Genomic DNA, 72,089 nt, shown 5'->3' with positions numbered 1-72,089 from the left:
GGTCCAATCTAGCCACCTTTCGGGGTCAATTGGCTTCTGCTAACATAGCATGTATGCTTCCACATTAGAATTATTTATTTAGAGGTAAAATCAAGTAACAATCGATACAAATGAACTTAGCTAAATCAACTTCTGTCTCATGTAGCAAAGAATTACCTTCAATCAACTAACAATGTGCACTTTGCAAGCAGATAAAAGAACAATCAAGCATATAAAGACTTTAATCACATATATATCAATTCCAAACCCTAGAACATGCTCAAGGTCCAGCTACCCAACAACCATCCCCTTAATGAAGAAATTACTCATTAATTATGATTACAACAAGACTAATTAACAAATAACCAAGAATCAACATGATTAACAAGCAATGCTAACAACTAAAACAATAATCCAAAGGAAGCAAATAAAATAGAGGAGAGAGAGTTAGAGATTCTCATTGATTGAAGATGAAAGTCTACAAACAAGATAATCAATCTTCTTCTACAAAATCCAAGCCCAGTAATGATGAAACCCTCAATTTTTCTCTCTAAACTAATCAAATCCTAAGCTAAACCTAGAAAGAGAAGCTCTCCTAAAACTAGAGAAAAAGATATAATAATATGATGAAGTCTTGTACAAAAACAGGCCTCGAATATAAATAGAATCACACAAAAACGTTGAATTGGGCTCGTTGTGCGCCCTCGCACAAAACTGTTCGCCCGCGCATGGTGTTTGCGCGGCCGCGCCTTCGTGGGTTGGGGTTTGATGGCTGCGTTGTTCGCCCGCGCACCTTGGGTGTGCGCCCGTGCAAGGGAGTGTGCGACCGCACACAACCCGCGCAAAGCTCTCTTCCTCGATTTTGAAATTTACATCCTTCCGCGCGGGTTCTGACAGGGCTGCGCTCTCGCCCACATTTTGTGCTCCCTCGCACCTTGCTTCTTCGATTGTACTCTTGTGCTTACTTGTCTTCTTCTTTGCAATCCAAGACTTCAAATACCTAAGCACAAGCATCAAGGGAAGCAATAAGGTATAGGCAACGGTGAATACACGCAATAAAGGGAAGCATTTAAGCATGTACGCGATTTCATCCAAAACACATCGAAACATGTATGAACGCAATATTTGAACAAAACAACTACAAAACACCTTAAGACAAGCTAAAACAATGCATAAACACTACCCTAAGAGTGACATAAATGTCACTCATCAAATTCCCCCAAGCTAAACCTTAACTCTTCCTCGAGAAAAGCTAGAGCAAAAGAGAATAAGATGAAATTATTGAAAGCAAAAGAGACAAAATAGAAAGAATGGGAAATAATTTAATTTGCACTAACTCACAACCGTTGGAATCACGGATGCATTTAGCGTATGCATCAAACCCTTTAAACCCCCATGTCTCTAAAGAGGACGAGTAAGCTCTCGTAAGGGTTTCCTAAGGGGTTTGTCAGGAGGTGCAGCAAAACTAACTGATATGGATGACAATGAATTCTCAAACATGACCAATCTTGACCAACTTAAGAAATATTACCCATAATTACTTGAGTAGGATACTCAAGAGAGCTACGTTCGGCCTGATTCCTTAGGAAAGGATACGTAGGCAACCCTTTACGGGTGCGACCACTTTATTTTTCGACATCTCCGCGTTCCAGAATCAATTAAAAAGTCAACAGAAAATCGGCAAATTATTGGCGTCGCAGAACAGAGCCTGGCGCCAACCAGAAGTCATCAGCGCCAGCCGTTGGAATTGGCGCCTGGCGCCAGACCTCAATAGCTGGCGCCAAACACCAATTACTGGCGCCAATTTGGGAATAAAATCTGGGCAAATTTCGGTGTTTTTCGGAAAATTTTCGACTTCCGTACTCGAAGAATTTCTGGAAAATTAATTTTTTTCGATTTTCATTGCTTTAATAAAATAAATTTAAAGTAAACAATTTAATTGAAAGCTGAAATTTCATTAATAAAATAAAATTACATTATTGATGGAATTTAAATAAGGCTGAAATAAATTAACTCTAAATAAAAATAACAATCTAAGTCTAATAAATCTAAAGCTAAGCAATGCTTTTAATCTTTCTTTTCCTTTTTAGCTCTTTTCCAATTCTTTTCTACTTCCTCCTCCTCATCCATTACTTTAGCTAGTAGGCATCCTTTAAAGGACCTACATTCAATTTTGGAATAGATTGTCTCCCCTTCAGCTAGCACTCCATGCTTCTTTTCCACCCCAAGCTTTTTTGTCTGTGGTGTTAGCTTTCCTTTTTCCTTTGTCTTTGGTAGTATTTTTCTTCCTAGGCATTGTAGGTGTTTTAAATTCAATTCTTGCGCCTAAGCGTTCTTTGGCAGGAGTCACCCTGTCACCTAGACGATTCTTCACATCGGTTCTACCCTGATCAATTGAAGATTTCTTCAGCAACCACTTCTTTACATCATTGGGCAAAGAAGGGGGAACCTTTTGGGTAATCACTTCCCATAAAGGTCTAGCGCTCCAATAAGCATCGAATCTATCTACTTCTTGAGATACAGGGTACTCATAGGGAGGACGAAGATCCCCGGAAGGAATATTCTAAAGCAAGCCGTATTGTCTTTTTACCCTGCAGGGATAATAATAGGTTACACGAGACAAGCTTGGAAGACGGCAGAAAGGTTGCTTGTTAACACCAACCATCCTTTCTATTTTCCACCATGGGATGACCCACTTGATAGAAAAATCACGTGATTCGAATACTTTTCTCCACCCATGGCGCCCAATTTTAGGGATGCGCTTCTTCCTTCTGACGAAGCAATTGGGAGTATATTTTTCAATGTCATCCGGAGGGCTAATTAATCCTAGCCTCTCCATTAGCCACATCTGTAAAAAATTGCAATACAAATAAATTATTATTACAATACAAAAATATATTTTTTGATTTCTGTAATTAAAAATATTATTTTTCTACCTGTAATAAAATTGAAGAACCGCGAAAAGGCGCTTCTGGGTCCCTTTTCAATTCATCGAGACTAATCATGGTCTCTCCAACTATTAATGGCATTGGATTCCTCCCTGATTCAATTTGTTCTAGTATAGTGGTGATAATTGATTGACCCTCATTATTTTTACCACTACTAAGAAAAAATTGATTGAGCATGCAAAATAAAAACGCCCTTCTTCTATATATATGAAAGGATTCAGAAAGAGGTTTATCAAAATAATAGCGTGCGAATTCTTTCAAATTAACTATATTGCCATCTACTATTTTTGATAAATCCCTTTCCTTTAAATTAAAGAAGCGCTCAAAATCCTTATAGTAGTATGCATCTACTCTAGGGATTACTACCAGGTCTATTGCACGGAAGCCTAAGATAGCACCAAATTCCTCTGGCAAAGGGCTAATCTCATCATACCCTATTCTGAAACAATGCGTATCAACATTCCAAAATTCTAAAGCGGTATGTATGAAGTCTAGGTCTAGATCTACCCCTTTGATGCCATAAATTCCCCCCAAGTGAAATAAATCTAATTCTTTTCTGTCTCTAGCATTAAGAGATCGACACCATTCATGAGTATATTGGGTGAAGGTTTTAGTGGCTAAAGACATGATTATTATTTTTTCTAAAGAAGAGAATAATTTTATTCGCTGGAATTATGAGAAGAATCGGCTGGGCAGGGGGCTATTTATACAGAAATTGCGAAGAGTTTTAATCAGAATGAAACACGGAGTCAGCGTCAATTGGCGTCAAAACCCCGAGATTGGCGCCAACCGCCAGAGCTTGGCGCCACACGCTAAGTGTAGCGCCTGGCGCCACACGCTAAGTGTAGCGCCTGGCGCCACGCGCCATAGTGTGGCGCCAGCTGGCGCCAAGTCACCAAGACAGCCACGCGTGCTCAGTTTGCGTTTTTGATATTAAACTCGACTCGGTTAATGACTTTATGGCTCCGTTTAATATTCCTAAACATCTTTTATATCTTTTTTTCTTAATTAACTAAATATAGCTATTATTTTTAATTTATATTATTCTTTTTTTGGACTTTATTTTAAATTCCAATACCCGACATTTTTATTCGTTTCTTTTCCTTTTTTATTTTTTCTTTTTGGGGGAGAGAGTCGGATAATATTCTCCATCAATAGTAAAAATGACGGAATTTTTGCGCAAAATTATTGTCACACTTCTTTTGCCCACACTAACATACACAACAAATAAACTCATAATAAATTCATAATAACATAAAAATACAAAATGTGTCCCTAAATGATGAGTCAAAGGAAAAGTTCTATAAAAAAAGTCAAAATAAAATATACACAGGAACAAACTACGGCGCCAGAGGACGTAGGCCCATCATGCTATAAAACTGCGCCGTACGAGGAGTCACCTCTCCACTAGCTCCAGCTCCAGCTTCAGCACCAGCTCCACTCTCCGTGGGAGGAGGAAGACTCAAGATAGGACCACTCCAGCCAAGATCAACCTGAGGCTGAGGCCGCGGAGGCTGCTGCGATGACGAGCCGACCTCGTACATCCCACCACCTCTGAAAGCCGAGGTAGCCTCTCCTACCGGTGCAGCAGGAGCACCCTCAGAAGAAGATCCTGAGCCCTCAGCAACATCGGCTCGAGCAGCCTCAGAACGACCGCCTCTACCCCCTGACGAAGTGCGACGACGTCTCGAGCTAGACCTATCGCCGGATCTCTCCGCCCCTCAGGTCTCGTACGGGTGTGAGAAGCGATAGGCTGGCCCTGCAAAAAGAATTAAATTAGAAACAAGGTAAAACTGAGGCAGTAATGCAAAAATAATGAGTAAAGAAAGGTTACCTCTCGGACAACGTCATCCCGACGACAGGTGGCCGCGTTCCTCATCCGGACGAGCTGGCTCCGGAAGGCATCTATGCATCGTGCCACAGCCGAAACCACCTCGCGTGAAAACTGTCAGAAAAAATAAGTCAGTAAAAATGCATGATAAATGAACACAAAATTCTGAATTAAAACTAGGCTTACACTAGTCTGGTGGCGAGGAATCGACCGCTCTACGAAGCGCTCGCCCTTGGGAGCCGGAGAAATCATCTTCTCGATCGGCCCGTATATCCCCTGGTAGTGAATGGACATACGGGGCGGCACGAACTCGGCAGGACCGTCATGATAAAACAGAAAAAATCAGTAAAGTATTACTTGGGGGCTACTTAGCGAAAAATAAAAAGCTAAGAATCTTACCCTCACATCCTCAGCAGGTACATGGGCTGGAGCTAACAAAGGTAGTAGCTCCTCAGCATAACACCGCCCGAGGATCGCATGGGACCGCCAAGGGGTACCAGCTCCCTCAGACATGCTCAACAACCTCGCCTCGTCGAACATATGACGTGGTGGAGCGGCAGGAACGACGAGGACATCAGAAGAGTGCTGTCTAGCGACCCTCTCTCCTAAGTACGCGACCGCTCCATAGGTCCCCAGAAAATAGCGACGCTCAGCAGAGTACTGTGCGGCTAATCCAGGGACTGTTCAATCGCCCCACGGTCGGTATACCACCTATAAAAAGCATCAATCAGGCAAGAATATATCTAAAGCATCGCGGAAAATCAAGATAAACACTAAAAGTCGTACCGAGATGATCCAGCTCCGGACACGTGCAGTAGACATGTCCACATGGTGGCCGCCCCAAGAGGCGCTCACCGGAAATCCCCTCGGCGATGGTCTCGCCGGTGCAACGGAAGGAAAGTACTCGTAGAACCAGATCTACAAGGAGTTAAAAGTGTGAATAAATGCTAACTAATATGTAGGGCTAAACTTTATAAGGAATGATGTTTACCTCTACGACCTTCCAAAAAGAAGACAAAGCGACGTTCGTCCTAAAGGACCGGTGACGACACGAGTCCCTCAGCGCACGAACGAAGTCAGCATAGGCCAAGCTGGCCCAATCATAAGTCCCGATCCGCTGGAGATCACGGACAGCAGGAAGGTAGTAAAGCAATGCCCGACTACCCTTGTCAGGGGAGAATGTCCCTGACAACAACATCATCACAAAGATGTGCACCCGCTGCTCTCGGGTGGTCGCATCATCATCAAGAGCCGCTGCCAGCGTCGAGCGGTGAATCCCTCTAGCACTGAACTGAGTCGTCTCGACCTCAGCTCGGGCCCAAATAGCAATCGGCCCCAACAACTCCTCGACCTCTGAAGAAAAGACGTCGATCCCACCGTCGAACGGCAGTGGCACAGAAGTGAACTCCAGTCCTGTGATGAGACTGAAGTCCGTAGGGGTGACCATCATCTCGCCCCAAGGGAAATTGAAGGTGTTGGTGGTGTCCCAGAAGAACTCCACCAAAGCTCGCACTACGTGATGACCCCCGCTGGAGGCGACCATAACCTCGGAGGTCTCAAACAGAGTAGCTAGTCCGCAAGACTCCCATAGGAGCCTCGTCTCAAGATCTCTGGCGATGTGCATCCTGTACAAATCGCCTAGACCGTCACAGCCAGAGCCGTGATGTCGTGTCCTCCCGGGCTCGGTACCCCGTCTCACCCTCTCAGAAATGTGGTGGACAGGGGCAAAGAACAGAGTCCGCTCATCCCACTCCGGAAGCCGACCAAGCGAAGTGGACGGCGTGGCGTCGTCCTCCACGGGCTCATGCTCCCGTCTAGTGTTTCGGGACCGTGAACCCGAGCCTCGTTGTCTAGCCATACTACATTGTGTAGAATTATCATAAATTAAGGTTCTATAGTATCTAAGGTTCGCCTAGCCGCATGATACTATGTTCGCAAAAAAACAGAGTACGTAGTACTAAAACAGAGCACAAATTCAAAGTGAGCATGACAGCATTTTTCAAGCAATCAAACAATTTCTTGCAACACTATAGTGATTATTGTGACAAATTGAACAAGAATTGCTAGCAAAATGTCAAGAACGAGTCACATTGTTCTTCACGACCTTAAGAGGTCCAACAATGGCAAATTGCTCATTTCTTCACCAAATTGAGTCAAACAAGTCTCAAATTACTCCCAAGGCAATTTACAAACATAATCAAGCAATTTCATGGCATAAAACTTGACAAACAAAGCAAATTGAGCATCATAAAATTCGAATTTTCATGAAATTCGTGAATATTCATGCAAAGAATTCATAAAAACTGATGTGAGTTTAAGGAAAACTTACATAGATCGGGAAAATAGATGAGAAGAGCTTTGATTTGCAACAAATTTGAGCGAATTCGGTTGAAAAACGAGCAAGCAATGAGCAATTGAAGCTTTCGGTTTCCTCGAGCTGTTTCGCGACGAACAGAGCAACGAAATGAAGAGAAAACGGGTATTTAAAGAAATTCCCGTGCTGGCGCCAGTCCCTGTACATTGGCGTCACAAGTTGGGCTTGGCGCCTGGCGCCAACATCAGCGCCTGACGCTAACACCAAATAGCTGGCGCTGATGGTTTTTCAGCGATGCCAAAGCATCCAGCCACCTGTTGAGGTTGTACTAGCCTTCTGCAACATATTTTAGGTTCCTTGGTACGCCAGTTAGCCCCTCTAAGCAATTTGACATGATTTAGTAATCGGCTTGATTACATAAAGTGATCGACCTGATAAGAGATCGTCTCACTTAGCTTAAAGCGCCTAAGCATTGGCTCATTAGCAAAAGGCACCGACATATAGGTTCAAGATCAAAGAGCACCAACATACAGGTTCAAAGCAACAAGAGCGCCGACGTACATGCATAGCGGAAGCAAAGTTCAGGCGAACTTTTAAAGATCGACAGGCGTGGATCTTCGGTAATTTCCTTTGGAAAATTATCGCATCAAATGAGGATGACTTCAAGAGAAGATATCTTCGACAACGTTCCCTAGCTTGTGGAGAGTTGTCACGAGCAACTGAGGATTATTTCAAGCGAAATAATCTTCGATAGTATTCCCTAGGATGTGGAATATTGTCAATGCGGCTGAGGATTATTTCAAGCGAAATAATCTTCGATGATATTCCCTAGGATGTGGAATATTGTCAATGCGGATGAGGATTGTTTCAAAAGAAATAATCTTCGATAATGTTCCCTAGGATGTGGAATATTATCAAAGCGGATGAGGATAGTTTCAGGCGAAGCAATCTTCTAATTTGGAAGCAGTTACAGGCGTAGCGGTTTTCAAGCGGGATGGCATTCTCTAGATTGTAGAAGGTCATCAAAGCAAGGATACAAGGTTATAGCAACAATCGGTTACTTTCAGAGACGTGTGCTCGACGGTGCAAGATACGCGTTTCTTAACTCTTTTATCTGTTTAACTAACGTTAGTTTGCAGGTATCGGCGTTACAAGAGTGATTCTGGATCGCAGAACGTTCTGAATCATTCTCCGTCCCTATCGTTACTTTGACTTTTGTTTTCGAAACTCGCGTTTCTCCAAACTCAGTCAAAGTGGGGGCTTGTGTAGACACCCATTTGTGTCTCCCCAAAACCAAACCCGGTGATGAGTACCTTTCACGTCGAATCATAATCGAATGAAGCGAAAGTGTGGAAAGGTCTAGTGTTGCGGAAAGTTTTTAATTCTTTTCTCTACTTTCTGTTTTTGAAAACTTTATTTTAAGAAAACAGCCAATCCAGTTTGGTTGGTCCATGATATGGGTCCAATAGTAGTGTAGTTGGATGGGGCTTTCAAAGACCTTTCCAATGATATATTATAAGCCCAATTCCGATGAATATTGAGGAAATTATGGCCAATTTACTAAACTGGGCCCGGTTTGAGCTTTATATGCGGCCCAATGATCTAGGGGAGGGCCTAATATGATTTATCATTCCTAATGCAATTAGGAATGGTTTTAGTCTTCTAGATTCTTCTAGAAGGTTCTTTTCATTCCTAATTCAATTAGCATTGATAAGTTGACTTTGTTGACTTTTCAGAGTTTTAATCAAAATCAAATAGCATTTTCGAAGAAATTATATTATTTTATCCTCCAGTACGGTAAATTTATCGGATTTTCGAAAACGTGTTAAAATCAAGCTTGGCGTCCAACCCCAGGCCTTGGCGCTAGTGCTGGTACCTGGCGCTAGTGCTGGTGCCTGGCGCCAGCTAGCCAGGGTTGGCGCCAGCTCTGTTTCCTGAGCGTCAGACTCTGTTTTGTTAATTTATCTTTTTTGGCTGATTTTCTCTATAAATATCGTATTAAAAACTCCGTTTTCATTCATCATCTACATCCATTCATTCACCAATTCTCCTTATTCACAAGTTTTCATTCATTCATTAGCATTCTTTAATTCTCTCTTTCATTCACCTCTTTTCCTAAACTTTGTTTTCTCATATAAAATTCCGCATTCGCAAGATCTAGGTACACCTAGCCATATTCGAAGTTGCCTTCGCCCTAGACGTGAAAGGTTTAATTTCTGAGGGTTTGGTCCCAAATCTCTCTTTCAATTATTTAATTTAACTGTTTGATTTATTATTTTCCTTGAAGTTACTAACGTGTGTATTTTGTTATTAGAAACAGGTACGAGGCATCAAAGTAAGTACTTTAATTGGTTTATTGATATTATGATGTAGATATCATGTTTAGATTGTTATTATGATATTCCTAGTATCATGTCTAGGTTATATTTAATATTAAATATGATTGCTATGATGCCTTTTATTCTCTTCCTAATATTTATTCATGTTAGTATCATGTTAGGTTTAAAGGTTTGATTTTTATTGCTTAGTGACATGCTAGGGTTTGTTATTAATCTTGTTAGTATCATGCCTAGGATCTTGCTATGTTCATTGTGCTTTAATATTAATATGAGCATGATTTTGATTATGATTATGATTTATGATGATGATTATTATTATTATAATTATTATAATTCATGTTTATTCTAATGATTGATTATTTATTATTATGTTGCCTGATGCTATTTATTATTTATTGCTTGATCACCTTTTATGCATGTTAAAGGGAATTTGTACTTGTAATCACGCTTAATAAGTTAATTAATAATCTTGTTTAGGGTTAATTGTGATTATAATTCAAGTGATCGCCAATAATAGATTAATCTGTGCATTAATGTTCAACCAACATAGATTAAATAGGTTTAGGGTTAATCCTATTGATTACATGTTAGTCAGAAAGCGCACATGAGTACGAGCAGAATAAAGTAGAGGCCTATTATTAGGGCAGGTTCAATCTCTTTTAGGTTGGATTTGTACCTTCATCCCCGAACCCTTATTTGGTTCATGACCTTATGGAGTTGACGATCTCTTGGATCTTTAAGGGGTGTAACCTTCATCCTATGAACGGTTTACAAGTTCCTTAAAAACTTGTTGGCGACTCTTTTGCTCTATCTTCTTCCCTTTTGGACGCCACCGTACTTTAGTGTATGATCACAGTGGGGTTCAAGCTAGTGGTATTTTAAAGGCTTGAAATTATTCCCTACAATAGGTAATAAAGCTATAAGCTTGGAGCAATTATTCAGGTTCAAATTTCACTTATGCCTTTGATATCTGGGTTAAGTAGTAACCCCTGCCAGCTCCAAACTCAACAACAGCAAAGAGATCAAATTCAAAGTGTTGCCCAAAATCCTCTTAATTGCCAAGTATCGACAGCTATTGGTGGACATGCTTCTCTTGGTATGGCAATTTACTTAAAGCACAAACAAATAAAGTGTACCAATCAAATTTATCACCATTTATCTATGCATACAAAAAAAATATGCAATTTGATTAAAACCAAAATAAACCCAAACTATATGGCAACTCTGCTAAAAGCTCAAAATACTTACAATTCACATCAAACATAAAAGTTACTTTTTCTACTAGTACAATGTAGATTCAAACTATAGACTAACTATACTATCAAGTATGAAATTTTACAATAGCTAATAAATAATCATAATATTTTTTTTGACATAAATAATCATAATAGAAACCTCTAGCCAATGATCAATTACATTTCATACACTTGACAAGTGTAAAACACACAAGATGACCAAAACAATGGCACCACGCACACCAAGCAACACAATAATTAGGGTCGTCTTAAACAATTTAGGGACCCTGTGCTAGTAATAATTATAGGCCCTCGAAGCTTAAAAGCTACACAAATTCTTCGTTTGAAACTATGCTACTTGATCTTTTTAACATGCTAAAATATAGAAATTCATACTTGTATTATTCATTTTTTTTTTTTTTTTTTTGAAGAAGAAGAAGAAGAATGAAAAATGTAGTATTATTTAGTTTACGATGTTGATAGCATATCAATTTTTTCAAAGTTAACTAAATTATTAACATGTATTTTGTAATACTTACACTCTTATTATTCCGTATTTACAGAATTTAGTTTATGAATGATTAATAGAATATAGCTTTTTTGAACATTAAAAATAAAAATAAAAATAAAAATTACAGCTACAAATGCTTGATCCATAACCTCAATACCCCCATAAGATGTCTAAACTAATGTTACCGCTACAACCAATTTGACATATTATATTTTGATTATATAGACTAACCCCCAAATCCCAAATCATTATATAACAACCAACAAAGAACGATCACAAAGAGCAATATCAAGTATATATGATCCTGATTCCACCTCATCAACCTGTAACTTCACACACATAATCTTTAGATTTTCAGTAATGCAAAAGTCACTCAACCTAGATTTTTTTTTATTTATAGAAAATTCTTGAGCTTATATTTACTAGTTAGCCCTGAATTGGTCCTTTTCGGAACAAACTTGTCTAATAATTAACTTGTCTACTCGTATATGTCCTCAATTGAACTTATTCTTATCCAAACTTATAGGCCTCGAAATGAATTTAGTCCACTTACAATGTGAATAGAATATGGCCTTTTCTTCCAACAAGCACCAACACCACCTTAATCGAAAAAAACCAGCCAATTTGAAACTCCACAACAACTAAAATCCTCAATATCATATTTGCAAAAAACATAGTCAAGCCAATTTCAGCAATTTCACCAACAATCCAAATTCTAACTAATAGTACACATCTATATTATAGAAATGTACATAAATTTCAAACATGCCAACGAATTATACACATAATTAACATACCACTTCAAGCTAAAATCACTAAAACTTCATATTTCAGCAAATCACTAGCAACCGAAAGATAACCTAATTTATGAAAATTGAGGATGAATTATACACACTCATACACAAATTAAAGATAAAATTACTAAAACAAGCATCATGAAAACCCTAAATTAGAGAAGAAAAAAAAAAGAGGGGGAAGTGAAAACTTACTAGTGGAAACGATTTTGCATTGAGAAGGTACAAAAATAGGAGGAGGAATTGAGATATTGGAGAAGAGTAAAGCGAAGAAGTTGAAAGTATAGGAGGGAGAAATTATGAAGATGTACATAAACCCTAAGGCTAATGAAGTAATGAACACCGTAGTAGTTCCATATGGTCGATTCCTTCACTCTCGATTCATTTGATGTTGTTGATTGTGATTCAGATGATGGTATTGATGATGATAACTCAGAGGATGATGATGATGGTGACTCCATTAATTGTAGAATCTAAACTCATTCAGAGAGAGAACAGATATTTGAGTGAAAATGAGAGGAGGAGATAGATTAGAATGAAAACAAAAAATAAAGGGTACCGATAAGTTTTTTCTACAATGAGATTAAAAGAAAAAATATTTAATAAGAAAAAGAGGATTAAACATATCAAATTAAGTGTTACAAGACTTACAACAAAGTGATCCTAATATCAAAGTGTTACCATAAAGTGTTACATAATATTAGGGTACTTCAAAAAATGTTACTTAATACGACAATGTTACATAAGTGTTACGTAAAAATCAAACAGTCCTAAAATTTTTAAAGTGTTACTTGTAGGTGTTACTTAAGCTCAATTTTGTACTAGTGACTATTGGTAGTGGTAAAGAATTCATAGTTACTAGGAATGATATATGTGACGTGTTTTGTTCGCCTATGAGTGATATTCCTGTTCCTAAATGACAGGCTCAAGTCGTATTCACCTAATCAAAAATAAAACCTAAATCCACTAACTATGTAGATTAGGGATGTACACAGTTTGGTCTGGACCGTAACCAAACCAGACCAAACCGTATTTTGGCGGTTTGGTTTGGTTTACGGTTTATAAAATTACGGTTTGGTCTCGATTTTTTTGTAAATATGGTTTACGGTTTGGTTTGGTTTTACAATAATTATAAACCAAACCAAACCGTAAACCAATAAATCGTATTTTAATATTTATATAATTTTTCAATAATTTGTTTTATATTATATAAAAAAAATTAAAGAATAAATAAAAAAACCATGAAAAATAGATAAAAAAAACTATACCGTCAATCCTCTATAATTAATGACTATAATGTAGTACTCATATGAATATCTTTTATTGTTATGTATTATTTTTATTATGTATTAGCACTTGATATTTTTATTTTAACTTTGTAGTACAATTTAATCCGTTTGGGCTACTTATTTAAACATTATTATAAATTAGTGAAGTATTATTTGACAATTTTTGGAAAAAAAAATATTATCTCATCATAAACCGCAAACCAAACCGCACCAAACCGTATTATTACGGTTTGGTTTGGTTTGGTTTCAATACTAATATGGTTTGGTTTGGTTTGAAAAATTTACCAAACAAAACCATGTTCACCCCTAATGTAGATAGGGAAGAAGGGTCGATCCACAGGGAAACAAGTCAATTTATTCCTAATTAATTAGAAGCAATCTAAATTATCAAGTAACCAAATTATTGTAAAAAGGTAATTAAACTACTAAAGGTAAGAGTAGGAAGGGAGTAAAATAAGAGGTAAATCAATGAAGGAAAAACCTAGGGCATAGGTTCACCAATAAACAATATTCCAGGGTAAATCATAATAAGCAATAATCAATGCATCAATAAGACAGATTATAAAGGGCTTTCGCTACGTATTACAATCACAGGGTTAATTTACCGGTATTAAATCTCATCTCTCGAATCTCGACTTAACCATTTATAAATTAGTCCGCCTATTGAAACTAAGCCTAAACATCAATTCTCATCTCTTGAATCTCGAATCAATATTGCTAAACTCATACAATTAAATCTGGCCAAACCTAATTCAATAGCATTAAATCAATCAATAGGAAAATAATCAAGCATTGATAATCAACAATCATAAATAACCCTTCATATTATTTATTAGATCCCCATAAACCCTAGAAATAAAACTACTCACGCATAATTAAATCTAAACTAATCAAAACAATAAAATAAGACATGATGAAAGAATTAAAGAAAATAACTGAAATTAAAAGAGAAGAAATTGTTACCAAAAGTAATCTTGATTAAGGAATGGAATTAAGAACAAAGTTGAGAGAAAATATTCTAAGTAGAGAGAGAAAGTCTAAAAGAGAAGGTAAATCAAAATTACGTACAAAAATCGTACTTAAACATCCCTAAAACAAATACTAATTGAAAACTAAAATCTCGGCAATTAGGTGCCTCCAAAAACACGCGTCCGATCGGGCGAAGGGCCCCCCGATCAGGCTCGCCTTTTTCTTCAAGGTCTTCCTGGGCAGCTGCGCCCGATCGAGCTAATGCTCACCCGATCGGGCGCGCCTTTTGCTGGTGCCCTCTTCTGTGCGCCCGCCCGATCGGGCGCAAGCTTGCCTGATCGGGTGTAGTCTTCTCCTCGAGGCTTGGACTTCGATTGGGCTTGATTCTTCAGCCTAATCCGGATTTCCTTTTCGGGTCTTGAATACTCGGTCCAAATGCCCCGGTATCACACACCGAGCCCTTAATCACCGGCTCTAACTGGTCTTGGGCTTCAAAGATGGTCGTGTCCTCCCAATGCTCGTAGTTGCTCCATGAAAAAACCCGGAAAACGCTCCAAATGTGCAATTTCCTACAAAACTCAAGCAAAAATACAAAAACACTAGAAAACACCAATTAGTAATAAAAGTGGCTCTAAAGAGCCAAAAACACTACTAATTATGACCAAGGGACGGGGGTAAAACACTATATAAATTGGACACATCAAACTCCCCCAAGCCAAACCTTTGCTTGTCCCTAAGCAAAGAGCTCATCAATGAACATATAAAACACGCTTCATCCTAAGTAAATAAAATCAAGCACAAACGATTCAAGGAAAATCTAATGAACATGCTTCAATGTCAATCAATCTCATTCATCTAATCATTCTTCCTCCCTAACAATTGTCAAGTAGAGCAAACCACATGAGCATATAGAATTCAAGACTAGTGCTCACATACTCAACTCTCATTTATTTGGCGAGTAAAAGATGTACTCGATCGCTCTCCAACCAACCCTTTTATATGTGAACAATGCCCTCCCAACTCACACTCTCGTGTGTTTAAAAATATATACATTCAACCTACTAGTCGACTCAAAATATGTCAAATCATAACTTGCATTGATAAACAACACTTTCACATTCATACAACTCTTATGCACAAAGGTCGGAAGGTCTTTAAAGCTTGTGATGTAAGGCTATGGTAAAGGGTAGGATAAATTTAGGACAATGTGAGAGAAAAGCCATGCTTAAGGGAGCCATATCCTAACAAAACCCAAGGTCAAAAACAAGTAATGACCAAAACATCTCCAATCACAACTTAACTCCACAAAAATTCACCAAGCAATCCCATACATAACAACAATCCCAACACATACATACTCACTCACAAAGTATGATAATAAGAAATAGAGTTAATTAAAACAAACTTTGAACTACTTATTCTTTTTCTTTTCTTTCTTTTTTCAAACTTGAACTTTTTTCTTTTTTTCCGAATTTTTTTCTTTTTTTTTCTTGAGCAACCTTCACATAGAACATTTGAACATTTGAAAAAAAAAATTCTTTGCTCTTTTTTTTTCTTTTTATCTCACGTTGGAAAATTTCAACTTTGAAACACAAACCATCAATATTTTTCCAATCATAATATCAAAAGAACAATCACTCTATTTTTATTCACACATTGTGCAAATAGAGTGCACACCACAACTCCCTCACCTCACCAACTAATAGCTCCCCCAAGCCAAGCTTGGGACTAGTAACCAATGGGGCTCATATAGGCTTGTAATGCTGTTTAATAATCAATAAAAAGGGTACAAGCAACAACATGGGTAGCAATAAGGGAACAAATGTATCTAATATCGTCTGAAGGCTACCTAAGAGAACAAATGCCTTCGTCCTCCTCAATGTGCATAATATTGAGCCATACAAACATTACTAATAGTTGCAAACCAATACTCAAATTCCTTGACATACCAGGAACTATCACATAATTCCTAACCAAATCAACTAGTCAAGCACTATATTCACAAATAGTTGGCAAAATTGATGCATGTTTAGGCATCCAAACAATTAAACTTCAAATCATGATCAACAAATTCACAAAGCTCATTATCATATACCAAGAATCAAAACAATATTTTCAAGTATGGGACATAGGGAAGCATGATCTACAATTCATTGGAACGTATTTTTGAATTTTTTTGTATTTTTTTTATAGGAAAGAAATAAAAACTACACTAGAAAGCGATGAATAGAGAAAAGAGAGAAAGAGTTATCATATGTACAAGATATCTCCCCTCAAGCCAAATCAAGAAATGCCCTCATTGACTTAGGGGTGTAGCTAGGAGAAGCTACTCCTCATCATCATCCTCATCCATCCTCTGGTAGCCTCCTCCAAAGCTTGAGCCGGCACCACCATAGCCCGAACCACCTGCAAAGTAGTTAGGGTCTACATTTCCTCCATCCCCCCAAAAGGAGCATCGGCCCTATAACCATGGACTGAAGAGTAGTCCACATAAGTACCATAGGCTCCGGGGGTTGAATACCCTCCTTGGGGGTATTGGAACCAATCAGGAACTAATGCCTCAGGGGGAATAGCCCCTCGGCGTGCATAATCGAATTACATGGGGTATAAACCCCTCCCGAGGTTCCTCTCAACATGGCCAACCCTCCTATCTAGGGTGCCTAAACTAGAGTATAGGTTTTGCACAATGCTCTCCACTCTCCCTTGCTCTCTCTCAATACGGTCTAGTTGGCTCCTAAAAGCCGAAAAGTCATAAGGGGCATGGGGGTCGATGTTATAATCGACGGAGGAGGTGGGTATGCCATATGAGTAGGGTTGGGGTGGTGGTTGGTATTGGGGTGGTGGTTGGTATTGGGGTGAATGGTGGGGTTGTGGTGAATGGTGAGTCTCTTGAACCTCGCCTTGACCATCTAACCCAAAAGTGTAGGAAGGCTTCCCGTTCTCAAATTTGGTCAAGGTGGGGTTGGGTAGTTTGAAAGCTTGGTCTCTCCTACCCGATTCTCGGTGGACTATCCACCATGTCTCACCTCCCATAGGTTGCACCCAGTTAAGGCCCCCTAAGTATGCTAGGTCCATGAGGGTAGAACCCTCCACTTCCCTATGCCCGGTCGGGTTCCATCCTAGGTGTTTCACTACTATATGGGTAACCAACCCCCCAAAATAGATAGGCGCCCTAGACCTACCCCCCTCGGCCGCATTGGCCGCCCTTTGAAAATGTTGGGCTATCCTATGTGGTATGTTCAGTTTTTCAGCATTAGGGATCATATAGGAAGCCAGCAATTCAACTTCATCCCTCCTAACGTTTGCCAGTTCATGCCTCCTAAAGATTGTGAGGCCGGAAAACCTTTGCCAAAACTTTGGGACGGGATGTTGAATCCACGTTCCTTTGGCATGTTGGAGGTTAAATAAACCCTCCCCTGTAAGTCTTTTATAGACCACGGCAATGTGGTCTTGGGAGGGTTCAATAGGTTTATCCGATTTAAGCTCAAACAATTTACCAAATTCTTTTAAAGTTAAACGCACATCATTGTTTAGCAATCGGAATTGGACATGAGTGATCAAAGCATTAGTTTTAATAACATTGAAACTAGAAAGAAATTCTAAAATCAAAATAGTTATAGGTGTCATAATGAATTTGAAAGAATCCACTCATTCCTATACCTTTGAACAATTTCTCTACCGGTTTATCAATTCCTAGCCTAGACAAAGTAGGATGATGTACAAATAGAGTAGAAATTACCTGCCTCTGGATGAGGTTAAGCATCCTAGCTCGTTGTTCGGTTGAGGTTATGACAACTTCCTCCCATCCCGGAATTTGAAGCTCCGAGTCGACCATAGGTTGTTGTTGTTGCCTCAAACCTTCACCTCTTTGTTGTCTTGATCTCTTTGAAGCCATTTTATGTGTAAAAGGTAGGATTTGAAGCTTTCTCTCTCTAAGGGTTTTGAGAAATCTTGAGAGAAAGTGGTAGAAATTTAGTGGAGAATGTAGAGGAAGGTGTAAGGATGAAGAATATGTGAAAATTTTATAATTTTGATGGATGAATTTGAGGAGATCTTGAAAGGAAAGTGAGTTTGAAGGTTTGAAAATGGAGGTTTTAGAGAGAGAAAGTGTGAATGAAGAAGAAGAAGTAAGAAGGAAAAAGAAAAGAAAGGGGGAGAAAAGAATTTAAGCCCGGCCTAAGAAATAGGCACGCCCGATCGGGCGCAAACTCGAACAAAATTTTTGACATTTTGCTCGACCGATCGGGCGAGCTTCGCCCGACATTTCTTTTTATTTCACTCGATTTCTCCAAAAATCCGCCCGATCGGGCGAATTTCTCTTCATTTTTCTTCCTTCCTTGCGCGCCCAATCGGCGGGAGCCTCGCCCGATCAGGCAAATTAAAGCTCCAATAAAACTCAAATTGCGCGCCCGATCGGGACTCCTTGCCCGATCGGGCACATTTTCGCTCGATATTGACCCTTAGGTGCGCGCCCGATCGGGCCCTTACCCAAATCGGATGGTTCTTTTCTTCGAACTTTTTCTCTTTAAAACTCCTTACTTTATGATCTAATACCTGTACAAAAACACTTATGAAAGGTAAAATTGCACTCTCCTCACCTCTCTAAAAAAATAAAATAAAGAAAAAACTAGTCTAGAAAGCAAGAAATACGGGTTACCTCACGCAAAGCGCTGGTTTATCTAGATCCCGCACGACCCTCTTACCACATTGAAGCTCAAAATGAACCGGAACCGCTTAGGTGAAGTAGTTCAACTGCACCAATCGTAGCCCCCTCGTGATATAGCTTGAGTCTCTGGCCATTAACCTTGAACTCGTTATCATGTTCATCGAATACCTCCACAGAACCAAATATGTTAGCCCTTTTGACAGTAAAAGGACCCGACCACCTTGACTTCAACTTTCCTGGGAAAAGCTTAAGTCTAGAGTTGAACAACAACACTTTATCACCTTCTTTGAATTCTCTCGGAAAGATCATCTTGTCGTACCATCTCTTTGTCTTCTCCTTGTAGACACGAGCACTATCATAGGCCGTCAACCTAAACTCATCGAGTTGGTTAAGTTGAAGTAACCTCTTTTCTCCCACTAATTTGGCATCCAAATTGAGCTCCTTAATAGCCCAATATGCCTTGTATTCTAATTCCACCAGAAGATGACATGCTTTACCGTACACGAGTATATATGGAGTACTACCTATTGGGGTCTTAAACGCAGTTCTGTATGCCCAAAGGGTGTCATCCAACTTATCGCTCCAATCTTTCCTTGATTTTGCCACCACCTTCTCTAGAATGGCCTTGATCTCACGATTAGAAAATTCAACTTGGCCACTAGTTTGGGGATGGTAGGCTAAACCTGTCCTATGGTAGACACTATACTTTTTGAGGAGGGTGTCTAACTTCCGCTCATGAAAGTAAGATCCTCCATCACTGATTATAGCTCTAGGCACTCCAAATCTTGGAAAGATAGTCTTCTTGAAAAGTATGTGGACAACCTTGGCATCATTAGTAGGAGTAGCAATGGCCTCAACCCACTTGGATACTTAATCAATGGCGACAAGTATATAGTGGTTCCCGTTTGAAGAAGGGAACGGTCCCATGTAATCAACACCCTAAACATCAAAAATTTCAACTTCCAAGATTCCAGTTTGAGGCATCTCATGCCGCCGCGAGATGTTGTCAGTCCTCTGGCGAGAGTCACAAGCCTGCACAAAAATGTTAGCATCCTTAAACAGTAGGCCAATAGAAACCTGACTCATTAATCTTGGCCACTGTTTAAGTGGGGACATGATGTCCTCCATATGGTGAGGTGTGGTAACTAGTAAGCACACCGTGAACTTCCCATTCGGGAGCACACCTGCGAAATAATCCATCTGCACACTCACGAAACAAAAAAGGATCATCCCAAAAATAATGTTTAACATCAGAAAGGAATTTCTTTTTCTGTTGGTAGGATAAGTCAGGAGGTAGAGTACCACCCACTAAATAATTAGCAAAGTCAACATACCAAGGGTGTTGCTCTACAACTGCATATAGGTTGTCATCGGGGGAAAGAATCATCTATAGGAAGAGAATCCTTACCCTCATCATACTTGATACGTGACAAGTGGTCTGCCACTACGTTCTCTGCTCCCTTTTTATCTTTTATCTCAATATTTAAATCTTGGAGCAAAAGAACCCAACGGGGTAGCCTAGGCTTTGATTCCGCCTTAGCTATCAAGTACTTCAAAGCTGCATGGTCAGTAAAAACAATGACTTTATAACCAACAAGATATGATTTAAATTTTTCTAAAGCATATATGACAGCAAGAAACTCCTTCTCCGTAGTGGCATAATTAACTTGGGCTTCATCCAAAGTTTTGCTTGCATAATAAATAGCATGCAAAACTTTGTTCTTTCTTTGTCCGAGCACGGCTCCTAGTGCAAAGTCACTTGCATCACACATAATCTCGAAAGGTAGATTCCAATCGGGAGCACATATGATGGGTGCCGATATCAAAGCCTGCTTAGTCCTGGTAAAAGCCTCAAGACACTCGTCAGTAAAAATAAAAGGGGCATCCTTGAGTAAAAGTTGAGTCAGTGGTTTAGCAATTTTAGAAAAGTCTTTGATAAAGCGACGATAAAACCCCGCATGACCTAAGAAACTTCTAACTCCCTTAACATTAACTGGGGGAGGTAATTGCTCAATCACTGAAATCTTAGCTTTATCTACTTGTATGCCCTTATCAGATACAATGTGACCTAGAACTACTCCCTCTGTCACCATAAAGTGACATTTCTCCCAGTTTAGCACCAAATTGCATTCTTCACATCGTTTCAAAATTTTAGCGAGATTTATTAAACATGAATCAAATGAAGAACCATACACGCTAAAATCATCCCTAAAGACTTCCATAATAGACTCTATGAAATCAGAAAAAATGCTCATCATGGAACGTTGAAAGGTAGCGGGGGAATTACATAAACCAAAGGGCATCCTACGATATGCAAAAGTACCATAAGGGCATGTAAAGGTAGTCTTTTCCTGATCTTCAGGGTGAATTGCAATTTAGAAAAATCCCAAATACCCATCCAAATAGCAAAAGAACTTATGATTAGCTAACCTCTCAAGCATTTGATCTATAAAGGGGAGGGGGAAGTGGTCCTTTTTAGTGGCGGTATTTAATCTACGATAATCAATGCACATACGCCACCCTGTTACAGTTCTAGTGGGGATTAATTCATTTTTCTCATTTGTAATCACAGTCATCCCACCTTTTTTTAGGCATTACCTGCACAGAAATAGGATAGATAATACATGCATCGAGTAATTTCATAACCTCTTTCTTGACTACTTCCTGCATAAGGATTCAATCTTCTCTGGGGTTGAATGCAGGACTTATAGTTATCCTCTAAATGTATCATGTGAATACAAAAGTTAGGGCTAATACCCTTGAGATCATCAATACTGTACCCAATTGCTTTCTTATGGGTTTGAAGAACCCCTAGAAGTTGGGAAGTTTGTAGTTCATCAAGTGCAGTACTGATGATCACGGGGTATAGTTCCTGCTCATCTAGAAAAATATATTTTAAGTGAGAAGGGAGAGGTTTTAGTTCAGGTTTCTTGACCTCTGCAGGTTTCGATTCCTGAACTAAATTTACTACCTTCATTGTCTCTTTGGGGTCTAACTTTTTTAGGGAAAGAGCTCTTTCAATATCATGTACTTCATTACCCCAAACGCTTGCATTATCTGCAGATAAATTCCCACAAAGAATTTCCTCTAGGGGATCCCTTGCAAGAACCTGTGGCAAGTTATCTTCACAAATATCATCCATTATATCAATTACATCAATAAGACAATAATTTTCCTATAGCATAGGTCCTTTCAAAACTTTCTCTAAATTAAAAGTAACATTATCATCACCAACAGAAAGGGTTAGTTTACCATTTTTTACATCAATAATGGCTCCTGCAGTATTGAGGAAAGGCCTACCTAATATAATGGGAATTTGTGTATCCTCAGCCATATTTAAAACAATAAAATAAACAGGGATAAAAAATTTACCAACTCTGACAGGGACATCCTCTAAAATATCTAGAGGGTATTTTACAGAACGATCTGCCATTTGCAAAGTTATATTAGTAACTTTTAAATCACCCATATTAAGTTTAGCACAAACAGACGATGGCATCACACTGACACTGGCACCCAAATCACACAAAGCTTTATCAATAAAAACATTCCCTATATGACAAGGGATAGAAAAACTACCTAGATCCTTTAATTTAGGAGGGGATTTATTTTGCAATAAGGCACTACATTCCTCTGTAAAAGCTACAATTTCTACCTCATTAAAGGCCCTTTTCCTAGTCAGAATGTCTTTCATAAATTTAGCATATGCAGGAATCTGAGTGATTAAATCAGTGAAAGGAACTGTTACCTGCAAGTTTTTCACAACCTCCAAGAGCTTACCGAATTGTTTATCAAACTTACTCTTCAATTGTCTATTAGGGAACGGTAGTTTGATAACTGGGCTCTGCACATCTCCTCCTTTATTCGGAGATTTACCCTGCAAAGAAACATTAGAAGGGTTAGTATCTGTTTGTAGCCCTGCAGGGTTAGCAGGATGAGCGTTTGGTATAGAGGAATCTGGATCAGGAACTGGTCCATGTTCCTTTGGCATAGGAGGTCCATCATAATGTGAACCACTCCTTAGAGTGATTGCATTGGCATGATCTGTGGGATGGATTGGTTGTGATGGTAGAGCTCCCTGCTGATGGGTTTGTAGGGTAGATGAAAGTTGTGCAATTTGATTATCCATGATTTTATTATGAGCTAAAATTGAATCAATTTGCGTATCCCTAATCTCCATATGATTTTTCATGTTGGTAAGCATTGCTTTAATTTCTATCATAGCAGGGTCAGAAGATGATGAGGGTTGTGCTTGGTTTTTTTGGCCAAAATTAGGATGGTAATATTTCTGCTGTGGTGGAGGTTGTTGTTGTGGTTGTTGTGAAGGTGGAGGGTTTTGTACATTGGTACTCCGTTAATAAAGATATGGATGATTCCGGAAACCAGGATTATAAGAGTTGAAATATGGGTTATTTTTCCTATAGGTTTGGAAGGCATTAACTTGTTCCATGGAACTCCTACAATCTTGCTCCCAATGCCCTACAATTCAACAATTTTCATAAAAAGCTTCATTGTTAGCAACAGCAGAAACATTAGTTACAGAGTTAGGAGTACCAGTAAGATTATCTAGTTTCTGACAAATAGATGTTAATTGAGCTTGCAAAAAGGATACGGAATCAACATTGTGTTTTCCTTTATTTGCAAACCCTCTCGGATTCCCGTATTGGGAATTGTGTACTGTCATATCTTCGATAACCTGTCCGGCATCGTCCACATTTAAATTCATGAATCTCCCACTAGCTGCAGAATCTAGAACTGATCTAGATGAATTTCTAAGTCCATTATAGAAAGCTTGTATCAGTTGCCATTGTGCCAGATTGTGGTGGGGGAATTCTTTCTGTAGATCCTTGAACCTCTCCCAAGCCTCATATAAAATTTCATCGGCCTCTTGAGCGAATTTCTGAATAGCACTCCTTAGTACAACTGTTCTCTCTGCAGGGTAATATTTATTATAAAAATTCAAGGCAAGAGTTTCCCAGTCAGTAATACCAAGTGCAGTTCTATTCAAACCATTAAACCATAATTTAGCTTTTCCACATAATGAAAAGGGAAAAAGAATCTCCCTGATTTGGTCCTGCGTGACCCCGGCTTGTCTAATGGTGTTGCAATATTGGCAGAAATCTGCAATGTGAAGATTAGGATCTTCACCCTTAGCTCCACTAAATTGCTTCCTCTCTATCATTGTGATAAATTGGGGCTTGATTTCAAATTGTACTCCATCTAGGGCCGGAGTGGGAGTAAGGTGTGGAAAATCTGTGAGCTTTGGCTGCGAGTAGTCACTGAGCTTCTTTTGAGCCGTCATCTCTGATTCTGTACTTGAAGGAATTTCTGAGTCACTAGAATCAGTTGGAGGGTCTCTTTGATTATTGTTTTCCTCAGAACCCGCCAGGATTTGTCTATAAAGATTCCTTTGCCTATGAAACGAGCGCTCGATCTCTGGATCGAATGGGATGTAACCTGATCTGGAACACCTGGGCATAAACAAGGAACTAAAAGACAAATATGAGAATTTCCTCAAAGAACTAACGTTCTCTGAGACAAGAGGGGATAAACAAAAAATAATCAGAAAATAAATATAAAACCGTTTCCCCGGCATTGGCGCCAAATTTTGACAGGCTCAAGTCGTATTCAGCTAAGCAAAAATAAAACCTAAATCCACTAACTATGTAGATAGGGAAGAAGGTTCAAACCACAGGGAAACAAGTCAATTTATTCCTAATTAATTAGAAGCAATCTAAATTATCGAGTAACCAAATTATTATAAAAAGGTAATTAAACTACTAAAGGTAAGAGTATGAAGGGAGTAAAATAAGAGGTAAATCAATGAAGGAAAAACCTAGGGCATAGGTTCACCAATAAACAATATTCCAGGGTAAATCATAATAAGCAATCATCAATGCATCAATTAGACAGATTATAAATGGCTTTCGCTACGTATTACAATCACAGGGTTAGTTTACCGATATTAAATCTCATCTCTCGAATCTCGACTTAACCATTTATAAATTAGCCCGCCTATTGAAACTAAGCCTAAACATCAATTATCATCTCTCGAATATCGAATCAATATTGCTAAACTCATACAATTAAATCTGGCCAAACCTAATTGCATAGCATTAAATCAATCAATAGGAAAATAATCAAGCATTGATAATCAACAATCACAAATTACCCCTTCATATTATTTGTTAGATCCCCATAAACCCTAGAAATAAAACTACTCACGCATAATTAAATCTAAACTAATTAAAACAATAAAATAAGACATGATGAAAGAATTAAAGAAAATAACTGAAATTAAAGAGAAGAAATTGTTACCAAAAGTAATCTGGATTAAGGAATGGAATTAAGAACAAAGTTGAGAGAATTTTAGAGAGACAAAATATTCTAAGTAGAGAGAGAAAGTCTAAAAGAGAAGGTAAATCAAAATTACGTACAAAAATCGTACTTAAACATCCCTAAAACAAATCCTAATTGAAAACTAAAATCTCGGCAATCAGATGCCTCCAAAAACACGCGCCCGATCGGGCGAAGGGCCACCCGATCGGGCCCGCCTTTTTCTTCAAGGTCTTCCTGGGCAGCCGCGCCCGATCGAGCTAATGCTCACCCGATCGGGCGCGCCTTTTGCTGGTGCCCTCTTCTGCGCGCCAACCCAATCGGGCGCAAGCTTGTCGGATCGGGCACGGTCTTCTCCTCGAGGCTTGGACTTCGATTGGGCTTGATTCTTCGGCTCAATCCAAATTTCCTATTCGGGTCTTGAATACTCGGTCCAAATGCCCCGGTATCATACACCGTGCCCTTAATCACCGGCTCTAACCGGTCCTGGGCTTCAAAGATGGTCGTGTCCTCCCAATGCTCGTAGTTGCTCCATGAAAAACCCGTAAAACGCTCCAAATGTGAAATTTCCTACAAAACTCAAGCAAAACTACAAAAACACTAGAAAACACCAATTAGTAATAAAAGTGGCTCTAAAGAGCCAAAAACACTACTAATTATGACCAAGGGACGGGGGTAAAACACTATATAAATTGGACACATCACTAAACTGAAAAAAAAATGCTGAAGATGCAAGTGTAGACTACTGTATTATTCAGGCATGGAGATCTGATTTTGATAATTCTGATAAGCAACCTATTCCTTTGCCAAAATTAGAGGTTTGGTTGGTGGAGGGGAGGAATTTAAAAGGTATTTTGTCATTCATGTTATGTCTAGCGTTTTAGCTCCTAATACTAATAGGATTGCTTCGTTGAAGTTGCTAAAGGATGTTGAAGAAGTTGATGAAATCAAAACTTTTGCTTGGTGTTCTTATGTTTTGAAGAAGTTAAAGAAATTTGTTTATAACTATAACAATGATCCAGCTGCTCAAAATGTTAGTGGATGTTTGGTGCTTTTGCAAATTCTGTACTTTCATCGATTAAATTTTCAAGGAGTAAAGGAGAGTAGTAGCATTCCTTTGATTCAGCATTGGACAGATGCTAAGATTAAAATTTGGATTAATTTGGAGATTAAAGCTGGTGGTTTTGGACAGGGACCATTGGATACTACTACGTATCCTGTGTCACATGCTCCTGTTAGTCAATCTGCTGCTGTTAAGCGACCTATTACTTTGGGATTGCTCAGGGTGGTGTAAGAATTGGTGGACGTTCTTCAAGTGGTACAATTGGCCGCTTTGTTCAATTTGAGCTTCCAAAAGGTGTGATGACTGATGAAAAAATAAAAGAAATTTCAACTGATGTAAGTGTGTTTTTTTATGTGTAAAAGTTACCGTTTATGTGCATAAAAGTTTCGTTCTATGTTTACAAAAGTAACCTTTTATGTGATCAAAAGTTACCCTTTTTGTGCACTAAAGTTACCTTTTCTGTGCATTAAAGTTACTCTTTTTGTGCACTAAAGTTTCCCTAAATATTCAGTTTCGGTTACTTTTTTTTATTATTTTTCTTTATCATATTTGTTTAATTCTTTATTTGTTTCTATGGTTTGTAGGCTATTCATGAATCATTTCTTTTGCTTAAAAGAAATATGGATGTTCTATCAAGTGTTCTGGCAAATGGTTCTAAAACCTTGGGTGATTTGGTTTCCAATGTTCTTTCTGAAATAATTGTTTCATTATCTTGAGAGGATCCTGTTCCAGTTTCTCAAACTCAACAGTTACCCTCTGATCCTCTTTATCATAAGCTTATATATGGTCTTATTGAAGAGTGCGTGTATTAAGCTGAAGTTTGCACATGAGTTGTTTCATGAAGCGTGTGGTGGTAAACAACATAATAAGGATGAAAATGCTGATGAAGTTGTTCCTGAAGTTAATGCTGATGTTGATGGTAGAGTTATTGAAAATGTTTCTGATCGTGATGTTAATGAGGATCAGGGAGGAGGAGTTAATGAAAATGTTTCTGTATCTAAAGAAGTTGTTTCCGAGCGTATTATCAGATCGAATAAAGCTTTATACTCAGTTAAATGTGGGCCATTAGGTCAGAATGTGCCTATTGTTACTCTTTTTTTGAAGGCTCATGCTTGGATTTTCAATGGTTTGCCTTGGTTACATTTGGAAGTTCTTGATTATTGTTTGCTGAAGGATGAATCAATGCATAGGAAGTTAAATGTCATTTTCTATGAGTATTATTTTTTTTTCCCCTTTTTTTTTCCTTTTTTTTTAAAATTGTGATCTTCTTTTTTATTGTGCAGTGAGAATCTTATGACATTTGAAATGAATTTTCTAATTTCAAGAGAAGATATGGTGTCCCTTAATGCTCCTCTTCAGATTCGATGGTGCATTGTTGATTGCTTTGCTTTGTATGTGAATGAGAGAGCTTGTTTTGAGTCTTCTGGTCCTCGAAGATTCTTTTTTTGTTAGAGGCAAAGTGTAAGTAACTTGATTTTTCTTATATTTAAACACATTCACTTTATATTTTTATGTAAACAAGATCTTATACTTTAATAGTTTGCGTTGTTGCATGTTTGTGAAAACGTTGGCCGACGTGACAGTTCAAGTGTTGTTAACAATTTGCACGGTGTATGGGAAGAGTGGGTCAGGTACGACAATCTTGAATGTGATATAATGGATGCTAAACTGGTATGCTTCATGCTAAACTAATATAATACCCTTTAAAAAGAGTTATATTCCTATTCTGTAAAAGGATTTGTCTAAATTACTTTTAATAATTTTTCTATTTCAGATCTATATTCCAATTCTTATTGAGAATCACTATATTTTGTTTGTTCTTGATCATTCAAAAGAGTTGGTCTATTATCTTGCCAATATTATTTGGCGTGATTCTAGTCTTGGATCCATGAAAGATTTGTTTGCTCAAGTGGTATGTTTCTGGCTAAAAGGGTAACTTTTTTTAGTTAAAAGGGTCACTTTTTGCAGTTAAAAGGGTTACTTTTAGCTTTAGGTTTTAACCTTTTTTTTTTATTCAATGTATTCTAAACTTTTGTATTTTTTTTATTAGTGTGATCAATTTGGTGCTTTTCTTGGCAAAAGAAATCACCTTAAGATTTCTCAGATACCTTCTCATCGCTTTGAAATTGTTGAGTTAGAATGGAGAAAGTATAAGGTTGACAATTTGGACTGTGGGGTCTTTGTCATGTATCACATGCTCCATTTTGTTGGTGAGCCATTCAAATTAAATAATCTCAAAACAATAATTATTCATCTATCTATCTTTTGTTTTTGCCTTTCTGTTTTATTAATTTCATATTGATAATTTTTTTTTCTTCTGCTGTGAGGTTGCTGGAAGAATATTTTTGCGTGAAGAGATTTGTACCACACTTGTATTGTGTGATTTGAATGAATCTAGAGCTGATGTCTTGTCAGAAGTAGCCAAGTTCAGTGAGAGAAAGAAAGATGCTGCTTATGTTGAGGCAGTTGAAGCAAGATTAAAGGTTGCAGCTGTTGAGAAGAAAAAATAAGAAGTTGAAGAAAGAAAAAAGATAGCAGAAGGACAAGCAAAGGCTGAGGCACAAGAAGAAAAGCCCAAAGACAAAAGGGAAAGAAAAGCAAACAAAGAAGTACACTCCTTCCAAAGACTGAAATGCTTTTTAGTGATTAGGTGTAGAAATATTTTTTGAAAACTTAATGTATGTGCATACATCAATTGCAATGATGTAATTAAATCTTCTATGGTATAGTGTTTGGTGTGTGTGTGTGTGTGTGTTTTTTTTTTTTTTTTTTTTTTTTTTGAAAATTGAATGTATTTTTTGGATGCTTTGTTTTGAAAACCGAATGTATGTGCATACATTACGTAATTTGAAATTTTATTTTGTACATATTTTAATTGTGAATTTATGCATTAAAAGGGACAAACACTTGATGTAGGTAAAAAGTGCTACTTCATACAGGTAAAAGGTTCAATCCAGTTTTTTATGGGTTATTTTAGTTTATAAAAGGGTAGTGTGTTATGCATGAAAAGGGTTACTTTTTTGGGTAAAAAGGGTAACTGTTTCATTCTAGTGAAAACTGGAAGCACCTTAAAGGGTAACTTTTTGCATTAAAAAGGATCACTTTATGCACTAAAAAGGGTAACTATTTCATTCTAGTAAAACTATGTCTATGCCCTTTTTTTTAAGCACCTACATTCAAAGTAAGTGGGTAACTTTATGCATCAAAAAGGGTCACTTTATACACTTAAAAGGGTCACTTTTGTTGGTAGAAAGGGAAACTAAACACATGCTAATTAAGTAATAAGAGCATCATTCAAATTTTAATAAAAAAAAATAAAGTATAACAATACAAAGTAATATAACAATGATAAAAAAAAAAAAGTTCTAAGGTAGTAATAAATTTTTCTACAAGAATCATATGTTTGGTGTCTTTGATCCAAATTCTGAATGAGGAGGTGGCAGTGTTGGTTTCCTTTTTCTCTTTCCTTTTTCAAGTCCTCCTTTTTCTCTCTTGCTTCTTCCTTTTGTTACATCTCTTTTTAATCAAGTATTGTTGGTACACTTGTGCTTGTACTGGATGTTGAAGATACATCATTGCTTTGAGTGTTGTCTGCCACATCAGGAATGTCAGAAGCAGCTTCTACACCTTTTTCTCTCTAAGCAGCAGTAGCAAGTAAGTCTTCCACCATTTTTAGACTATTTCTGAAGCTTTCTTCCATAAATGCTCCTGGCTCTTCATTTTCTTGACTCTTTAAGATTAGATTGTAGTATTTCCTCATCACTGTTTGCCTCCATGGTATATATGGTTGTGTAGGATCCTGACTCTTCAACCTATTCCATGTCTCTATTTTTGCAAACTTAGTCCATCTTTTTGTAACATACCTGTCTGGTATTCTTGTTATTGAATGTAGGTGTAGAATTCTGATGCAATGGTAACATAACCATCCAGACGCTTCAAAATTTTTGCAAGTACACCATATACTTTGGCTCTCTTGTATATAGTTTACTTGATGTGCATACCATGGCTTGTCTTCTAGGGTTACTTGATAAAGTAAGCATTCTTCAGTTGTCCCTATCATTTGAACAGTTGTTGCCATAGAGTATCCAAACTCCTCTTCAAAGTCTCGGAAGAGTGACAAAGTGAATACCTGTCCACCAAAATCATGACCTAGATTTAAGATGTCATATATTATGTGTTATTTACGAGCTTTTAAGTGAAATTTTTACCTATGCATCATGCTTTAGCATTCCAGAGAGTGGCAATGAAGTGAATGCTATTGACTTGCTACAGGTAAACTCATCATATTTCTTTATGCTTCTCCAACGATTGGTTGTCTTCTTGAATATGGTATAAAATTCTGTCAAGGTAGTTGCTTTACTTGCTTTGAATCCTATAGCATGATTAGTGATTTCACTTCTTTTTTATGACAAGATTCCTGTTGAAAAAAATCTCTACTAAGGGCAGGACACCATTTCTCTTTCAATTCGTACACTCTTTTGTACCAAGAGTGTGCTGTCAAGTTATATTTCTGCATCATTACCTGCCACTTTTCTTCAAATTCCTGTTCTTTCACACACCACTTTAAGCACTGGTTGAATGCATACTGGAACTCTTTGTCTTTTTTAGAGCCCCATATCTGGTTATTGCATTTTGTTCCAAATGCCAGATACAAAGTCTATATGCCTTGTATTGGGAAGCACCTACATTCAAAATTAGAGGGTCACTTTATGCGGTAAAAAGGGTCACTTTATGTATCAAAAAGGGTTACTTTTCAAACTAAATATAAACTTATTACTGTCACTTTATGCAGTAAATATAAACTTATTACCTGCTCAATTGCATTTGCCATTGCTTGATCCTGGTCAGTGAATATTGAATTTAGTGTTTTACCTCCATAGATTTCAAGAAGGTTTCTAGTAGCCACACAAATGATTCTATTTTTTCATCCCCAATAAAAACACATGCAAACGTACAACTATGCCAACGATTGTTTATGCCAACAAATGGAGCACCTATAAGATTATACCGATTGGTTCTGTATGTTGTATCAAAGACAAGAAAATCTCCATATATTCTATAGTCTTCTAGCATAATCGAATCTCTTCAAAATATATTGGAAATTCTACCTTCATTGTCAAACTTCACTCTAAAAAAGAAGTTTGGATCTTCTGATTGTTCTTGATTTAAAAGGTTCAAAAGTTTGTGCATCTCCAGCCTCAATTTGCTCCATTCTTAACATTGAACAGAAATTTAGGTGATCTACAACACTATGCCCTATATTCTGTTCTCCTCCAGCTTCAGTAGCCATGTAATTGTAACTGTCCATTATAGTCAAACCTAAAGATTTCATTGTTTTGATTGCTTTAGCTTTTTCTTTTGTCATTTTTCTTTTAGAACGATGCAAGCTAAGTAATGCCACTATGACCTTGTTAGTTCGTGGCTATGTTGTATTACATGTGACACCACCTCAACCTCTCCTTCTTTATTTAGTTTTTCTCTTATGCTTGCCTTCCAATCAGATCGTGTGATAGCTACTTGTCTTTGCTTTCTTACTTTCACATTTACATTCTCTATCTTCATCAATCATTTCAACCAATTTTGTTTTCTTGTCACTTGAATTTCTTTTTCCTTCAGCAGAACACACATAATATTTTTTACTCACTATCTTTGTCTTTGTGATGTATCTAGTTGTATGTTTTTTAATTGAAAACCCGATTATAGTGTAATACCCCGTATTTTCATACGTATTTTCTAATTAATTAATAAAGAATTATTTTATAAAAGGGTATTTTAGTAAATTTAGTATTTGGAGCCAAAATAATATTTGAATTTTGGCGCCAAACGTATTTTGAAAATTAATCATTTATTTTGGATAAGATTTATTATCCATTTATCCTATTTTAAAACTGGATTATTTACATATTTCGAATATTTTAATTAAAGAAAAATAATATTTTATTAATTAATTTATTATGGCCGAAATTTTCCAATAATAGCTAGGATTTTCGGATTTTCCATGTATGGAAAATCTGGTTTTTCTTAGTTATTTATTGGTAAATAATTGGTATTTAATTAATTAATTAATTATTATTCTATATTATTTATACAATTATTTTATTCCTTAAAAACCGAGCAAAATATTCCTAAATATATCTAGAAGAATCCGAAAATTAGAGCTATGGTAAGATCCATATTTTTGGCCCTCATGAAATATTTTGGGGGAATTTAATTGGTAAAATTATATTTTTAATTATCTCCCAAAATCTCCTATTTTCCTTAATTCTAATTCTCCATCTTTTTAATATCCAATCATCATATTTTCTTGCCATTCATTCTTCTTAATTATTCCCCAAGTAATTCTAATTTCCTTATTATTTTTCATGACATACATACCTTCCATATTCAATTATACACAATCACTTTAATATCCAAACTTTCCTTAATTCTTTAATTTTACTCACTTCTCCAAGTAATCCCTTAAACCTACTTACCATAATTCTACCCAAATTCTCTTGCCATAATTCTTGCATGAGCTAGCCTATAAATAACCCTTCATACGTCTCATATTCTTCACACCAAAAACCTAATTCTCTTCTTCTGTCTTCTTCTTTTCCCTAAACATTTTCATACTTTTCTTCTCCTCTTTTCATACAAATATTATCCCGTTTATCTTTGAAGCCAGTTTTCTGGCACTTCAGTTTTTGGGGTATTGATGTTTCAAAAAAGATTGTTCCTCTCGAAAAGTCCTTGAGTTTAGGCTCAAAAGCACCCAATTCGGAGTTAAGGATTTATGGCTTCTGCAAGTTCTGCCTATTCTTTCTAACGAACATTCAATTCTCTTTAAACCTATTCCTTTATCTTCTTTATTGTTAGTTTTCCAAAATACAAATACCTATTTAAAAGCTATAATTATATAAAATTATTTTTTAAAAGAGTTATATAGTCCATGCACATTAGATTTGAGTTTATGTTGTGATAACCTTATGGTTATGTTATTTGCAAGGTGTATTCGTGATTGAACTTTGAAAGTGCGAAGTGTTGATCAAGGTTCTTGAGGTTCTTTTTGTGTGGTTTTTCTAGCAAGGATCAAGGTACGTTTAGGTGACTAGATACCTTTGAAAGTGATTGGTTTGAATAACATGTTTTACATGATTTGATTGGCGATTGACTTAAATTGATTTGAATTATGATTTTGAAATAAATTAGGTTTGAAAGTATTGATTTTAATAAAATTATTTTGAATGATTGATTTTTAAATCATGTTTTGAATGGTTTGGATTACTTATCGTGTTTACATAAAGGAATTGATTTTAAAAGGTTTGTTGAATTAAATAAAGCTTTTTCAAGGAAGAGTTGTTGATTTTGAAAAGTTATTAATATGAGATTTTATTCTCAAGTATTTGTTTACAAGGTTTGATTTTTAAAGCATGTGTAACTAATTAAAAAGGATTTTTAATTATATTGGAACTATTGGATATTAATTAAAATGATTTATTGAACCATTGAATTATTATTATTAATGCTTTATAAGCATGTTAGTAATCCCACTATGTGGAATTGGTTTATTGATAAGGCCTTGGACTTTGTATGACCCCGGTCTTTCCTCAAGAATAGCCTTGTAACATAAGGAGACTAGCTTGGGGGGTGTTCACACTTGGGTGAGGAATTGGATTAAAAGGAATTGGTTCTTAATAAAGGAATTGGTTTTATTAACTACTATTTTGAATATGAATCATTGGAATCGGTTTTGGAATAATGAGTTTTAAACTTATTGGATTAATTATTGGAATTGGTTTTAAAAACATGTTTGCAAATAAATTGAGTTTACACTATATATCTTGCACTTATTGTACTTAGCATACTTTGCTAATCCGTATTTCTTATTTGTTTTGGTTCGCCCTGTTTACCGTAATGGTAAGCAGTGTTGACTATTTTCATGTGGAGTCATGAATGAGCATATGGGAGTCCCGGGATTTGCTTCACCTAGTTTAGGAATGTTGATCTTGTCTTTATTTTGAGTACTCATAACAATGTTACTATTTTTATAAGTATTAATAAAAGAAAGTTGAGTTTCCGCTGCAAGTTTTGTTGTTGAGTTAAGTATTTTGAGTAGCCTTGCATAATCACGTGGCGGTAATATGCCCAAGTCTATCTCTACGACATAATTATACGTATTATACTAGTATTGCCGTATAGGGAGATTTGAAGGTGTTACATATAGCTGCATGCTTTTCATACAATTCCAAGATTTCTTCAAAAGTTTGTCTTACCACACCAACAAATATAATGATCCTCTAAGATCTAAACTAGAAGCATCAATTGGATTTGCTTCTATGATTTAATACTGTCATATCATATAAGCAGTAGCAGCATATTATTATGTTTAAAATTTGCCAGTTACTACCGCAAGTTAATACTACTTTGTAAATTACTACCGCAAATTAAAAAAGTTGTGAATTACTACCGCAAAAAATTTTAAGATGTTGCGATTACTACCAAACCCCCATTAAACCCAACTATGACGTCATTATATCACTTTAACCCATGGTTAAAGCCCTTAACCATGACGTCATTATATCCCTAAACCATTTTCTTTTTTTTTTTTTTTGGGGGGGGGGGGGTCTGGTTAAAGCCCTTAACCATGGTCAAACACGGGTTAAAGGGATATAATGACATCATAGTTGGGTTTAATGGGGGTTTGGTAGTAATCGCAACATCTTAAAAATTTTTGCGGTAGTAATTCACAACTTTTTTAATTTGCGGTAGTAATTTACAAAGTGGTATTAACTTGCAGTAGTAATTGACAAATTATCCTTAAAGAAATACTATGTTTTACATGGGTCACCGTTATGCATAAAAAGGGTTACTTTTATGCATAAAAAGGATCACCTTTATGCATAAAAAGGGTTATGTTTATGTATAATAAGGATCACTTTTATGCATAATATAGGTCAACTTTATGTATAAAAAGGGTTACGTTTTATCATAATAAGGGTGACCTTTATGCATAAAAAGGGTCACCTTTATGCATAATAATTACATAAAAGGGACAAACACTTGAAGTAGGTAAAAAGAGTTATTTCATGCAGGTAAAAGGTTCAATTCAGTTTTGGGAAATTCTCAATGGTAACCACGTATTATTGCTTATTCTCAATGGTAGCCAATTTTTTTTTTCGATTCTCAATGGTAGCCTCCAACTTTTTAAAAGTTTCAATTGTAACCTCATTTATAAACTTCCGTTACATTTATGTTAAATCTAACCTTATTTCAAACCAAGGTTAACTTTTTTTAAAATAAAAATAAATAAAATACAAGTAAAAATAATACAAACATAAAATAAATAAAAAATAAAACAACCCTCCACACCAGCTACCAACCCTTTCCCCAATCTCCTCCACCGCCAATTTTACCCCAGCCCTTAACCAAGACCCGACCCCAATCATCTTCTTCCCCCACCCCCTCTGATTTTCAAGCTCGAGCTAAGTCAACAATGGCGATACTCATGACTGAAGTAACCGCCGAAATTGTCTCACGCTAACCCGTTAAATCACTTCTACGCTTCCAATGCATTTGCAAATTGTAGAAATCCTTAATCAATTTCCCCAATTTCATCAAACTTCAACTCAATCAAGCCCTAATTTCCAACTCCGAATCGAATGCTAAAGACGAAGACGACCTTATTTGGGTTGCTATCGAACGATTACCTTCTTTTAGACGATCAAATTTTTCTGAATATTCATCGAGATGATGACTGTGGTGGCGTGTGAGTTTCTGCCATTAATGTCCCCAAGTTTGAACGGAACCATCGCGAGTGCATTTGGGGGTGTGGGTGAAGGGGGATGTGTTTGAAAGGGGGACATGGGATGTCGGGGGGAAGTGGCAGTGGGTGGGGGTTGGCCGGTGCCGGTGGGCTAGAACGGAGGAAAGAGTTAGGGATGGCAGCCATGAAGGGAGGAAGAAGATGAAGAAAATGGGGATGCGTGGCAGCCATGAAGATGAAGGGAAGGAAAGAAAAAATGTTTAGCTGTAGTTAAATTTAACAATTATTTGTTAAACTCTAGTTAACTTAACAGTTACTTAACATTATTTAGTAAATGAGGTTACGGTTGAATATTTAAAAAAGTTGAAGGCTACCATTGAGAATCGAAAAAAAAATTGGCTACCATTGGAAAGAAGCAATAGTACGTGGCTACCATTGAGAATTTCTCTTCAGTTTTTTTTATGCATTAAAAGGGTTACCTTTATGCATTAATGCATAAAAGGGTCACCTTTATGCATTAATGCATAAAAGGGTAACATTCGTTCACAGAAAGAGTAACAAAATTCAACACATTAACTTCAAAATTCAGTTTCATTCCAAGGTTGATTGTATGAAAATTACCTTCAAATTTGATTTGATTTGGATGTTTGTGCTGAATTTGAATTAATTGACTTACGAGGTACCACTTGATTTTCTTCTGCATTGTCCTGATTCGTGTTTATACTTTCTCTATCCTTGTTCAAACAATTGCTTCTTTGTGTTCATCATCATTTCGAGTAGTTTCGATGTTATCTTCTACCAAATTCTTTGTTTCATCTTCTATTATTGTGCGATTTAGGTCGAAATCACCTAACAATGGGGTTTGAATTTGCCTTTGTTGTTGTAGAAAATCGTGGATCAAATTACTACAATTTGATGAATTGAAGTTTGCTGATGAATCCTCCATTGATGATCGAATCGATCGAATCCTTAAGGTAATCAATTTTTCTCTCTCCTCCATTGTTGCGTTTTCTCTCTCTTCCATTGGTGCGTTTTCTCTCTCCTCCATTGTTGTGTTTTTTTTCTACATTTTCTCAGTTTCTCTCTCCTCCATTTTTCTCACTTTTTGCATGTTTTACGAATTTTTTTTTTTTAAAAAACCCGCACGTGTGGCGGCGCCGTTTTACAATAAATTATTGTAAACCGGTTTGATGCAAAAGTTTTTGTATGAATTATTTTGTACTTTAATGTCATATTTCAATTTTTTTATTTATTTATTTTATACAATTGATTCCATATGCAATAAACATTATGAAAAGAAGAGTAATTCATTTTTATCCTACAACCAAAACAATTTTTTTTTTTTTTTTTTTTTTTTTTGTTTGATTTCATTTTTTTCACTTTGGAAAGTTTCACTTTTATGCTGCACCCCTCTCTCTCTCTCACCTCCATTAAAGCTTGCACTGATTTGTCCATTGACTCAGCTTCTGAGCTCTCTCCTCCATTAAAACAGCTTCAAAGGTAATATTTTTATTTAATCATCGAATATCAATTGTCACAACCAAGAATTTGTTTTCACACTGTCTCTATAATTTGTTAGTATTGTCAATTTAGGGTTCTACTAAAGGCAGACTATTGAAAGATTGATCATAATGGTTGAATTTATAAAATATTATAACGAACGATTTTGTTGCTATGATTTTTCTATTTGCTATTTATGTTGGTATTCTGAAGCTAGATGAATTTTATGTGATTTTCGGAGCCTAATTTAATAGTTGAATCAAATCTGGTTGCTAATATTTTACATGCTTATGTTTATATTTCTTAAATGTTAGGATGGAAGTATGAAAATTAATTTTTTTTCTCCCTGGGCACAGGCGGCCGCTTCTCCGGCGTGGGGAGGGATGCATTTGTATTTGCGATGGGTTTTGCTATTGCTATTCTTTTCATATGAGAATTGATTTCATTGATAAATGTGGAAAAACATTGAAATCATCTTATGAATTGATTATTTTAATTATAAAAGAATAGATGAATGTTGCAATTAAACCCGAAAAAACCTGAGATGTTTTTTTTTTTCAACAGTTTGATGAAAATGTGTGGTGGTATCCATTGTCAATAGCCTTCTTAACTTGGTTGGAGTTCATTACTTAGGAATAACTAGGTTTTGATCAAGATTGGGTTGAGGGATTATTCAATGCACACACTTTTATAATTTTAATTTTTCGTTGAGAGGTATTTAACTCTCAATGCTCTCTAATCTCTAGTTAAATGCTCCCATCCAATGTCTTTCTTATTCTAGGTCTTGTGTCCATTAGAGTCTCGTAGCCTCGTGAATCTTGTATATAAATGACACTCATTTTGCTAAAAGACTACTACGTGTCGCACGATCCTACAATAAAAAGGTGGACAATGATTGAATGACACTGCTACTTTTAAAGAATTTATAATAGAGGATTGTTTTTACTAGGCATTTATTCCTTTGCACAACTTTGAGTTGCATAACAATGTGTTCTCGTTTCAATTTAGAATTGCACTCATCAGCATCATGTATCTTCCCTTATTATTAATGTTGATATTTTGGCTTGCTGGAGTGTTCCTTTTTCTTGTTTTAAAGTTTGGAAAGTTTCCAATTATGAATAATTTATGGGATTTGAAATTTTCTTTGCATTCATTTAACTTGATCATTAATTCACTTTATCTTCTATGTGATAAATATTATTTATTTTTTGATGGAATAGCTGAAAAATAGCATCAGAGGTAAGGGCATGCATTGAGGAGTTACAGAAAAAATTTGTTTCCCTCTGACAAAATATCTGATTGAGATACAATTTTTGTAATTGATTAGTATAATTATTGACTTATTGTGGCAGTGAGGGGTAAAAGATATCAATTTTAGCTGTGCTTCATTCCTATTCCATTATGTTTGCTATTGTATCTGAGTATAATAGGCTTCTTCCATCGGTTTGCAGTTACGGCCTGAGCATGTTGATTGAACATAGCTGTGAGGATAGGGCTTCTGCAGTTGCAACTCTATAGGCTTGACTGCTTATTTAGGAAACAAAAAAAAAAAAAAAAATGAAAACTATTTTCCGCAGGTTTATCTCTTACACTGAAAAATTTCATCAGTAAGCATTTGTATAATTATCTATTGTTAATTGATTTTTTCTCTGTTCTTCATTTGCAGTGGGAACCTAAGACAATTAAACAGTGTGATGAGGCTTATTTTAACTACTTTTGTGGGGATTGTCTTTGGTTTCTTCTTAGGAGTATCTTTTCCTACACTCTCCTTGACAAAGGCATGTGGTGATCTACCTGAATATTTTATTCTTTATTCAGGTTTCAACTTCCATATACTTTTGTAACAACCTTTTATTTATATAGTGTTAAGACTGTTAACTTTATTTGTAACAGATGAACCTTCCTGCTCCTCTTTTTCCCTCAATTGATCTGACTTACATTGAAGATAAATATTCTGGCCTTTCAACACAAGCCCTGTTGAATGTTTGGTCTACTTTAAAAGGGAGAAAGGTTGGCCCATCACATGATCAGAATGACACAGCGGTATGTATTTATCATGATATGTCAGGACATATGCCCTATTGCTACAATTCTAGGAGTGTCACTAATTAACTATTGATGTAAACGTCACTCTACCAGCTTTAGAGAGTGATGACTTTGCTTCCAGTTCTGAAGAATGGAACCCCTAGATTTATTATTGTTGCTAAAAATATTCACAAAATCTTAAAACTAATCTATTAGGGTCCAGATATCAAACTCCCAATGCAGGGGTAAGGCCCCCCCCCCCCCCCCCCCCCCCCCCCCCCCGTGCGCTTTCCCGGAACCAAAATTTATTGTAAATACAGCAATAATTATAAAAACCTTGTTAATACCGTCACCTCCTCCTCGGTACTATCATCACTAGTTCACTATTCCTCCTCTTTCCCATCCTCTTCCTTTCCACTTCTGCAATGCCCCTCTCCACTTATTACCCCTTCCATCTCCATTGTGAGTGGCATAGCTTCCCCCTTTTTGTCACCACAACCAGCCAACCACCAGGACACCCCTTCACCGTTGTTATCTTCGACCTTGACTCTCTCAGGTGCTACCGTGGAACCACTTGTCTTTGGTTAAATGCAACACCAAAGAAAAAAAAAATAAAAAAAATCTTTTTTACCACCACAACCACCAGCCTAATCAGACCTAAATAGACAAATTGATCACTAATGTTCTAAATTGAGGAAGGTTGGAAGAGATTTTAGATAAAGTATTTTTTAGTGGTTGTTTATTGTTGTGCTGTGTTTAGTGTTTTTGATGGTTGTTGTATGACCGGTTACCTAATCATGATAATTTAAGCTACTGTCTATGATATGATTAGAACGATGTGAGTGGTTAAGCCAGTAATCAAAATGATACTAGCATTGAGGTCCACCCTATAATATGAGTGGTTAAACCTATAAACAATGTGATAATAGCATGAGCACCATCCTATGATATAATTAGTTATTCCTATAATCAAAGTGATACTAGCATTGAACACTATCCTATGATATGATCCCTGATGAGCCTCCTAGGATCCCATTTCAATAGTGGATATCCTAAGTTTATATCATATCATTCTTTTAACCTATCTTTGATGTAACATATGTTAGAGAAATTGCTTAAAGACAGGTACGCGATTCGATTCGAAACGTGGTACGGAAACGGATACGCGGTACGCTACCCATGATGAACCCGGTACAATTGGGTACGAAATAAATAAAATAATAAAATATATGGGTGATTTTTATTAATAAGAATTTGATTTGGAAAATAATATAATATAATATATATATATATATATATATATATAATAAAAAGCCCAAAGATTTAAGCCCACTTGGAATTTAACCCTAGCTGCCACCCTATGTAGTACAAATAAATAAATAATAGATATAAATAAAGACATCACTATAGACTTACTTTACCGGCTTAATAGTACTACCGTGTAAAAGAGGAGAGAGGAGAGAGAAAAAACTACTAAGATAAGTATAAAATCAGAAGAGAGAGAAACGCATAGGAAATATCAGAAAAAACCATTGAACCCCTTCAGAGTCGCCTAGTTGCTACCAGAGTCGCCTCCTTCAGCGATCCTGATCGCGAACCACAGCGACTCAAGTCACGTTTGTTCCGCGTTCCAATACGCGCGACTCAGTTCGCGATTTGTGGCTACGTACTGCGAACCTTGTAACACTGCTTAAGGATTTAAAAACATAAGATTCATATGCATTAGGATACAACTATCCATTACTATGATATTAGTGCCTTATTAACATAGTTGTTTGGCTGGTTGCTTATCACCTCTAGGCTTTCCTCAGATTGACAGGAACTTGCTGTATAATAATCTCATTATCACCATACCTCAAGCATTAAAGAAATTGATAAGTACTACACATGAAAGGATGAAATAAAATAGGGAAAAGGATAGATTCTATCAAGCTGCTAAACAACTATCTGAAATAAATCTATTAGTTCCAGGTCCTGGTATTTTATTTAATAGCCTTTCAACCACAATGTCCTTTAGATAATTTAGCTGCCCCAAATGCTAGTTGTATATGATGTACGTCCTTTGGTTTTTAATTTTTAATTGCACTATTTTTGTTGGGCACAAAGATTACAATAGGAATTAAATAACAAAAATGTCCATGGGATTACAAGCAAAGGAAAGAGAGTTAAAGTGAAGCAACAAGGGTAAATATCAAAACTAAAGGTAGGATGGATATTTGGTGTGTGAAGACTGTGAACACAAACAAAAGGTGTATGAAAGCATAAACAAATTAGAAATAGTGAAATTAATATGCAACTTCCTAAAAAGGAAAATGGTGTGTTTAAAAAAAGATGGTGGAAATATTAATTATAAACACCTCTACCTTTGTTCAGAATTCCCTCCAAAATTTCATCCAAAGTGTTGTCTGCACAGTTAGAGTTGGTGAAAAACTTCTTCCTTTTCTTATTTGCCAGCTAGAACAGAAATCTACTACTTGCTATTGTTAAAGGAACCTTTTAAACACTGCAACTATTTTGTCAGCTGTATTGGGTCTAGAGGTTTGCATAAGTATGGCTGCTCTTGGAAGTGTGAAAGACCATATTTTTTTTTATCAATATTGTTATGCTATTGTTCTATGTAGTTTAGTCCACCATTTTTTTCTGTGGTGTTGGCTAATATGGCTGTATTACCTAGGCTGTATGATTCACCTCAAGTACTCATTTTGGACAGAAAATTGCAAAATTTTCATAGAATGGCTTAGTTTGGCTTGTGGACAGTGCTTTTGCACGGAAATAGTATCCAAGACCAAGTAAATTAGGCTGTAAACTGGCTGCATCATTTGCCTTAATGTGGAAGTTCTCAATTGCTAAACAATTATATTCAAGTACAGCCCTGGCTGTATGCTGATGCTATTATCTAATTGTCATGAGATTGCAGGTTTGGTTGCCGACAAATCCACGAGGTGCTGAAAGACTACCCCCAGGAATTGTGGTTTCTGAGACTGATTTCTATCAACGTAGGCTCTGGGGTCTGCCTGAGGAGGTTTGTCTTCTATCTTGTGGAGTTACACATTTTGGTAGAAGTATAATTCCCAGGTAATTACGTGTATAAAAAATAAATGATTAAAAGCTATCTTTTCTTATAATATTTTTTGATTAATGTGTGTTAAAAAAGGCACTATTGGGGTTGAGCATGGTGTATTTGAGTCATCGAGTAATCAGAACTGATGTGATTGGTGTATGTGGTCCGTATGAAAATTTGTTTTTTGTTTATTGTGATGCTAAGCACTTACATGTGTTGATTGAGTGGAAGCGTTTCCTTGAGAAATGGTTAGTCAATATTAGAAAATTTGTCAAAAACCACATTTTATGTGAGAAACCACCTTATAAAAAGAATGGCAAGAAGAAACCCATGTACTTTTTTTTTTTTTGAACTAGTCCTTTGTTTGTATTCCCCGATGTTGACTGCTTTTCAATTCCCATCCCACTCTCCTTAGCCAGGTGGTTTCCTCAAACTCTGCGCCTACATCACCTCCTCCTCTTATGGTCTTACCTCACAAATTTTCTCCTCTCTCCTCTCTAACTCCCAATGGCGACATTTTCCAGTCATGACAATGTATATGGTCATCCAAATTTAAACTCCTTTCTGAGTTGTTTTCCCTTCAATGAAATTAGTCTATTTTCAGTTCAACCTATTTAAGTTGATGTCAACTAATTTCAGAAATAATTAGATTAAACTAGTTGATTAAGTTTAGCACAAGCTTCAGCTGGCTTTTTCCAAGCTGAGGAAGGGCTTGACCGCTTGAGTTTTCTTGATGCTAGCGAAAATTCATGCTTGCTATATTTCGTTAGCTCTCTCTCTGAAATAGAAGTCATCTTCTTATTTGCGATTATCTATTGTTGAATATCTTTATTTTCGGTGATTTAAAAAATTATGAAAATTTCATATTTGGAAAATACATGTTAATATAAATCTAATGACATCTCATTATATATATATATATATATATATATATATATATATATATATATATATATATATATATATATATATATATATTTTCCTAAAGATTAGTGTACAATTAAGTCAAAATTTGGTCAAATTTGGAAATGAAATCAGATAAATCAAATTAGATCATGTGAACTGAACATAGCCTTATTCCCTCCATATTACTTCCCAAAGGGTACTCACATAACCTATGATTGTCGCCAACAACAGCCAAAGTTTGGCAACAAAACTAAAATAAATAAAGGACAAATTCTATAAATGGTCCAACTTTAATTGAGCTAGTCCATCAAGTATCACCCAGTTTACATTATCATGATTACGATCAAAAGCAACGACATTCTTAAACCTCGAATCAAAATACAACCTAGAAAATGTATCATATTCTATTTTAGTTACTTTTTTGTTGAATCTTATGGGTTGGGTTGTTGCCTCGTTGCTTGCATTTGTTGTTCGACCACCACCTTTTTATTTTTCCATCTCTTTAAACTAACTTCAATCTTCTTCATCTCCTTATAGAATATTATCTCTCAAATCACATATTTTCACTTTTTTTTTTTTTTTGAGGTTAAGGGTTTTCAAATTTCAAGATTTTTACAATTGTTAATTAGAGTTTAGTGCAGCATTTAGGTTAAGAGATTTTTTTAAATAAAACCCAAAAATTCTTGTGCGAAATTATTGAAGAATAAAGAGTTGCATAGGTGACTGAAATATGGAGGGAGAAGGCAAAATAAAGGATGAAAATGGATGGAAGTTCTGTCAATTGCTTCCCATGGGCGTGGTCAAAGGTTGAAAGTAGAATTGGTTGGAATTTGAGCAATAGTTTAATGTGAATTGTCTATTATTTGTTTTTATATAAATGGGGTTCTTGCCAATTATATTTATAAGGTGATTTTATTTCTCACAAAAAGTCATCTATAAAAGGTGGTATCTGACAAATTTCCTTAATATAATGAATCATATAGCTTGTATATGTTGCCCATGAAGACTGAAAAGTCGTACTATTGGAAACATCAACATATCATCATTTGTATGTTGTAATCCATTAATGGTCCTAAGTCAGCAGAAGACAATTTGGAGTATTATCCTAGACTAATGATATCATGGTACTCCCTCCGTTAATAGTTATGTGCAACTTTGCACATGATTACGGTTACCAAGGCAAAATTTGGATGGCAAAGATTAGAGGGATTTAAGAGAGTTAATTAAAGTGAGTGGAGAGAGAAAGGTGGTCCCCCCCACTTGCAAATAAAGAGGGCAGCATCATCTCATCAAAAACCTTCATCAGCCCACCCCCCTTCACCATCTACAGCAATCTACAAGTGAAAACAGGAAACAAAAGACATGGCAGCAATAGATGAAGACCCTTTTTTCGACATTGAACTCTTAATTTCAGAGGAAGAAATTGCAGACATGTACTACGATTATGAAGAGCAGCTGCAAGATGCTGATTTTGAAGTATACAACTCAGACAATGAGAATATGCAAGAAGAGGCAGAAATAGAAGACAACCATTAACAACAACAATCAAACTCAGCAAGATGAAACACAAGCATCATTGTTTGAAGAAGGGACTCACCAACCAAACAGAAAACAACTAAATATGCATCAAAAGAGAGAGATTGTGGATGCAATGCTATTGAAAATGCAAGATGGTAACCTACCAAGAGGCTACAAGGTAGAATTATCAATCAAGTTCAAGGTTCATAAATCAACAATCACGAGACTGTTCAATGAAATAAAAAGGCAGATGGCAGAAGGGAATTTGATTGATGTCAGGTCCAAAAAGATAGGAAGGACAGGTCCAAAGCCAATGGAATTTTCTGATGAATTCCTACAATCAGTCCCACTTCACTTAAGGCAAACAGAAAGATCATATGCTGCAGCACTCAAAATTTCACATGTTACTCTTCATTATTTGAAGAAAAAGGGGAGAATCAGAACACACACAGCAAGCAGCAAGCCAGCACTAACATCAGATCACAAGGTGGCAAGAATGAAGTGGGTTTTGTCTCACATAAACTCAATCCAAGGGAATGAGAACCCCACATTTGATGACATGAAGTATTCCATCCACATTGATGAGAAATGGTTTTATCTAAACCCAGACAAAAGAAGATTTTATCTGCTACCAAGTGAGGAAGATCCCTATATGGCTCAACAATCAAGGAGGTTCAAATTAAAAGCTATGTTCATGGCCATTATAGGAAAGCCTCTGTATACATGATGGGAAATATGGGATATTCCCATTCACACAGCAAGAAAGGGCAAAAAAGTCAAGCAAAAAAGACCAGCTGGCACATTGGTCACAAAAGCACTTCAAAATGTCAACAGAGATGCAATATGGGACATGCTACTTCACAAAGTCATACCAGCAATAGTGTCAAAATGGCCAGCAAGTTTGCCCAAAAATGTGGTGATTCAATGGGATAATGCAAGGCCACATCAAATACCAAGAGATGAAGAGTTCATTCAAGCAACACAAGCAAATGGATTTAACATTGAGTTTGTGTTCCAACCAGCACAATCACCAGATTTGAATGTGTTAGACTTAGGTCTATTTAGATCTATTCAATCTTTGCAATATCAATCTTTTCCAAAGAATGTAGATGAACTTGTTGAAAAGGTCATTGAGTCTTATAACAATTTTAAACCAGAAGTAAACAAGTACATTGGGGTGACATTACAAAGATGCATGATCAAGATTCTAAAGGCAGAAGGAGGGAACAAGTATAAAATCCCACATATGAACAAGAAAAAGCTTGAGAATTTAGGCATTCTCCCAAATCAGATTGAAGTAGAAAGGAGTATAGTGGTGGAAGCTGTAGAATACCTGAACACAATGTTCAGGCCAGCACCCCAGGGAAATCATGAAGAAGACATGGAGGTAGATGCAGACTAATTACAAAGACACACAACAAACAACCACACACTGCCACACATAACCACTTAGTAGTGAACAATGATATGTTAAATTTCACTTTTGTTTAGTTATTTTTGTGTACCAATGAATAGGTGGTTAGGTGTATTTTGTATGGTAGAGTATTGAAACACACATGAAAGGCAGTGGTGGTTTAGTTCTAGTGCATTTGTAAGAGGCTTTTTGTAGCCATTTTATCAAGTAAGTGGAAGTACTTAATCACATGAATCCATCGGGAGATCAATTTTTTTGTACACACAACCTTTCAAACATGGTTACCTCAACATCAATCACTATATAGTGATTGGTGGAGCTATACCATTGTTCAAATAGTATTTCATAGGAGTCCCTTCATCATTTGGATTCAACACACAACACAAATAGTCTAGAGCCAATGGGGACTGTTAAACAATAACAAAAAGGGGCATGTGCAGGGAACTCCATTGGAAATTGTTCTCTACACAATGATCATTGAGAACATTTTTCACACAACAACCCAAACACCCAAATCAAGAAACCATCATAAAGGATCATCATTCAACAACCAAATTCCCATATGCCATATGCCATGATTACAACATCAACCATATCCAACTCTTAAAATGCATCATTATCCAACTCTTAAAATGCATCAATAGCCAACATAATATCCAACAGTAATAGGATAGAAGCACTAAAACCATATCCAACATAATATCCAACATAAAAAGGACAAAAGCACCAAACCAATATCCATCATAATATCCAACATAAAATGGACAGAACCTACAAACCCATATCCATCATAATATCCAACATAAACAGGACATAAGCACCAAAAACATATCCATCAAAAAATCCAACAATAACAGGACAGGAAAAGCAACACCATGTCCATCAAAATTTCCAAATATTAAAGGACAAAATCACAAACACCACATACAACATCACAGCACAACAAAGCCACCACAACATAATAAAATTCGGAGTATATGTGCATAACACAACCACCATAAACAAATCATGTCAGAAGCATACACAATCAACTTAAAAATGGGACTCAATAACAAAAATTAAATAAGTTAGGGTTAGGAAGCGTTACGAGTGCAGCTACTCAGAGGCTTGAACCATAGGGTTCATCCGCCTCACATAGCACGTCACAACAGGAACAGAACAAGAAGGCACTTCTGGTTTCTTGGCTGGAGGTTCCTCATAAGGCTCCTCATCAGAAGACAGCACAATGAACTCATAGTCAGGGAGGCCACGCATCCTTCTCAGGGCAACACGCGCGGCCTTCCCGGTGGCCTTAACTCGAGGGGGTGGCCTTTCCCTCTTAGATCTAGGCTTAGTGGGCACAACAGCACTGCCCTCACCTTGCTCAGCCAGATCTACAGCCATCTCTGAGAAATCAAGCGATTTACGACGGGACTCACCAACACCCTCCTCTTTCTTCGCTTTTTCTTCCTCATCGAGGCTTTTGAGGACTTGACCAAGGGCTCTGTAAGTGTACAGAGAGCAGTACGCACCCGTCTCAGTAGACTCGTAAAATTCACGAGGAAAAGAAGATCCAACCTCGAAGCAGTGCATGAAATTGAGGATCAAATTCTCCTCTCCCTTGTCATCCGTAGCCATATAAGCATCCTTAAGAGGATCTAAGTTCAACATTTTTAAGGAGGGACTTTGATTGAGAAAGAAACGAGAAGAGGAGAGTAGATCTGGAGTGAAAAATAGAGAAAATCGGAAGAATAGAGGAGAGAGAAAAACCCAGAAGATGAACTAGGGTTCATCTTATGAACTCTCCCGAAGATATAGGGAGAACGAAACATCACAATTAATTTGGGTAGTTGGGAAGTTGTGTGAATGAAGAGAGAGGAGTGGAATTGGAAGATAAAAGGAGGGAACAATTAGATTAGGTGAATCTGATTAGTTTAGATTAATTTAGTTTAGGATATTATAATGGTATTGATTAAAAAATAAAACAATTAAAATTAAGGGTAAAATTGTAATTTTGCCCCTTTTTTTATTTACTAAAAATAGAAAGAAATAGAAAGTTGCACATAACCCCGAGCGGACAAAAATGGCAAAAGTTGCACATATCTATTAACGGAGGTAGTATTTTATTTAGGAAAAATTGCAAAATATAATACAACCTTTGGCCCGTTCTTTTTTAATAATACAACCTTTGGATTATACATTAATATTATAGCTTTTTACATTAATAATACAACCTTTGAATTATACGATTGACTTAAATAAAAAATTTATTTTTACTTTTTTTTTTTCTCTTCTTCCCCCAAACACCACCAGTGATCCACCTATTCCCACCACCGCTTCACCACTCCGGTTTCCATCCTCACCACCATAACCACCTCCTCCCCTTCCTGACCACTGCTGCCAACCCCTACCACCAGGTCGAAAGTCCCATACACCCCATCAAGGCACCAACCAGTCCCTATTCCACCAGTCCCTATTCCACCAAACCCTTCTGCAGCCCTGATTCCACCCTTTCCCGATCACCGCAGCGAACCCCCACCACCAAAAACTCACACAAACCCCACCAACGAGCCTGAACTCCCCACCCCACCTAACCAGAGCTCCCTTCCCCTTCACAAACAACAGCGAACTACAAACTACAACCTTGCTGCCGTCCCTCTCCTTGCACCAACATGCAAGCCCCACCGCATCACCAATACCCTAATTGTGCATCAAATCACAACCAACGCCTCCAATTACCACCAATCCGCCGCCCCCAATAAGCAATTCGCCACCAATTTCAACATTTTCGCCCTCCACCGTTGATTTTGTTGAGATTCATGATTGATGGTGATGATGGGCATTATGCGCAAAGCTAATTAAAGAACAGAGCAACCATAACAAAGAAGACACCAACGAGTAGGGTCTTGGAGGAGAGTAAGGGTCGGGGATGGTCGGAGATTGGCTCGGGGTGAGGAACGTGGTCTGGTCACCGGCGACTTGCGGGGCAACTGGGCAAGGGCTGAACATGAAAGGGGGCTGGGGGTTTTATTTATTTTTGTAAAAATAAAATTAATCAAAACTTATTTTTTTTAAATAAAAAAACTAATGTTTAGACAAATTATATAATGACACGTGTCAAAGGTAACCTGTTCATCTGGTTACAAGTATTTTTGCCTATTTAAAATGAACAAGCCCCAAAGGTTGTAATGTTAATGTATAATCTAAAGGTTGTATTATTAAAAAAGAACGGGCCAAAGGTTATATTATTTTTTGCAATTTTTCCTTTTATTTATTTCAGCTTCATTTGTAGTGGATTTAAGTACAGGCATGCCCTTGCTTGGGAATCCTTGTCATTTCTCATTTTCTAATGCACTTCATGGATTTGGTCGCATGCATAAACTCCAACATTGGTAGCGACTAATTGATGTTCTGATAATTTTTCAATAGATCCACTCCTTTTGAATGATTATTTAGTTGTCCTGGCTTCCTAATTTCCTGAAGGAACTGTCACAACGATTAATAATTAAATCATTGGTCTGTTATGCTTTTTGAGACATCCATTGACTGAAGAAATTTTGCAGGACCTGACGAGTAAACCTAAATATCTTGTTACTTTTACCGTTGGCTATGATCAAAGAGCCAATGTAGATGCATGCATGAAGAAGGTTAGGCTACTCTTTCACACTTTGTTTGGATAGAAGGAAATGGGAGGAAAGGAAGGGAGGGAAGAGAAAAAGAGATGGACCATCTCCCTTATTTGGATAAAGGATTCGGGGAAGGAAGAGGAAGGGGAGGGAGAGATCCATTTACCCTCCCTCTATATTAAGCATAATCCCTCCAAAATTGGATAGATTTGGAAGGAAAATGGAACTCGCCTTTTTCCTCCACTTGTCTTTCCCTCCCCTTCCTTTCTCTTGTCTTTCGCTATTCAAACCTACTATACCTCTTATACCTCTTATACCTACTATACCTCTTATACCCATCTCCTGCGCTAAATATGGTACTGCAGTTTTCAGAGAACTTTACTATTATCCTCTTTCATTATGATGGGAGGACAACTGAATGGGATGAGTTTGAGTGGTCAAAGCGAGCTATCCATGTCAGCACTCGCAAGCAAACTAAATGGTAAGCATTTTACTTTTGACACTGACCATTTCAAGAAGTATAGGGTGCTATTTATTGATTCATCAGAAGCAATTCTACAATTGTGATTGAAACTGTGCTTTTGTTGTAATGACTGATATATTCTATTTTTCTAAGGGGAATTACTGATTATACTATTTTAAGGTATGCCTTTTCTCAGTTGTCCACCTCGGTACATTGAGTATGTTGCTAACTTACTGTGCAAATGGTGTCATTTTAAAATCAATCGATGATACCTTCTTATATACTGGCTTTTGAACTTTGTATTTTTAAATGCTGAAATATGCTTACCTTTTACCTCCTATGAGAAGTATTTTTAACCATTATAATAGAACCTTTATCATGCTCACCTTCCTCCTGAAAACTAGACCTGTTTGAAGCAATAATATGCTTACCTTTGCCTTTGCTGAGAAATCATAATTGAAAGATACGATGGTTATATTGCTATGACAGCTGTATTATTTCCCTTCATTATTACTAGCTGTATCTGTTAGCATGGCTGGTCTTTTGGGATTTGAAAATTTTGGAGTCCTAGCTAGGGGAATGAGGTTGGGTATATCCCATTCAAGTAGAGGAGAGAAAGGGAATGATTGAAGGCTTATAATTAATTGGTCCCTTTCATTGTATGTAACTACTAACATCAGTGAACCCAAAGACTTACCTTCTATAAGCTATACTTTTATAACATTTCTTATTTATTATCTTTTTATTCCTTCCCTTGTTTGCTGTTGTAGGTGGTATGCTAAAAGGTTTCTGCATCCAGATGTGGTAGCTGCTTACGATTACATATTTATTTGGGATGAAGACCTTGGGGTCGAACACTTTGATGCTGAGAAGTGAGCTCTTTGACAATATTATTTTACTCAATTATATGCTATTTAGGTGGACTATATCTGTAAGTTGCCATTCGCTATGCTGTAGATACATTGAATTGGCAAAGAAGTATGGATTGGAGATTTCACAGCCTGGGTTAGAGCCTGACAAAGGCCTAACATGGCAAATGACGAAGAGAAGAGGTGACAGTGAGGTTCACAAGTAAGAATTGTTTAAACTTATCCTTCTCCTGGCCATCTATTATATGTTTAGATTATTTTGCTGACTTAGTGGCTTATACTCTATGTGCTGCATATACAGAGTGACTGAAGAAAAGCCTGGATGGTGCCCTGATCCTGTGTTGCCACCTTGTGCTGCGTATGTAATATAATATAGTTATATATTCTTGGCTTTATTCGGATTATTACTGGTTCTTAATTTTTACAAGACCCTGATTCTCTTATGACCAGGTTCATTGAAATCATGGCACCTGTTTTTACCAGAAATGCTTGGCGCTGTGTTTGGCATATGATTCAGGTATCTGTTTAGTAATTTGCGGATTTTTATTTTCAATTTTCTATGATCATAAATTTATTGTGGTGTACTTTCAGAATGACTTGGTGCATGGATGGGGCCTTGACTTTGCTTTGCGGAAGTGTGTTGAGGTCTTCTGATTATTTTCGCATCTTTTTTTCCCATACTACATTAATTCAATTTCGTCATTTGATCCTATATCTTTCTCTCCAGCCGGCTCACGAGAAGATTGGAGTCATAGATTCGCAGTGGATAGTGCATCAAGGGATTCCATCTCTCGGTAACCAGGCAAGTTGTAGGCTTCTTTTTTGCCTTGTTTGAATTATCTTGTTGCATTAATCATTAATTGTTTCCTTTTATGCTATTTTGGACAGGGTGAAGGCAATAATGGAAAGGCACCATGGGTAGGGGTAAGTTCTTGTTGTCTTTTTACTCTACACTCTCATGCAAGCATCTCACTTCAAGGCATGCTGAATGCACATGAACGCTAGTGCATGAAGATTCATATATTTGTTTTGTGTTAAAAGTCGATACAAGTTCATTAGTTTTACCTCTCATGTGCCAGGTTAAGGAAAGGTGCAGAAGAGAATGGACAATGTTCCAAGATCGTGTTGCTGTAGCTGAAAAAGATTATTACGAGTCATTGGGATTCCCCATCAATAACACAGCTCGATATCCCACATTGATGTAGATGCAAACGTTTTAGCTTGTTTTGCTTGATCCTTCATGAGAAGAATGGTGCTTAGGATTTGTAGATTTATCTTTGCAACATTGCAAGTGATAAAGCGATTAACTTATTAGGGTTGCAATATGTCCCTAGAAAAGTTTTAACTGTCAAGGAAGGTTTCGAATGTAAAAAAATTAGAAAAAAATTTATTTAGTTGAACCAAGATTACATGCAGAAGTCTTTCAAAAAAAAAAAAAAAAAAAAAAAATAGATTACATACAGAAGGAATAGGGAAGGATTGTGTTTAGGATATTTTTTTTGTGTACGCATTGAGGTTTTTGTACTCAATTTAAATAAAACGAACCATGTACCTCTAAGGTTTGCAAAAGTTTACCGATTAGTATACAAGTAATGATTAAAAAATGAATTAGATTAGTATTCTTTTGTTTTTTTACTCCTTTATTTTTTTAAAAAAGTTAATTAACAAAGCCAATCAGAAGGTGACACGTGGTAGTCACCTTTTAAAAGTGGTTATGAATTTTACTAACCAGTTAAGGGATTATTTTGAGCAAATGAGGGTTAAATGTGGGATTGTTTTTCAGATTTTGAAAATATGGGATTGTTTTTGAGAAGAAGAGGCAAAGGTGGGATTAGTTTCAATTTTTCCATTCATTAAATCAATAGGGTATTTTGTTCACAAAATTTAGGTAGTTTGAGTTATGGATTTAAAACTAGCCTTTTGGTCATTGCATTAAACGAGTTATTTTCTATGATTATTTTTTGAGGTGTGTTTTTAAGAAAATTAAACACCTCATTTTGTTATTTAAATTATGCAAGTTACGAAATACTTACAGTCTTTAACTGTTTAACATTATATATTCTATATTTAATTTAATGGGAATGTGCAAGAAATAATGTTGATTACGTATAATGAATTCACTTTATTGATAATTATAATATAATAAAAAAAAGTTAAATGGTAATTGTAACATGTGACGCTATTGGTTTGTGTGATATTTGTGTTATTATATGCTAAGTATAGATCGTTTAAATCAATACCCTATGTTTGGTTTATAAAAATGGTTGTTAATCACTCTCTCCGTGAGTAGTTCTTACACCAAGATTCTTTTGAACACGCCTCACACGCGCGAGTAACAAACCCCAAAAACTAGAGTTCAAGCCCCTAGGTTTTACGAATCAGCTTTTCTCCTGTGTGCCATGAGGCGGACCGCCGGCGATTGGAGTAAGAGGTCTTCCTTCTCGATTGTCGGCGAGTCTTTCTCTTACAAGGTCCGACTAGTTGTGAGAGGCCCCAATTTTCATGATACGGTTATCGACCGACTTTGTTAACAACCTCCGGTTGATACACACGTAGAACAACTTGTTTTCCACCTTGCTTGTGGTGGTGGTTCAAATTCACGACTAATCCGCCGTTTTCGTCTCCTCTTGTCTGCTATTGGTAATCTGGCGCTGGAGGGTTTTTTCTTGGTGGTAGTGATGAGTGACATTCATGTCAATCTTAGGGTAATGTTTTTGCTTTGTTTTAGTTAGTGTTAGGCTGTTTATAGTTGTTTTGTTCAAATAATGCGTGCATTCATATCTCGATTTGTTTTTTATAAAATAACGTATGTGCTGAATTCTTGCCTTTATTGCATGTTTGCACCGTTGCCCTACCTTATTGCTTCCCTTGGTGTTTGTGCTTAGGTACTTGAAGTCAAGAATTGCAAAGAAGAATCCAAGCAATCAAAAGAGATGATACGAAGAAAGCGAGGTGCGTTGGAGCGCAAAGTCGCAAACCTATGTGCGGGCGCACACAGAGGGCACAAATGAAGAAAGAAGGCAAAACCTTCGCGCGGGATGTGCGCTGGTCGTGCATGGGCGTACACCCAGCAACACAAGTCGCGCATACCCACACAAGCGCGGGCGCGCGCCAGACCTCAGTTCGGCTTATTTTAGCGGCTCTATAACTACCCGAGGCTTGGCTTTGTACGGATCAACTATTCTTTTAAGATCCTTTTCTCTAGTTTTTAGGTTAGATTCTCTATCTAGGTTTAGCTTAGTATTAGAGTAGTTTAGAGAGAGAAAGTGAGGGTTTCACCATTGATGAGCTTGGATTTTGAAGAGGAAGATTGATCATCTTGTCTGTAGACATTCATTATCAATTAATGAGCAATACTTACCTTTTCTTCTCTATTTTTATTGCTTTATTTTAATTTTTTCTTTGTTGATTGCTTGTTAATCATGTTGATGCTTATCTTGTTAATTTGTTGAGTAATCTTGTTATTAGCATGATTAGTGAGTAGTTCCAAAACTAAGGGGATGGTTGTGGTATAGTTGGATCTTATGCATGTTTTAGAGTTTGTAATTAACTTGTTTGTGATTAAAATGCTTTGTTTTCCAGGTATTAACAATTATTGCATTTGAGGGGCCCGTCATTTGTTGTAGTTCGGTGGATTGAACTAGGTTATGGCGATAGCGTGATCTAGGAATGTCCATTGAATGATTGTCTTGAATTTTTCCCCGATTCACATGACTTATGACGATAGTGTAAGCTAGGGATGAGTTGGGAAAGTAATTGACCTCGATAGGTGGTTAGGTTGTGCTTTTAAATCATTGACATGAGTTGCTTACTTTGCATTTCGATTCAATTCTATGCTTTGTTTATGGTTGAGTGAATGCTATGCCTGACCATTTCCTTAGAGTTTTAGCTCTTGTCTTAGTCTAGTCTAGTTTTGTATTGTTAATTCTCGTTTCTTCTTGTTAGCCTAGTTTAGTTATTGGTAATGATTGTGGTGATTAGTCGTTCTCCGTGCTTTTAAATATTTGTTTGATTGAAGGTGTTTTAGAATTTAATGACCTAAAATAACCTTTATCAAAATGGCGCCGTTGCCGGGGAGTGACTTCCAATATCGTGTTATTACCTTATTGAGTCTAGGCCTTTGTGTATAATTTTCATTTGGTTTGCTTTCTTTTTGTTTTTCTTTTGCTTGTGTATAGAGTTTGAGCTTTGTTGTTCGGTTGTTATTTGTTTGTCTTCATTGAGTCATGGATCAATTTGTCCAAAATTCACGTCTTGTTCTTCTTTGCCTCAATTTGAATATGAACCCTTTTGGGTTTACTTTAAGGGGCTGTTTGGTTGGGGGTAATCAGGAAAGGGGATGAGAATCAACTGGCTCGATTCCCTTTGTTGATGTTTGTTTAGCACTTTTAATCATTCCCTTTACCCTCCTCATTATCCCAAATCCTTCCAACTCCATTCCCCACCCCTAGACTTTCCCATTCCCTTTCCCTACCCACCACACCACCACATCACCACCTTCACACCTACAAACACCACCGGAAAACCAGCCCAGACCACCGCCGCCCCTACCCTGACCACCGCCGAGCCTCCCCTGACCACCGCAGCACCGCCCCCGACCACCGCTGCACCCCCTCCCCCACAAAAACCACCCCTAGCCCCGATCTTCCGTTCCCCCGAAACTGTCATCCCCACCCCAAACCACCCCCAAAAAATCGACCCCCCTGCTCGGAAATTGCCCCCTCCCCTTTTTTCCACCCCCCAATTTTAATCCCCCACCCAAACATCCGTTAACCCAGAAAACCGTTTTTTAGGGTTTCGGATTTTTTGGGTTTTACGAGATTTTGGGTGCGAAATTAGGGCTAGGGGTGCCGGAAAACGGGGGAAGGGGTATTTCCGAGGAGGGGGCTGGTTTTTGGGGGTTGTTTGAGGTGGGAGTCGAGGTGGGGTTGAATGTAGGAGTCGGGGTAGGACTGAGTGTGGGGAAGGCTAGGTGGGGGTGGCCGGCGCTGACAAGGGGAGGGGGAAACCGGTGGGGGCGAGGGTGAGGGGTGGTCGAGGCTCACGCGGCTGAGAAAGATGAAATGTGTGGTGGTTGTGGTGGTGGTGGTGTGGTGGTGGGAATGATTCCTTTGTTTTAAAAACAAACAACAAAGCAAAAATAGGGTATTTTCATTCCATTCTTCTCCTTTCCCTTTGTTCATTCCATTATGATTCCCTCGTGCGAACCAAACGACCCCTAATAGGTTTGAAGACTTCTCTAATTGCCATGGTTGTTCCTTGTGGGAGGCTTGTGAGGTCATTTATTGGGGTTTGAATGAATATACTAAGGGGTTGATTAAAAACATGTGTTTAGACACCCAAATGTGTCTCCCCAAAAACCAAACCCAGTGATGAATACTTTTGACATTGCTTGATTATCGAATGAAGTGAGAGTGTGAAAAGTCTTGTGATGTGTTAGTTTTGATAAAAAAAAAACTTTCTTTCCGTTTTTGAAAATCTTCTCTATTTATGGAAATAGCCAGTCCAATTTAGCTTAGTCCATGATAAGGGTCCATTAATAGTGTAGTTGGTTTAGGCTCGTAAAGAGCTTTCCAATGATATATTATAAGCTCAATTCCAATGAATAATGAGGAAGTTATGGTCCAATCAATACTAATTTGGGTTTGAAATGGTTTTATGGCCCAATGATCGAGTGGAAGGCCCATTAATTATTATTCCTAAAATTATTAGGATTGATTATAATCTTCTAGAAGAGTCTAGAAGGTTATTTTGAGTTCTAATAGCATTAGGATTGATACTTAATCTTTTAGAAAATAATGAATTTGGTTTGAAATAAAACAAGTGTTTTATTTTGATAAAATCTGATTTAAAATTAATTAAAACAGATTTTTAATTGCTTAATTATATTAAGAAGAGGATTCCGTACAAAAGCGCGTTTTATATTAAACCAGCGCCCAACGACAGAGCCTGTCGCCATGCGTGATCCTTGTCGTTTCGCGCTGGGCTATGTCGCTGGCGACAGGGATCCGTTTTATTCCGAATCAAATTCTGATATAATTCTATCGATTCCGGACTATTTTCTTATAAATATATAGGGGTCGTATTTCCCCGTTTTGATTCATTCACAACCATCTAATTCTATTCTTTCTCTCTCTAAAAGCTAGAAGTCTATTCTTTTTCCCTCTTTCTAAACCTTCCCCTTTTACAAAATTCCACATTCACAAGTTCTAGACACACCTAGCCAAGTTCGAAGTTGCCTTCGTCCTAGACGTGAAAGGTTGATAATTTCTGAGGGTTTGGTCCCAAATCTCTATTTTAATTATTTAAATTAATTGTTTGATTTATATTTTCCTTAAAGTTACTAACGCGTGTATTTTGTTATTAGAAAGAGATACGAGGCATCGAAGTAAGTAATTTAATTACTTTGTTATCTTTTGATATAGAAATCATGCTTATATTATATTATTCCTAGTATCATGTTAGGATGTTATTAATTGCTTTCTAGTATCATGTTTAGGTTGCTTCCTATTTCTTTCTTAATATCATGTTAGTATCATGTTAGGGCTAAACCTTTGATCTTTAATGTTTAGTGACATGCTAGCATTTGTTATTAATCTTGTTAGTATCATGCCTAAGATCTTGCTATTATTTTGCTTTATTGAGATTATTATTATTATGATGATTGTTGTTATGTTGCTCGATATATTATTATTGTTATTTCTTGATCACGCCTTTCATGCATGTTTAAAGTGATTTGTACGTGTAATAACGTTTAATAAGATAATTAATAATTAAGTTTAGGTTAATATGATTATAATTCAAGTGATCACCAATAATATATTTGTTTGTGCATTAATATTCAACCAACATAGACTAAACAGGTTTAGGGCTAACCTATTGATTGTATGTTAGTCAGAAAGCGCACATGAATACGAGACGAATAAAGCAGATGTCTATTATTAGGGCAGGATCAATCTCTTTTAGGTTGGATTTGTACCTTCATCCCCGAATATCCAGTCATGGTTCCAGACTACTATGGAGTTAGCGATCTCATGGATCGTGAAGGGGTGTAACCTTCACCCTGTGAACGGTTTACAAGTTCCTAAAACTTGTTGGCAACTCTTTTGCTCTAGCTTCCTTCCCTTTGAACGCCACCATGCTTAAGTGTATGATCACATTGGGGCTCAAGTGTGGGATGCTTGAAATATTCCCTGCAATGTGTAATGGTAAATTCGAGCCAAATATTTGGATGAGGCTTGGGATTTCTAAATGTGGTTTGCTAAGGGTAGCTATGAGCAAGATGCTAATGCAAATTGTAATGATTTTTCTAGTTCTTGCATGATTTCTAATAATGAATCTTTTGTTCCCCAAGATGAATCCATAATGCATGATGCCAACCTTTCACCCATGTATGCCAATTGTGGTGAGATGCATTCCAATGTTGATAATATCCATGATATTTCACAATTTTCATCAAATATGTGCGTGGATCTCAATGATGCTCCCATACCCCAAATTCCCAATTGCATGATCTTCCCTCTATCATCTCTAATTCTTACACGATTCCAAATGAGTTTACCTATGTTTCTCATGAGCATATATATTCGTTAGGGTTAATTGACTGGATGTACAAAGAGAGAAGAGTTGATGGAGATGCTTGACGAGATGTTGAGAAAGCAAGAGGAAGAAAGTAAGGAGTTTAATGAGGAGATGAAAGCTAGGATGGAGGCACTTGGTAGACAAATTTCCCACCTAGCTCACAAATATCCTTCCTTCCTATTCCCCACCCATATGAGTAAGCCCAATGGTAATTGTGAGAATGAATCACCTCATTGGGCTTTTGAGTGCATGGTTGAAGATGATTACGATGATAATGTTGAAAGCCATAGAGGGTGTATGGAGGATGATTCATTTGATGATATTTTAAAAACCACCCCCTTTATCCAACTTGTCCCTCAACTCTCTTTGGAACCTGTTGATGAAGATCCCATTTCGGTGGACCTCAAGCCTTTTTTTCTCCATGGTAAATTGCAAAATTTTGAATTCTCTTTGGTAATCTTATATAATTAATTTTTATCGCTAATAACATTAATGATTATTCTTTGTCAAAAAAAAAAAAAACATTAATGATTATTCTTTGTCAAAAAAAAAAAAACATTAATGATTATTCTTTGTCAAAAAAAAAACATTAATGATTATTTTTTATTAAAATTTTAACTACAGTTAGAGTTGTTGGGTTAATCTAATTATTTTTTATTAATAAAATAATTTTTATTTGGTTTTTTTAAAAAAAAACCAAAACCCTCCCTCTGCCTCACCTAGTCACTACTAGCCCCTCCCCTCCCCCGGCCGCCGGTGGCCATGCGCGACACCTCGACCGGCAACGCCTCCCTTGTGTGCCAACCACGGAAACCCTAAACCCGCTCCCATGTAAGTCTACCATATAGGCTTCCCAATAACTTCCACATTTTGAAAGCCTGAATCGCCGGCACCGATCTCATGGCAACAACGAACCAGCCATTCTCTCTCCTCCGTTGATGCCAGAAAACGTAGTGAGAAAGAGGAGGAGAGAGACTTAAAAGCGGAGAATAGTGCAAATAACCACTTCTTCCTCTTTGCTGCTCCCATACCAATGGTGATTTTGCAGTTCGTTGTTTTATTATATGTCAAAAACTAATTGAAAACCTTGATGATATTCCATTGATATTGAGTGAATTTACGATGATTTAGCTTGAAATTGATGGGGATTTGCTAGATTTGCTTCGCATTTGTCGTCAATTTTTATGAAATTTTACCTCGATTGACCTTAACACATCTTTCCAAACACTTCTCAAGATTCACAAGGCAATCCTTAAATGAGACACCCCCCACCGAAAAGTCATCCATGAAGACCTCCATTTCCTCCTCCAACATATCCCCAAAGATACTCATCATGCACCTTTGGAATGTAGCGGGTGCATTGCATAACCCAAAGGGCATTCTTCGATAGGCAAAGGTCCCATAAGGACATGTGAAGGTAGTTTTCTCTTGATCATCGGGGTGAATGGGGATTTGGAAGAATCCCGAATATCCATCAAGGAAACAATAGAACTTGTGCCTTGTTAGTCTTTCAAGCATTTGATCAATAAATGGAAGAGGGAAGTGATCCTTCTTGGTGGATGTGTTTAGACGTCTATAGTCTATACACATCCGCCAACCCGTGACCGTCCTAGTTGGAATGAGCTCACCCTTCTCATTCTCAACCATGGTCATGCCCCCCTTCTTTGGAACGACATGCACGGGGGAGACCCACCTTGAGCTAGAGATGGGGAATATGATTCCCGCATTCAATAGCTTGGTGATCTCCTTCTTAACTACCTCTCCCATTTGGGGATGTAGTTTTCTTTGTCGTTCGATAGAAGGAAGGGCGCCTTCCTCAAGTGTTATATGGTGTTGGCACAAGGCGGGGCTTATACCTTTAAGATCATCAATTGTGTACCCCAAAGCACCTTGGTGCTTTCTCAAAACACCACATAACGCTTGAGCTTGGCTCACGCTCAAGGATGCACTAACTATCACGGGATAAGTGGAATGAGGGCCCAAGAACTCATACCTAAGGTGTGATGGTAGAGGTTTGAGCTCTACCATAGGCACACCATTACCTTCCTTTGATGTGGCCGCTTGCAAAGCCTCTTGGCTTGAGATTTTCAAGCACATTTGCTCATCCACTTCTTCCATGCTTCCATTAAGCAATTCTTCATAGAATGCCACTTCCTTGCATGGTGTACCTACTTTGTCCTTGTTCAACAAAACATTCTCAAGAGCATCGTTAGAGGTGAGAAAGTGCTCATGCATGGAAGACACAACATGATCAAGTGAATCAATCATCATGCAATTTTCTAGAGAAGAAGATGGATATTTCATGCTTTCATTCAAATCAAATTCAATGACCTCATCTCCTACCTTAAGGGAAATCTTTGCACTCCTCACATCAATCATAGCACCCGAGGTAGCAAGAAAGGATCTACCTATAATGATTGGAATGGTAGCATCTTCATCCATTTCAAGCACAATAAAATCCACCGGGAACACAAACTTCCCAACCCTCAATGGAACATCTTCTACCTTACCTTTTGGAAACTTGATTGACCTATCGGCTAATTGCAAGGTAATGTTAGAAGGTAAGAGTTCCCCTAGTTCAAGCCTTTGATAAACCGAATATGGCATTATGCTAACACTAGCTCCCAAGTCACATAAGGCATTATCAATTTGCATCTTGTTAATAGCGCAAGGGATGGAGAAGTTTCCGGGGTCTTTCAATTTGGGTGGCATTTTGTTCATGATGATAGCACTACAATTTTCGGTCAAATTGATAGTTTCCACAACCTCACAAGTCCTTTTCCCACTCAAAATGTCCTTGAGGAATTTGGCATAATTTGGCATTTGGTTGATCACGTCGGTAAAAGGTAGAGAAAGATGAAGTTGTTTTAGCATATCAATGAATCTCCCAAATTGCTCATTCAATTTGTGTCTCATGAATTTTTGTGGGTAAGGGAGCTTGGGTTTCACAATTTCTTTCTCTACTGTCACCTCTCTAGGTGTCTCAACCACAACCTCATCCAATGATGCCCTATCCCCCTCATTCTCAACCAAGGCTTCCTTAGGAATCTTCTTATCCTCACCCTTCCTAGGCAATCTCTCCTCAAGAACCTTACCACTCCTAGTAACAATAGCATTCACGTGTTTCTTGGGATCAAGACCTTGGGAAGGTAAAGAAGAAGGGCTTGCATGATCTTTCAAAGCATTAGCAAGTTGAGAAATTTGATTTTCAAGCATTTTATTGTGGGTCATCATTTCATTGAACTTCTTATCACTAACGGCCATGTATGTGTTCAACAACTTGGTTTGATTCTCAATTATTTCTTCCAAATTGGTCCTAGGTGAAGAAGTTTGGGAATAGGAATTTTCTCCTTGAGTCCTTGGAACAAATCCGGGTGGGGGACCTCTTTGAGCATTATTTTGAAAATTGCCCTTCCCTTGATTGTTCCAAGTACCCCTATTTTGATTTTGTCCATAACCTTGATTATGGTTACCACCACCTTGATTATGGTTACCACTACCTTGGTTGTGATTTCCATAACCTTGGTTTTGATTTCCATAATTTTGGCTTTGATTTTGGCCACTATAACCTTGATTATTATAGCTACCACGAAAACCTTGGTTCCCTTGGTTTCTATAACCACCACCTTGATTATAGTTGTCAAAATTGCCTTGGTTTTGGTAATTCCTATTCCATTGACCTCTTTGATTATCAAACCTTTGAGCATTATTATTTGACACATAATTCACATGCTCACTCTCCTTGTTATCAAACTCATCAACACATTCATTAGGACAATTACTAGAGTCATGATCATACGATCCACATGCATCACAAAACAAACAACCCATAGGCATATTATGTGAAGAGGGAGGGGGTTGAGAGTTAGAAGGAGTACCTCTCCCCTTAAATTGGGAGGGAAGATTCAAAGCTTGGGATGAAGTAGAAGTGCTCTCCAACTTGGCTTTGATTGCGGTCATCTCCTTTCCCAAGTTTGTCATTTGGGAGGAAAGGTTGTTGATCGCATTTAGATGGTCTACCGAGTACAATGAAGATTGCTTGCTTGAAGAGTCTCTCTCCCCATCTTGCCAATCTCTATAGTACGTCACCACGTCCTCAATGATGTCCACCACTTCTTCTTCGGTCTTGTTCATGATAGGACCCCCGGCCCCCCCATCAAGGCATGACTTGCCTTGGGGACTTAAACCGCCATAGAAGATTTGGACCACTTGGTATGTTGGGATTCCGTGGTGAGGGCACTCCCTTTGATACTCTTTGTATCTCTCCCATGCTTCGTAAAGGCTTTCATTTGGCCTTTGCTTGAACCCTTGAATCAAGGCTCTTGCCTCCGCCGTCTTCTTTTGAGGGTAAAAACGGGACAAGAAGGCCTTTGTAACATCATCCCATGTTCTCAAGGAATTGGGCTTCACCTCTTTATCTAGCCACTCTAAGGATCTTCCTATGAGAGAGAAGGGGAACAACTTGAGGCGTATGAACTCTTGAGAAACTCCGTTGACTTTGATGGTGTTGCAATATTTTTCAAATTCTTTAAGATGGTTCAACGGGCTCTCATTCTTAGCCCCACTATATTGCCTCCTCTCAATTAAGGTGATCATGGCCGGCCGAATCTCGAAATCATTTGCCGGTGTTGTAGGCGGAGCTATGCCGCTCTCAAACCTATAAGCACCGGGTATTCCTAGCTCCTTCAAGGCCACTCTCGGATTTTCTCCCATGCCTTGCTCTTCTTCAATCTCTTCTTCACTTGAAGAACTATACCCCAAGGAGAATCGATTAGCTATTCTTCTTCTTGAGAGAGTCCTCTCAATTTCCGGGCCAAAAGGCACAATGGATCGATCACGAGCTCTATGCATGCAAAACTTCAAAGAAAATATTAGTAGCACGGCTACAAGTGTAGCCTAAAGAAACAAAATCTTTTTGTATTTTTTTTTCAATTAAAATGAAGTAGACTCAACAACAAAAGCTAAGCACCAATAGCACTCCCCGGCAACGGCGCCATTTTGACAACAGGAAAATGTATGTCGTTATGTACCCTTCCCCCAAGTCAAACAAAATTTGTAAACACCTAACCAACCTTATATGAATATAGGGCAAGTTAAGGGTCGATCCCTAGGGAATGCAATGATGAAAACCAGAGTCTAAGTCAAGCTACCTCGAAGATGGAGTTGATATTATGGTTGGCACTATGGTAAAATAAAGCAAGTCTAATCAAGTAAAACAAAGGTCTAAACACTAGGGATATGGGTTCCACATGCAAGTTCAATGATAATGCTAGTTTAAAGCTCAATCAATTAATTCAAGTATTGCAATGGACAAACAATAGTAGCAATCAAGAGAGTTCAAATGCTATCTCCTATAGGCCAATCTAGGTGTCACTATGAAAGGCAAATCAAGAAGAATCACAAGCAAACCCAATCAATTAGAGCAACTTTCAATTTAATTGTTCATGTCATTAAGAGTTGCAATGCAATCTAGATTAATCTTATAGGTTGATCACTCCTAGTCTAATCAATCACATGCAAAACTATGTCAACCAATTTAATTGCAACAAATCAATCAATCAAAGAGCATCAACTAGCAATTTCATTAATCAAACATGCTTCCCCCTTTCCCTAGCAACTAATCTACTCACTAATCATGGTGATATTTAAGAACAAACAACTAGATATTGCTTTAATCTTCATTTCTATATCAAAATATAAGGGAAATCAAAATAATCAACAATATCTAATTCCAATCCAAAGAAGAATAAGCAACAAGCAAAAATTAAATAGCAAGTAAGTAAAAGATGAAAGAAGGAAGAGATTCTCACTAATATTGATGATTGAAAATGAAGAAATCCAAACTTGATTGATCAAATGTTGAGTTACAAATCCAAAACCAAGAACTTCTCTCTAACTTCTCTCTAGATTCTCTCTCTAAAACTAAGCTAATGAAAATTATCAAAAAGTTGGTTTCAAAAAAGGAAATACAATTCTATTTATAAGTAAAGAAGAAATCGGCAGCTCCCGCGCCCTCTCTCGATAGACCCGCGCCCGCGGAGAAATGGGTACGGAACCCTCCGCGGGCTATCTGGGCAGACCCCGCGCCCGCGGCAACAGAGACCCTCGCCCGCGGCAGTGAAACCCGCGCCCGCGGCTAATCCCCTGCTCCCAAAGCCTGATCAGGGGGCCGCGGTCTCTCTGAATGGAGCGGCCTCTCCATTTTACCCGCGCCCGCGGAGAGCCCGCGGGGCAACCGCGGCAAGTTCCTGCCAAGTTTTGGCAATTTTGAGTAACATAGGCCCGCGCCCGCGGCAAGATGACCCGCGCCCGCGGCCTGCTGGATTTGCCTTGGAAACCTCTCTGAGGCCTCTCTAAGGCCTCTCTAAGCCCTCTCTAGCCAAATGCTTCTTCCTTGCTTGATCATTAAGGTCCCAAATTGAATCCTTTGCCAAAGTGATTCTCACAATACCTACACAAGTAAACAAAGAAAGGAAATAAAAGGGAAAAAGAGCCAAATAAAGGAAAACACGATAAAAACACGAGAATCATAAAGAAAAGAGGAAAAAGAGAAACTAAAGGAAAAAGGACCAAAAATAAAAGAAGAAAGCATGAAAAGGGGAAAGAAATAACCCTAAAAGACTACCCTATGAGTGCCATAAATGACACTCATCACCAGTTTGGTGTCATGTCTAGCTGTACGGTCAAAACACGCGCCCATAACCTCACTTAATCACTCACATATCGTGTTCACACACTTTTTTCTTTAGTCGTGCAGCACTTTTTGACCGTATTTTAGGGTAGTCTTTTTATTGTGTCGTTTTTTTTTCGGAGTAAGTCGGATAGTATCCTCCCATATTTTTTTTAAATAAATAAATAAATAAATAGAATTTCAAAGTTATTGATCTTTAAAATTTATTTTTTTTTATTTATTATTTTGCCGCATGGGTTAAGGTTAAGTTTGGTCATTAACGGTGTGTTTGTTTCGGTGTCACAGCACTTGGTCAAGAAGCAGAGGTAGATTGTTACGGTTTGAGTCAATACCTCAACAACCTCTTATACCAAAGAGGCGTACAAGGAAACCACCACAATCATCTCCACAAGATCCATCTCCAGTCTACTTTCAACCAATGGCTACTAAGGAAGATATCGAGAACATCAACAGGACAATTGAAATGTTGTCTAACATGATGCAAACACTCACCACTAGAGTCAACACGGTAGAGCAAGACAATTAAAACAATGTCACTGCCGCTGCAATGGACAAGATTAAGGAACAAATGAGTAAGATTTCTGAAGAATTCACTTATGTGGAACAACCTGTCACCTCTTCGTCCATAAGGGACAAGCTTCCTGAGAAGTTTTCCACTGCTGACATTCCCAAGTTCAAGCCTACTGATAATCCGCTTTTCCATTTGAAGGCTTTTTCTGCAACCATGGCTCTTAAGGGAGTAGATGTGACACTCTTCCCTACAGTGTTCCCTCTTTCCTTGGAGCATGCCTGTCAACAGTGGTTCTACTCTTTGGAATCCAAACATGTCGCGACCTGGGAGGATGTTGCTAAAATCTTTATGAATCATTACAAGTGTAACATTCAGGCCAAGACTTCTGAACGTGAACTCTCCATTCTTAAACAGAAGGAGAATGAAGGCTTCACCACTTACTTAAGCAGGTGGAGGGAAACAGCTGCACTCTTGGTGGATCCCCCCAAGGAAAAAGAGATGGTTCGCTTGTTCATTGCCAATCTGACTCATAAGTACAAGCAACACTTGAAGTTTCTGCCTATGAGTACCTTTGAAGCTGTATACGATATTGGGATCAATATCGAGGATGAACTGATGAAGATTGCTGGTAGCAACAATAATAACAGCACTTGGAAAAACAAGAAGAACGACACTCCTTCTTCTTCGTCTTCCAAGCCCAATAACGCTACCAACAATATCAATATCAATGATGTGCTGGCCCTTAATGCTCCTCCTCAAAGATTCCAAAGGCAAAGGAGGGTTTACACGCCTTTGGGAATGACTTATGATGCTGCTTTTGACCCTTTGCATGGTCAAGGACTGATTATGCCAATTGGACCATTTCCAGAACCTCGACCAGAGAATTGGACCGCTAGCTTTGACCCCAATGCTTATTGCAGGTTTCATCAAGGCAAGGGTCATAATACTGAGAAGTGTTGGAGGTTGAAGGATGCGATCCAAGACCTAATTGATGCTAATCAACTTCATGTCCCTCCAGGGGGCAAGAAGCCTAACATTCAAACAGGTCCTCTTTCCGATGCTTTGGTTATCATGGGAGATGAAGTCTCCTTTGATCCGTCAATACTCATTCAACCTGTGAATGAACCTCTGCCGGAAGTTGTATTTGTCTCGAGTTATGAAGAACTGAATGGAATTTGGGATAGTGATGATGAAGACGTCTATCTCAAGGATATATACTATTCATCTCTTGCCACAAGTGAAGATGTTTGGAGAGACCTTGAGGTCAAGGTTCTCACCAGAAGTGGACGGTTGCAACAACCTAGTCCACCTCCACCGCAATCACATCCGATAGTTGATCCCATTGACCCTGTGAACAACAATGTGGTCAAACAATTACAAAAGACCAAGGTGGAGATGAATGTATGAAGATTTTGGCCACCTCTCACGAGCATCGAAAAGCTGTGATGAATGCTCTGGTGAAAATAGGAGTTGATGATATGACTCCTCAAAGACTGGTCAACTTTCTCACTACTGAATTTCCAAGTACTAGCAATCTGATCTCGTTTTCTGACAAGGATCTGCCCCCCGAAGGGGATCAACATAATAAGGCTTTACACCTCACTGTGGTGTGTAGGCAGATGAATGTTCCTATGAGCCTGGTTGATAATGGCTCTGCAATCAATGTATGCCCACTCCGCATTGCAAAGAAGTTGGGCATAAAGAATGAGGAACTGACTCCCTCTACTCAAGGGATTCGCGCTTATGATAATACTCGCCGTCAAGCCGTGGGTACTATCATACTAAACATAACTACTGGGGCCATTGAACGTCGCACCAAATTTCAGGTGGTGGACATTAAGGCCTCTTTCAATCTGTTATTAGGACGTCCTTGGTTCCATGAGCTAAAGGCGATCCCATCATCGTTGCACCAGAAAGTGAAAGCCATAGTTGAAGGGGTTCCAATTACCATTGATGCTTCTCCCATGCGCATTCAAGTTATCGACACTCCTATCGTCCATGTCGAACATGACGAAGAAGACGAAGATCTTTGGGGGTTTTCACTCGATGATGTTCTCATGATCGAAGAAGAGGAGAAGTGTCATCTCGACTTCGATCCCTATTCAAACACCAACATTAATGCCATTATGAAGAACCAAGGGCATTTCCCTGGAATGACCCTCGGGCTTAAAAAGAAAATGGCTGAACTTTGGGGCCATCCTGGTGCACTCAAGAAGGATACTTTTGGCTTGAGAGTCAAGCCAACAAAAGAAGATGTGAGACAAGCCCTCTTGAAAATGAAGGCTCGCAATAATGCTCAAATCATGAAAACGGAAATGGCCATGGATCCATATCCATTCACTCTTAATGTCCAGTACATCAAAGAAGGGGAAGACTTCCCATGCTATGAATTCCCTGAGTCTTTCGTCCACGATGGGAAGCGTGAACCTGGATTCGAGATATTCCTCGATTATGACTTTGTCGATGAAGGCGAAGAACTCTTCACAACTGAGGAACCAACTAGTCCAAGCTCTGATGACCTAAACATTAACCTTCTTTTCGGACTAGAAAAGAATGAATCCAACTCTACCTGCAATGATGATTCCGAGCTCATTTAAGCTGTCATATCAAACAAGGATTTTGACCCCTCCGAGTTAATCGTCCAAGCTGATAATATTTCAAAGGGATGGCGCAAGACATTGAGGATCACTACGCCAAGCGGAGAGAAGTTGGAAATAACCGATGGCGAAGGTCCTATGTTTGATGAGTCTGAGTCGTCTGGGTCCGAGTCCGAGTCTGAGTCTAAGTCTGTAGACGAGTCCTTAGAGTCTGAGGCCGACCCTCTTTCTGCTATAGAGTCCAATCTTGAGTCTCTTGTTGAGTCGTCTCTTGTTGAGTCTTCTCTTTCCGGTGAGGTCGCAACTGACCTTGCCCCTCTTGATGTATTAACCGATGAATTCAATAAAATGAGTACCTTTGCGTACGATGCGTGTCATTCCCTTAGCCCTGATCAATATGACTTTGCTAATGATAAAAATGACAAAGAAATAATAAAAGCAATGGAAGAACACGAAAATAAAATGACAGTTATCGAAGATACAGAAACAGTTAATATTTCCAATGATACGACTGTTAAAGAAGTAAAAATTGGATTAACACTAAGTCAAGATGAACACAAAGAGCTAATTAACTTGCTTGGTAAATTTGTTGATGTATTTGCTTGGTCATACCAAGATATGTCAGGAATTGACAGGGATATAGCTCAGCATACGATACCACTCATTCTAGGTATGAAGCTTGTCAAACAAAAGCTGCGCCGTATGAAACCGGTTGTGGCTCTCAAAATCAAAGAAGAAATCAGAAAGCAGTTGGCCGCAGGTTTCATTAAAGTATCCAAGTATCCAGAATGGATAGCAAATGTGGTTCCAGTTCAAAAGAAGGATGGAAGGGTCATAATGTGTGTTGATTACAGGGACCTCAATAAAGCAAGCCCGAAAGATGGGTTCCCTCTACCTCACATTGACATTCTGGTCGATAACACAGCAAACCATGCACTCCTATCGTTCATGGACGGCTACGCCGGATATAATCAAGTATTAATGGTTGAAGAAGATATGGAGAAAACCATATTCATCACACAGTGGGGTACATATTGCTATACGGTAATGCCATTCAGGTTGAAAAACGCGGGTGCCACCTACCAAAGGGCAGCCACAGCTTTGTTACATGATATGATGCACAAAGAGGTGGAGGTATATGTCGATGATATGATCGTTAAGTCTAAAGATCGCCCATGCCACATTATTGCACTTGGCAAGTTCTTTGAAAGACTCCGCAAGTACAACATGAGATTAAATCCAGCAAAGTGTGCATTCGGAGTCACGTCAGGAAAATTACTTGGATATGTGATCAGTTCTCGAGGGATTGAAATAGATCCCACAAAAGTAAAAGCGATCATGGCCATGCCACCGCCCAAGAATGAGAAGGAAATTCGAGGTTTCATTGGAAGGTTGCAATATATAAGTAGGTTCATATCAAAACTCATAGCGATATGTGAACCTATATTCAAGAAGCTTAAGAAAAATATCCCAGTCACATGGGATGACGATTGCCAAAAAGCTTTCGACAAAATCAAAGAGTACCTGGCAAACCCACCCGTGCTAGCACCAGCAATACCTGACTTTCCTCTTCGACTCTACCTTACGGTCACAAGAGAAACGATGGGGGCAATGCTAGCACAAGAAATCGAAAGCAAGGAGAATGCAATTTACTACTTGAGCAAGAAGCTTCAAGGATACGAGACACGATACACGCCACTTGAAAAGTTGTGTCTCGCACTTGTGTGGGCCGCACAGAAACTAAGACATTACATGCTCACTCATACAGTGCATGTCGTGTCCAAGATGGATCCTCTAAAATACTTGTTTGAAAATGCAACACTCAATGGCAGATTATCAAGGTGGATAGTCAACCTTGCTCAGTTCGAATTAAAATTTGTACCACAAAAAGCCATCAAAGGTTCTGCGGTTTCTGACTTCTTAGCAGACTTTCCGCTAGAAGAAGTTGAGAAAGAAGAAGATGAGTACGATTTCCCTGACGAAGATTTACTCATGACCGAAGACGATAGCTGGACGCTCTATTTCTATGGAGCTTCAAACCAAAAAGGTTGTGGTGTAGGAGTCTTGCTTGTATCACCCAATGAAGAGAATATCCCAATTTCCATGAAGCTCGACTTTGATGTCACCAACAATGCCGCAGAATACGAAGCATGCATTTTGGGGTTAGAAACAGCTATCGCCTTGGGAATTAAGAAGCTCAGAATCTACGGTGATTCTTCACTAATCATTAACCAAATCTCCAAGAGATAGAAGGTGAGAAGTGAAAGTCTCGCTACGTATTAAGCTCATTTAGAAACTCTCACGGAGCAACTAGATGAAGTGGAATATACGTACTTGCCGAGAGAAGAAAACCAGTTCGCCGACGCACTAGCTAAATTAGCATCAATGGTGCGAATTCCAACGGATACAATCAGAATGCCGTTGACCATAGAAAGAATATATGAACCGGCTTACGTTCACGCACTTGATTATGAACAAGAATCGCAAGAAGAAGATGAAGAGCCATGGTATACAGATATCCTTAATTACGTGATAAGAGGAGAATACCCTCCTAATATTGATAAAAGGGCACGCCGTGCTTTGAGGCTCCTGGCCTCACAGTATGTGCTCATCAGGGGAGAACTCCACAAGAGGACTGCAATGGGGAGAAATCTCTTATGCATAGCCAAGAAAGAAGCACACAGAACCATGAAAAACCTTCATGCCGGTATATGTGGAACGCACATGAATGCGAAGATGTTAGTCCAAAAGATTTAACGACAAGGTTATTATTGGACTACTATGGAGAGAGATTGTCACGAATACGTCAAGAAATGTATGAAGTATCAAGTCTACGCAAATTTACAGCACGTTCCACCTTCGCTTCTCTACACATATACTTCTCTATGGCCTTTCTCCACTTGGGGCATCGACATCATTGGAAAGATAACGCCACCAGGAAAAGGGGGGCATGAATTCATCCTCGTAGCAATCGACTATTTCACCAAATGGGTTGAAGCTGCCTCATATGCTAAGATAACGGCAAAACACGTAGCTCAATTCATTGAGAAAAATATCATATGCCGCTATGGGGAACCTCATGAGAAGATCAGTGATAATGGAACACATTTCCAAGGCGAATGCGCGGAATTATTACAGAAATATCATATCAAGCATCACAAATCATCACCTTACAGACCACAAACAAATGGTGCGGTCGAATCGGCCAACAAAAATGTGAAAACTATCATCGAAAAGATGATCGAAAATTACAAAGATTGGCCAAGTAAGCTACATTTCGCCCTTTGGGGTTATCGAACCTCTGTTCGTACATCAACGGGGGCTACCCCTTT

The 72,089-nt window shown here is 37.8% G+C and overlaps 1 protein-coding gene, 1 non-coding gene and 1 pseudogene across 2 annotated transcripts; all 3 read left to right on the top strand.

Annotated features, from left to right (window-relative positions):
- The first annotated feature begins 23,689 nt into the window (after nucleotides 1-23,689).
- On the top strand, nucleotides 23,690-23,796 carry LOC145637563 (small nucleolar RNA R71). Its single transcript, XR_014114334.1, has one exon. It is a non-coding gene; the product is annotated as a small nucleolar RNA R71 (small nucleolar RNA).
- A 13,568-nt stretch (nucleotides 23,797-37,364) lies between these two features.
- LOC145635990 (uncharacterized) lies at nucleotides 37,365-52,999 on the top strand. Its single transcript, XM_081687419.1, has 15 exons — nucleotides 37,365-37,516; nucleotides 38,968-39,093; nucleotides 39,183-39,294; nucleotides 39,410-39,559; nucleotides 42,459-42,563; nucleotides 49,983-50,066; nucleotides 50,411-50,526; nucleotides 51,279-51,380; nucleotides 51,466-51,579; nucleotides 51,679-51,735; nucleotides 51,828-51,894; nucleotides 51,969-52,022; nucleotides 52,105-52,179; nucleotides 52,266-52,301; nucleotides 52,457-52,999. The coding sequence occupies exons 2-15, from the start codon at nucleotides 39,074-39,076 to the stop codon at nucleotides 52,580-52,582; spliced, it is 1,218 nt and encodes a 405-aa protein (XP_081543545.1). The 5' UTR covers nucleotides 37,365-37,516; nucleotides 38,968-39,073; the 3' UTR covers nucleotides 52,583-52,999.
- A 10,181-nt stretch (nucleotides 53,000-63,180) lies between these two features.
- On the top strand, nucleotides 63,181-63,279 carry LOC145637646 (small nucleolar RNA R71; annotated as a pseudogene).
- The last annotated feature ends 8,810 nt before the right edge of the window (nucleotides 63,280-72,089 follow it).

Source organism: Chenopodium album, chromosome 6, assembly GCF_948465745.1.
Source record: "Chenopodium album chromosome 6, dcCheAlbu1.1, whole genome shotgun sequence".
Classification (NCBI taxonomy): Eukaryota; Viridiplantae; Streptophyta; class Magnoliopsida; order Caryophyllales; family Amaranthaceae; genus Chenopodium; species Chenopodium album.
Note: the sequence above shows the minus strand (reverse complement) of the source record. Positions and strands in the feature narration are given on the sequence as shown.

Bases quoted from the DNA above. Each gene is read 5' to 3' on its own strand.
- LOC145635990 (XM_081687419.1), top strand. From the start codon at position 39,074: ATGAAAACTATTTTCCGCAG. The intron at 39,560-42,458 runs GTATGTATTTAT...ATGAGATTGCAG, and splicing joins ATGATCAGAATGACACAGCG to GTTTGGTTGCCGACAAATCC. The intron at 42,564-49,982 runs GTTTGTCTTCTA...GAAATTTTGCAG, and splicing joins TCTGGGGTCTGCCTGAGGAG to GACCTGACGAGTAAACCTAA.